Genomic DNA, 72089 nt, shown 5'->3' on the forward strand with positions numbered 1-72089 from the left:
GATCGTAAATTCAAAAACAAGCTTAAAATATCTAAAAATCCATTCGAAAACCTAAATTAAACTCTGTAACTTAAAATAATAGATCATAATCTTAAAGAAACTAAAACCTAGAATCGAATCAAGATTAAACAAGATCAGAATCAAAGTTAAACAAGATCAGAATCAAAGATAAAACGAACGAACCTGAGCTTGAATTTCAGATTATCTTTGCTGAGTAAATTGAATCTCTCAATCAGCTCATTCGCAACTCTCGATTATTCAATACTTTAGGTCTCGCTCCGGCTCTATCTCAATCTCTCAGAACAAAATCTCAATACAAAATCTCAAAACATAAAGTGAGGTTAAACTTGGAAATAAAATAAAAAGAAAACTGAATTTTGAAAATTTCGGGTTTCGGCAGAATTTATACGCCGATTTTGGGTGCGCGTGTGAACTTTTACACGCGTGGGTTTGACAGTGGTGGAAGGTGAGAAAATGAATGTGGCTGTAGTTTTCACTTTATATTAACATGAATAGCATGAGGATTGGATCTTAGTTCCGTTTTACCTTAAACCTTAAATCATGATTCCGTCGTCATTTGGAATCGTCATATCATGGGCTTTTCGATAAGCCTGACTATATTACTTCAATCCCGGCCCGCTGTTAGGTTTCTCTCGCATAATATACCTTGGGAAATTTGTTGGGAAAGAAAATCTTCATATCTTGTCTTCTAATGCTAATGTTTAGAATATTTAGATGAGACAAGCAACTTTCCATCCGAATCTTATAGTTAAACAATGTAAATGTGATAGTTTCAAGAGATTCAAAGAACACTCTTGAAAGAGTGCATTAGATTCTCACTAACACATAATTTAGCTTAATTTTCGATAAGAGAGACATATGAATTCAACACGTAATTGCTATTATACTAGGCTAGCTAGGCATACCAAAAACAAAAAAACGGGTCAGTGGTACCTAAGTTGCTAACTACTCCAGTGATTATGTTAGTTCAAGTTTCTAAATCATGACTCTTGTGGTTCCAATGCGTAATCACTTGGGTAATTCGTTTAAGATCTTGACAGCTTACTTAAATGATTGTTGTGTTATCGATCATCGAAAAGAAAGAAAGAAAGAAAGAGAACTTTAGATTCTGTAGTGGCCTATAGCCTTCACTGCCCAGCAGTTTAAAATGATTTTCCAAAAAACACTGTAACGTTTGTTCACCTAAATTAAATCTTTTGTGAACGAAGCATATATAATTCCTCGATCTCACGGTGGTGGACCTGGACCCTGTGGTGAGTGCTTGGTTGTGTGAGTAATGTCTGCATCATGACTCGTAAGCTTATTTCATGGTCCATAATTGCAATTTCATTTAGTGACCGAAAGTCACTTAAACTTAATGAATAAAAATGGATCTTTGGTCCAATATATGTCTTCTGGAATTTAATTAACGTTTTTTTTCGTGTGTGATCTTGGAATTATGGTACGAGCTTTATTTGTGTGTCTTCTGGAGTATTATTCTATGTGACTTTAACTGATATTCTTTTCCTTTCAAAATAATAGGCTGATTTATTTAATATAGAATGGTCGGATAGAGCTTTATCTAATACAAAATGGAGACTTCTTTTTCCTGATGTTGCAGTTCTCCATCTGCCTCGAATATGCAGTGATCACGCTCCAATTTTGTTAAATACAATGAGAAAACCTCCTAAAAAGCAGAGACAGTATAAGTTTGAATATTTTTTCTAGCAATACTCTCAATAAGTTAAGTTCTTTGAGTACTCTCCCAATTTATGGAGGAAATTCAAAAGAGTTGGGGCAATTCTTCTAGCAATACTCTCAATAAGTTAAGTTCTTTGAGTAATGATTTGACAAAATGGAGCAAAATTACTTTTGGACATGTTACAAGAAAGTTACAACAAGAGAAACAGAATCTTCTTGACTTGCAAGCTAGAGCTCACCTAACTGACACTAGAGAGGAGGAAAAATCTATCCTTAACAAGATAGAAGTTCTTACAAGAAGAGAAAGGATGTTCTGGGAGCAGAGGAATCACTCATCTTGGGTCCCTAACTGCGACAAAAATACTCAGGTATTTCACCTTTCTGTCATTCATAGGAGGTCTAAAAATAGAATTATAGCTCTCAAAGATAATGATGGCAACTGGATTTCTGAGCATGATATATAGTGTTAGGAACTTATTGGTATCTCACTTCCATGATATTTTTTCAAAAGATAACTCAGTAATTCCTAATATGTTCTCTCTCACAAATTCCAACATTTTATCTCAGACCGAATGCAACAAGCTTTCCTCTATTCCTAGTTCCGAGGAAATTTTCAATACAATTAGGAAAATGAGCTCAGTTAAGTCCCCGAGACCTGATGGATACCCTTCCCTTTTTTACAAAAACTGTTGGCATATTATTGGTCCAGAAGTTACGACCCTCATTCAAGATTGCTTCAGATATGCATCACTCCCACCTGGATTGAACCATACTTTTCTTGCTCTTGTCCCGAAAGTTAAAAATCCTTCAACCCCAGCTGAGTACAGACCAATCGCTCTATGGAATGTTCTCTACAAGGTGATAACGAAAATCATAACTATTAGACTCAGCCCCATGCTTGACAATTTGATATAAAAGACTCAATATTCCTTTATCCATGGAAGGTAGATTATTAATAATGCTGTGGATGCTAAAGAACTCATTCATTCAATGAACAATTCCACTCCCATATCACTGGTTCTTTTTCCCTCAAACTTGATATGAGCAAATCCTGTGATAGAGTGGACTGGTCTTTTTTAAGTTAAGTGCTTCTTAGTTTCGGTATTCAAGGCCACTCTCATAATCTAATAATGAATTGTGTAAAATCCACATCCTTTTCTATTTTACTGAATGGGCAACCTGAAGGATTATTTTATGGTGAAAGGGGCATTCGCCAAGGCTTCCCTCTCTCTCATTTTCTATTTATTCTATGCTCTCAAAGTTTAACAAGCATAATGCAGAGAATGGAAAGGGATGGAATGTACGCTGGTTACTGGCTCAATCGATGGGATCCTTTTATAACTCATATAATATTTGATGATGATGTGATGCTTTCTGGAGTTCCAAATAATGCAAAAATCAGTTCTACAAATATTACATCTAGTCTGGTCAACAAGCGAACTACAAAAAGTCAGCTATATTCTTCAGCAAACATGTGTCAGATGAGAGACAAGAGGAGGTGATTGCAGAACTAGGAGTCGGTAAAATGAGCAATGAAGACAAATATTTGGGTTTCCAAATTTTAAAGCAGGCGAATAGTTGTGCATCTCATAAATTTCTGGTGGAGAAGTTTGATGGTAAGCTTATAGGCTGGAAAAGACACTTTCTTTCACATGTAGGAAGGACAGTACTAATACAATATGTGGTTGCTCTTCTACCTATTTATTTTATAGCCGTCAGCATAATCCCAAAAGAAATTATCAACAAGCTAAATCAGACAATAAGAAATTTCTGGTGGGGTCATTCAAGAGAACAAAGGAAGATGCATTACTTGAATTGGGACTGGTTTACTACAAGCAAAGAAAAGGATGGTTTGGGATTGAGGTCTCTAGAGCTACTCAACAAGGCTTTAATAGCTAAACTGGCATGGAGATTTCTACGTGATTCTTCTTCTCTTTGGGTTGTGTTGCTAAAAGCAAAGTATCTGAGGGATGTTTCTTTCTGGACTACAAAGAAACCGCAGAGGTGTTCTACCACTTGGGCTGCCATGTTGGATAGTAGAAAAAACTTGAAAGAGGGGTTCCTTTGGCTTTTGGATGATGGCAGTGATTTTAGAATTTGGACTGATCCTTGAATTCCATCAATCCCTAGATTCACTCCTTCCTACCCAACAAATTCAGGAAACTTGCCTCAAATGGTAAAAGAGTTGACGACGACATCTGGAAACTGGAATGAGGAGCTTATATATCTACTTTTTGATCAGTTTACTTCAGTGAAAATACTCAAGATCTACATCAACATATATTCTAAAAATAAAATGATCTGGACATTTACAACACATGGAGATTTCACCACGAAGTCATTCCAGACCCATCTCAACTCTATTGCAGGAGGACCGTATAACCTCAATGATACTACTTTCCCTTGGAAAATATTTTGGGCAGTTAAGAAGCTTGCTCTAAAAGTCCATAACTTCATGTGGATACTTCTACATAATGGCATTGAGGTAGCACACAAAGTAGGTAGATTCGTAGAAGGAGTCCCAATTGAATGTCACTTCTGTAATGTGGCAGATGAGACGGCAGACCACCTATTCCTGCACTGTCCTTTTGCACAAGCAATCCTGTTTGCCTCTCCACTTGGTCTCAGACTCGACAACAATGAGGTAACTATAGAAACTCTTGTAGCTAATTGGTTACTACTTAAAGATGATGATTATCACTTCTGTTTGGGGTCAAACTTATTTTGGGCAATATCGAAAGCTAGAAACACTTTAGTTTTTGAGAGGAAACAAGTGTATATTGATGCAGTTTTACAACAGGGTCATTATTGGTTCAATCTATATTATAAAGAAAATTATGATCCCATGATTCAATCACATCCCCAAGAGCATACTACTACCCCAGCACATGAAATGATTAGATGGTCTCCACCAACAGAGGGCACGATAAAGATCAACATTGATGCAGCCATAAAGAATTGGAGATCTTCAAATGCAGCTGTTACCAGGGATCACCAAGGGGTATTAATCGGTGCAGAAACATCTATCAGCAATTATTGTATCCCCCTCATCGCTGAAGCCAATGGATTTGTACTTGCTGTTAAACTGGTCAACAGAATGGTCTTCGAAAAATTTGTTATTGAAAGCAATTCTCTTACTATGATTCAAATTCTCAAAGGAGAGTTAACTAGGTTTCCGTGGAGGATTATCAGCATTTTAAATGAGCTCAGAACTGCCACCTCCAGATTTCCTCAAGTAGAGTATAACTTTATGTCGCGAAGAGCTAATGATACTGGTCATATACTCGCTAAATTCGTTGTCAAGCATAATGTCCACGAGTTATGGACATCTTCCCAACCTCCTTCATGTATATCCAGCGCTCTTCTCGCTGATGTTGTCTAGTCTGTAACTTTCCTTTTGTTTGTTTGTTTTGCCTTTTCAGTTGCCAACTACCAAAAAAAAAACCAAAAAATAATAGGCTGGTTTTATATGTAAATTATGCATGAAACCAACATGTTATTTTGAAATGAAATGAAAGGAGTATGATTATCTTTTTTCTGAATAAAAATATAATTAGCATCATTTCCATTTCAGAAAGAATAAAAGAAAAATCTTTTTTTTTTATTTTTCTTAAGAACATGACAAAAACGGGCACCTAGTTCAGTTGGTCATCCCATTTCCCAAAGTTTCATGCACTACAGGAGGTCCCAGGTTTGAGCCCCCAATGACGTAATATTTCAGGAATTAACATTGAAGGTAGAATTAGCTTTCCCCCCTTGTGACAAAATCTCATCCCCCATCCGCTTCGGCTCCCTTGGCTAGGTTACCCATGAGGCTCGCGGGTAGATTAGCACAATAACCTGTTCAATTAATGTAGTAGTACGTTGTTGGAGCTTAGCTTGTTAAGCTTCCAACTACTTAATGTAATATTATTTATCTAATAATAAAATAAAATAATAATAATAGTAATATTACGGGAATTAACATGGAAGGTAGAGTTAGCTTGTCCTCCTTGTGACGAAATCTCAGCCCCCCTTCAGCTCCCTTGGCTAGGTTACCCATGAGGCTTGCTGGTAGGCTCACACAACAACCTGTTCAATTAAAGTAGTAGTACGTTGTTGGATCTTAGCTTGCTAGGATTCCAACTAGTTAATGTAATACTCTTTATCTAATAATAATAAAAAAAAATACTAATAATTTTCCACTTATAGGAGTATAAATAAAAATAACCCATAATCTAGTTTATGTCCCATAACATAAGAATTTGATAATCTACTAATAGCAACTCATGTGGAGTTGGCAGATGGGTAAAATTTCCATCCCCACTCCCACAGTAGAGCAGGAAAATAGTTAAACCCGATGGGCAAAGGCTCGGATCTGAGAATTTGCATATCCTATCTCAAGTTGTGCCAGTCCAACCGGAGACGGCTGATCTAGGGATACCCGAGACTCGGTTCTGGTTGAGACGCGTATCATTTTAAGTTGTGTTTATCTTCACTGAGCCCATAATTAACGGCTAGTTCCATCCAATGACTTTAATTTCATTTCCTATAAATTCAACTCGACTCTAAACCACACCTTTTAGAGTCAAAGTTTCTTATAATCTCAAACGCGTAATCTATAATTCTCGATCTCTAAATTAGAAGATAAAGAAAATTCCAAAAAAAAAAGTTTGGTTGAGCATAACAAAAAATACTTCGACAGAAAATGTTTCATCACCAAAAAAATTCACGGTCCAAAGTATAGTTTGGATGAAGATAAATCTATTTCCTGATGTTATCTAGCATTTACGCTTGAGAATATCAATAGTGCTCAAAAACAACATAATACGCGCTGGGGGAATATTCATAAGCATTTTAGTCAGAAAAACATGATGATGCTGGGTTGTCATTAATACAATCAGCAAAGACATGAACAATTGGGTAGCATTAATGATACAAATGAATCGTTGTATAATGAGTGGTGGTACTGAAGTTGATGTGGTATAAGTCGCATTTCAAATTTTTTAATTGATGTTATGTTTGTTGTAATAACCAATTTTTAAACATTCAAACTTAATTAACAAAAAACTCCATAGGAATGAGAAAGAACCAGAACTTCGAGTTTCAAGCACAAAAACTATTTCTACATCCTCCGAAAGTTGAACCGATATAACCTTGATCTGTCGAATGGATATCAAGTACTGAAGGAATCACGTTACGAGACTAAAAATTCTTCTCAAGGGTCTCTTTATTCTTCACCGGAAACAAACTTAAACTCTCAACCCAATACTGGCGGAATTCCACATGGTAATACTAATCTTAATATAAATGGAAAATATATGATGGACCGGGTGTCAAAAAAGGAAAATAAAAATAAAGGCATAGCTCATGGTACGTCACGATTATCAACTTCAAAATTCAGCATTCAAGAATTATTTATAAAACAAGAACAACCGATATCGTTAAAATAGTAAAGAGTAAGTAAATGGCTGCAGAAAATAAGAAAGGTTGTCACACTGTTAAACAGAAAATTTAATACGCACATCAGAGTAAATCTTGTGAATGGACATGTCAGGGATGAATGTTGTACAATTACGAGTCTGGCAAGATGAATTTTATGAAATTCAAGCATAAAAGGAATAAGGACGCCCAACACCAGTTGACATTGATTCTGATTTTGAGGACAACACATTGGATGAGGATAACAATATTGTCAATACACATGTTTAGTTATTAGTTATAAATTCCGTACGTAATAGTTAGTTTAAAATTCCATATATTGCACGAACCAAACTACCTAAATATAATTAAAATGATTGAAATGATAACTATTAAGTAACAACAAACCAATTCATTGAGGGGTTCTTTTTCCGAATTCATCCCAATTGTGCGTAGTGAGATCCTTCCTTAGTCTTAAATATAAATGTACGTTTTGAATTCCGTTTTATACTATTTTACACTCTCTTGCGGGCACACTATAAAGGAGTTGACCTTTTTTCCTCAAATTTTTATCTGCATAACTTGTCCAACTGGTATCCCGTCGGGTGTTCTTGATTACCATATTATGAAAAATGATGTAGGTGAATATAACTTTATATGTTTCTATTGGTTTAAACGATCGATATGGTTCATAAACAATATGAAACTTCCTCTTCAATATTCCAAATGATAGTTCAATATCCGTCCTACATCCTATCTGCTTCTTATTAAAATACCTTCTATCATGGTTTTCTTCATTCTCGGGTATCTCAGCTTAAGCTTGAACTAAGGCTGACCACTATGGTTATCCAACATCCAAAATTCAGCCTAAGAAGTGTTGCAAAAGTGTTGCATTTTGCTTGATTCAACACGAGGTTCAAGCATTTGCTTGATGTCATCTTGAACCAACACAGAAGCGACCAATGATTTGGCGCTGGAAAACTTTTTCAAAGTGCCAAATGATTTGGCGCTTTTAATCTTAGCCATCAGATTTTATGTTTATATTTAGAATGCCAAACCATTTTGCGTTCACAAAGCCAAACCGTTTGGCGCTCACAATTTTAGCCATCAGATTCTCTTTAAACTTAAAAATCTAACGGCTCCAATATTTGGGCGCCAAATCATTGGTCCCTGAGCGCATAATCGTTTGGAATTTTTAGATTGCATCTTGAACCACCATAATGGCTAGGAGGCCACCATGAACCATCCTGAATCATGTATCTTGGATGACCATAGTGGCCATCCTAAGATTGAACACGCTGGATTATGTCCGCCAGAAAATATCCCATGTTATAGTTATTATTGTTGACCGTGAATGTCTCAATATATTAATAATTTTATGAGTTCCCAAATACATTAATAGATATAGTTTTTATTGTTATATAATCTACTATATCTTGGTGAGTAATGGGTCAGTAGATGCAGATTTAGTATCACACGTGTCCAATCCATTTCAGTTGCGGATTTGAAAATTTCTCCCACATACAATCCATTACCCGTCGGATGTGACACTCACGGATGAGCGGATGCAGATAGGTTTGTGGATCTGAAAACATTATAAGATAAATGTTGAACATGAGTAATATAACTTAATTTTGAAACTTAGATTTCTAAAATATAAGTAACTAACGTAAAAAGGAGTAACACAATGTCTTTCCAATAATCAAAATTATAATATTTATTGATATAATGGCCTTCGATCAAACCAAAATTTATAAACTTGGAATATCATTGAGGATCTTCGATGCTTCTCAGTAGCAAACTATATATATTATCTACCAATTTTCATAATAACCTTCAAATATGTATAATACTAATATTATCCTTAAGGTTAGGTGTCCAAAGGATGGTCGATGTTCCACCCACGTCTAACCCGTAAAAATGATCGGTTTCAAAATCCATCCGCATACAATCCGCCGAGAAATAAACTGGGTGTCCACCTGTCAAAATACGGATTAGTTTGGGTAAAATTTGTGGATTTGGGTGTTTTTGCTCACCCCTCACTGTCTTTAACACATACAAAGACATGTGAAGTGACCCCGGAGAATTCTGAAATCCACCTTGGGCTCAAAAGAATTCCTGGCCCACTATTTTTCCCCTCATCCAAAATATTTTGGCCCAACTTTGCTTCTCTCTATAACTGATACTATGGCTGAATAACACAAGTCGGAGCAAAAGGAAAATGGTTCCGGAGAATCTCTACCAACGGAGAAATCGAGTCACAGTTGAGGGAAAATTCACTGTTAAAGGATGTTTAACTTTTCTTAGTTGCTTAATCGAGTCGTACGGATATAATTACATCTCAATGAACGCAGTTGGCAATTAAACATAAACTAACAATTACATTGCTAACCTATGTTGTAATAGGCGCTGGGCGAGGCGAGGCGCCAAGCCTATCACCTCGCCTCGACTTCCCAGAAAAAAAGTAAAATAAAATGTATTAGCGCCTGGGCTCCTTTTTTGCTGGGCGCCCCCTGGGCGACTCGCACTTTGATAACATAGTTGCTAACCATACCCATCCACCAAAGGCCAATTACGAGCGTAGGTTCGAACAGACACGGATCATATAGTGATAACACATCCCGATGAGCTGTTAGGAGGGCAAGCACTACACAATCTCCTATCACACTTCCCATACGTGCCACATTTTGATCATAATGCACATTCTTTCACCGTATTTCCAAAAAAAGCATATGTTCGTGAATGCCAATAATAATAACGTACTTCCTCATATCCACCCATAACGTAGATATGAAGTTTGAGGTTTCCATCTTGTTCTAACCTAAGAAACGAATCAGTATAAACTTTATCCAATTTCATAAGTAAAACTCTTCGAGTTCGGTTAGCGTAACCCAGTGTTAAGAAATAAGTGGTGTTCCCCGTTGGACGTTCAAACAATCGCCCTGTATCTTGAACTGGATCAAACATTTTAACAGAATGAAATGTCACGTTTAAAAGACCCATTGTTTTCCAACCTGCATATGGAACAAGTTTACCAGAATGGTTTCGATACATTATGAAACCTTTTTTACCATCAATCATCATACTATGAGGACCATCACGACTGTCTTGGTTTGATGTACGTCTTACGAGTTTGGTACTACTACCTTTGAGCTGAAGCGATTGACCAACTAAAAGAGTATCAGTTGGGTGTTGGAAACTCTGCCAAATAAACCTCCCTCTTTTGTCATGAAGAACTAAATTCCCGTTAGGCTTCATAGAAATTCCGGTAACACCTTTGTTGGCTGTGTTAGTTTGCCAAACAATGCGACCATCAGCATCTGCAAGGACTAAATTTCCGTCACGTCCGAAAGTGAGAGTAGCATTTTCACGAACAGGGTCATTGAGATTAGCACCCCAAACCCAACGAACTTCCCTGAGTATGTAATCGTATGAATCAGGAAGAGGACCTCCAATGCCAAGAATATATGCATTAGGGGTACTGTTATAGAAATACAACCCAAATGGGTCATAAGAAAGTTTGGATGATGATCCAATGAAGTTGATACTAGCTGCCTCGCCATATTTCGTAACATTGTATTCGCTACTCAGCCAAAAAGTAGATTCCCCGTTGTTTATGATTCGAAAAGTTTGGTTTTTGGAAACTGCAGATTGAACTAAGACACTGAAATGAACACAAAAGATGATAATGAATACCAGGAGAAAATGTGGAGGAAAAGGAGGCGGAGGAGCCATATTGCTTAATGTGATGAAGAAATCTTCGAAAAATCTATAAGATCTTCTCCAATCTTATGTCTACCTTACTGATGAAGTGTCGATGATTTAACAGCTTATATCTATAATCCATTTAAGTTGAAGGGTTCAAGTTAAGGATAACTTTCAGTTTTAAGTCTCCACTTAACATCTCAAAAAGTCAAGTTTCATCATATATGAGGGGACAAGATGCAAGGGAAAATTGATATGGGCTGTCCACTACAAGTTGTTTATACTTACCGAATCTTTTATCTCTTCACATACTCTTTTTTTACTTCCCGCATGCTAGAGACAGTGTGTACTGTTAAGTCCTTAGGGAATATATAAACCTCTCTACCACCTTGTTGCATGGAAAAAAGTTTGTTCGTGCACTGTTAGACCATTTTATTAATCTAGCTGCAGCATTTTTTGATTGGTCAAACAAAAACATTTAATGGGCTTGCAAGTGGTGCGCACATCTTCTTATACATAGTCAAAGTTCAAGTAGAAATTTATAATGGTGTAGGATCGGTTGACATGGTTATATTGACATAATCTTCACATTTTTAGCGTCACTTTTTCAATTGAGCCCAATCGGCAATGAATTTGAAGCTAATCTTTTGGTGACATGTTTCTCATATAAAACTCTATATTTCTACCAAAAATGAAAATATTCTGAAATACGAAACTTCGTCATCAACAAATTTTAATTTCAACCGTTAATCTTCAACGACTGATATCAAAATCGTAGACGGTGGATTTATTCATCTCGGAATGCTCTCATTTTTGATTGGAATGTAGATACTTATAAGAAGGAAATGTCACCAAAAAATTATCTTCAAATTCATTACCGGTTGGGCTCAGTAGAAAAAATGACGCTAAAATATAAAGATTATGTCAATATAACCATGTCAACGGATCCCACCCCATTTTTAATATCCAACAAACCTTTGATGTGTTAGGTAGTCCTGGCAACAAACCTTTGATGTGTTAGGTAGTCCTGGCAACTTATTGCTCACTAGTTAAAGAAAAGTATAAGAATTTGATATATCTTTTTTTTTGATGGACAAATCAAATTTCATAAAAGAATTTGTTGTAAGCAAACACACATTCTAGTACATCAATGAAAAGATAACTAGAACACCATTGCCACGGTGAGGAGACCCGAGCGAAAATAAGAAGAAAAGAAACATTCCTGATTGCATAACGCGTTATACATTTTTCTTTTGTCGGAATATTATTTTTTAAGGCGTGTACATCGTTTTAGTGGTTGCATAACGAAATTAATGAATATATGAACCCAAATACGATTGTGTATACTGTTATGCATTCTTTGTGGTGGCTCCATGATTCTTTATGTATTTTTTTCTTTTTTGAATGATATTTTTAAGCATAAACTACCTGGCATTTTTAGGGGCGACTTTTTTGTTCCCAACCCATAGACAAGGTTAAGGGATGTCCAAAAGGATAGTAGAATACGTTAATGCCCTTCCGTAATCGGAAGTTATTTTGTGTCCGATTGTTAATAGTAAATTGGTAGTTAAGTAACGCAAAGATACTACTGATTGATATGAATTTGTGCTAAATGCGTATTTGGGGCTACTATTAATCGGAAGTTAATGATAAATTCATTTACTAACGATTATAGGCTTAACCAAAATTCAAAAAATAGATGATTTTGGCAAAATCTCATTTCGTGGCTACTCTATATTCTTATAGTAGGATATTTGCAAAGAGAGGCACTGTATAATCGGAAATCAGGATAACTTCATTTACTACCGATTATAGGCTCAACCAAAATTCAAAAAATTGAGAATTTTTGCAAAATCTCATTTTTTTTATATATCCGGTAGTTATATGAACTATCTTGACTATCGATTATAGTAGGATATTTGCAAAGAGAGGCACTGTATAATCGGAAGTCAGGATAAATTCATTTACTACCGATTATAGGCTCAACCAAAATTCAAAAAATTGAGAATTTTTGCAAAATCTCATTTTGGGGCTATTCTATATTTGGTAGTTATATGAACTATCTTGACTATCGATTATAGTAGGATATTTGCAAAGAGAGACACTGTATAATCGGAAGTCAGGATAACTTCATTTACTACTGATTTATAGGATCCACCAAAATTCAAAAATGAGAATTTTTGCAAAATCTCATTTTGGGGCTATTCTATATTCGGTAGTTATATGAACTATCTTGACTATCGATTATAGTAGGATATTTGCAAAGAGAGACACTGTATAATCGGAAGTCAGGATAACTTCATTTACTACCGATTTATAGGATCCACCAAAATTCAAAAATGAGAATTTTTGCAAAATCTCATTATGGGGCTACTCTATATTCGGTAGTTATATGAACTATCTTGACTACCGATTATGATAGGGTATTTGCAAAGAGAGGCACTATATAATCGAAATTCAGGATAACTTCATTTACTGCCGATTATAGACTCAACCAAAATTCAAAAAATAGAGAATTTTTGCAAAATCTCATTTTGGGGCTACTCTATATTTGGGAGTTAAATAACCTAAATTCACTACCGATTATGGTAGCATTTTTTCCAAAGGTCTAATTTAATCGGGAGTCAAGATAACTTTATTTATTACCGATTATAGGATAATCAAAATTCAAAAGATACAAAACTTTTGCAAAATCTCATTTTGGGGCTACTCTATATTCGGGAGTTAAATAACCTAACTTCAAAACTGATTATGGTGGCATTTTAGCCAAAGGTCTACTTTAATCGGGAGTCAAGATAACTTTATTTACTACCGATTAGAGGATAATCAAAATTCAAAAGATAGAGAATTTTTGCAAAATCTCATTTTGGGGCTACTCTATATTCGGGAGTTAAATAACCTAAATTCACTACCGATTATGGTGGCATTTTAGCCAAAGGTCTACTTTAATCGGGAGTCAATATAACTTTATTTACTACCGATTATAGGATAATCAAAATTCAAAAGATAGAAATTTTTTGTAAAATCTCATTTTCGGGCTACTCTATATTCGGGAGTTAAATAACCTAAATTCACTACCGATTATGGTGGCATTTTAGCCAAAGGTCTACTTTAATCGGGAGTCAAGATAACTTTATTTACTACTGATTATAGGATAATCAAAATTCAAAAGATAGAGGATTTTATTTTGAGGATACTTTATATTCGGAAGTTATATAAACTAAATTGACTTCCGATCGTGGATTAACTTCCCGATTGTAAAGTTTTCTACTGATTGTAAAGGGTAGTTTGGCCATTACAAAAAAACGGAAGATAAGGGATGGCTACATTATACGTTTAGGTGACCTTTTTTGTCTTTTTGTGTCGCCCTAATTCTTTTGGAGTCGCCCCTAAATATGCCTGGATAAACTACCTTCGTTTCAGGAAAAAAAAAATGCTTTCACAGTTTAATTTTGCCTAGAAATAGGCCAAATTAAAAAAAATAAATGTATCAGTTTTCCTTAAACATAGTGAAAATATCACTTTTCCAAAAACGTAAAATTAGTTGATCCATAAACCAAAATATGGCTGCATAATTTGTTATGCATCCTTTGTGGTGGTTCGCATAATAGCTATGCATTTAATTTTCGAGAATTGTGCCTAAAGTGAAAGTATCATTTTTCTTGAACGAAGGGAGTGCATCGTATTATTAGTTGCAACGGAAAATTAGTTGATGAATAAACCAAAATATGGCTACATAAAGTATTATGTCTCTAATGTGGTGGTTTGCATAATGGATATACATTTAATTTTCAAAAATTGTGCTTAAAATGATAAATACCTCCGAGTTTTTCGTAAAAACTCTAAATTTGATATTGTTATTTATACTCATTGCGTAGATTTTTTTATAACCTTTCCAACGAGATTAAATTTGTAAAATTCTAAGACACGGATTTTTAGTTATGTTATATTAAAGTTTGCTTTCCAATTATATACCTAAAAATAAGATATTTAAGGAGTTATGATAATTAGACTAAAAAGAAGAGACAACCGTGTTAAGGAAAAAAGTAACCATGGACACCAAAGATTTGCAATCTTGTTATCAAATTGCACAATTGTGTAAGAGCCGTGAGGCTTCATTTTACAAAAAAAAAATGGTCATGCAAGGGACTCTCTTCCTTCAGCGCCCTTAGGTCGTCGGCCCAAATAGTGATGAGAATAGACAGAAGAACAAAAATACAATAAAACTGCAATTCTGAAGGAAAACACCGATGTTTGCGAATGGTTTACTTCATGAATTCGTGTACTACAACATTTAGATTCCATACTCTTTTATCCATTTTCTTAAGCAATTAAGCATTACAAGAAAAGAAAAAATAAATAAAAAAAATCCAAGTCTTTACTCCCGAACAATTAAGCATTACGATATGATAATTAATCAAGAACAAACGGTAACACTGCTAACCAAACCCATCGCACCGAAGATCAGTTAAGACACTGGATCTCTACAATATAAAATGACTTTCACCAAAGTCAGATTTTTATTAAACCCCATGTTGATATTATTATATTAGTCTCACATTGTTGGGCAATCTAAAATCCTGCGGTTTATAATCTCTTAGAGCCTCTCCATTCATTGCCAACTGGTTTTGAGTTGGATGCCCATATTCTAACATGGTATCAGAGCAGGCTATTTACGACGAGTCATTGACCGCGCCTTTAATCCGCGTCACCCGATTTATTGTCCACGTGTTAGACCCAACGAGGCTACACCTGAGGGGGCGTGTTGACATTATTATATTAGTCCCACATTGTTGGACAATCTAAAATCCTGCGGTTTATAATCTCTTAGGGCCTCTCCGTGCCTTTACTCCGCGTCACCCGATTTATTGTCCACGTGTTAAACCCAACGAGGCTACACGTGAGGGGGCGTGTTGACATTATTATATTAGTCCCACATTGTTGGGCAATCTAAAATCCTGCGGTTTATAATCTCTTAGAGCCTCTCCACTCATTGCCAATTGGTTTTGAGTTGGATGCCCATATTCTAACACCCCATTTACCAAAATATGTATCATACAGGAATAATACATCCTGATGAACCTGTGCGAGGGCAACCGCTGCACAATCGCCTATCACACTTCCCTGATGTACCACATTTTGATCGTAATGCACAATCTTTCACAGTGTCTCCAAAAAATGCATATGTTGTTTTCTCCCAATATCTATTGTATATTACCTCCCATGCATATTCAGCGTATATATAAAGTTTTAGGTTTCCATCTGACTCTAACCTAAGAAATGAGTACGTAAAACTTTTATCATTTTTCTTAAGCATAACTCTTCTAGTTTGGTTAGTGAAACCCAGTGTTAAAAAATAAGTGGTAGTTCCCTGTTTTAGAACATAGAATGGACCAGGTTTTCCAGGACCAGGAATATCTTCTGGTGGTGGTTCTTGAACTGGATTGATTCTTTGAACAGAACGAAATGTCACGTTTAGAAGACCCATTGTTTTCCAACCTGCATATGGAACAAGTTTACCTGAATGGTTTTGATACATTATGAATCCTTTTTTATAGTCAATCTTCATACTGTGAGGACCATCAAGACTGTCCCGGTTTGATGTACGGCTAACGAGTTTGGTACTACCTTTGAGCTGAAGTGACTGACCTGCTAAAAGAGTATCAGTTGGATGCTGGAAACTCTGCCAAATAAACCTCCCTTTTTTATCATGGAGAACCAAATTCCCATTAGCTTTCATGGAAATACCTGTTACACCTTTGTTGGCTGTGTTAGTTTGCCAAACAATACGACCATCGGCGTCTGCAAGGACTAAATTTCCATCACGACCGAAAGTGAGAGTAGCATTTTCACGAACAGGTTCATTAAGATTAGCACCCCCAAACCCAACGAATTTCGTTGTTGCCTATATCATATGCATCAGATTTCTGAGGAGTTGGAACACCTATGCCCAGAAAAGATGCATTTGGGGTAATGTTATAGAAATATAATCCGAATGGGTAATAGGAAAGTTGGTGTGGAGAATCAATGAAGTTGAGACTAGCCATATTGTGGTATTCGCTTCTCAGCAACCAGTCGTCACCAAAGTCCCTGGTGTTTGTAATCTGGAAAGTTTTGTTTTTGGAAACTGCAGATTGAACTAAGACACTAGAATGAAAACAAAACATGATAACGGATACTATGAGAAGATGCAGAGGAAAAGGAAGAGGAGGAGTCATTTTATGTAATGTGATGATGATTTTGAAAGATATCTTCTCCTATCTTAAGTTTATACTGATGTTCAACAGCAATTTATAGAAGTTTTAAGATGATTGTCTGACAGTTAAGGATAAGTTTCGGTTAACATTTGAAGTCTACCGTATCTAATTTTTTTCATCATAAATGAGGGGACAAGATGCTACTCAAATGCAAGCGAAAATTGATAAAAGAACGTCCACTACAAATTGTTTTTTACTTCATCTGTTTAGACTGTTTCTTTACTTCCCAGTTGATATGATAACTAAACCTACAAGACAATATCTCATATCTTGTTTGACTACGTATTACGTATCTAGAAAACAGATTACATATTTATCTATATAACCATTGACTTTATCTTCCTCATATGTGCGGTCTTCACGGTCACTGGTCATGTGTAAATATGTATGAACGAGATATTCCAATAGTTAATACATGGGAAATCGACGTCAATCTTCTGTAAAAAGAAATCATAATACATGGTGAGTAAAGGTTGGACATCTAGTGGTAGTATAAGAGTGAAGAGAAAAGAATCTTCCGAACGCTTCCATCAATTACAATATTGTTTTCACTATAATGGTGTTGAAAACAAACATTTGCTAGCGATTTCAACGATTTAAACACATCAAAACCAGTTTCGTCTGAGCTTTGTGCCCGAGCCAGTCTTGCTTGTGAATTTTTGCTAAGGTATTATTACGGACTATCTACACGGAAAAAAAGGAAACTTACAAAGAATTAAGAAAGAACCTCAGGGAGGTTTTAAAATTTGAAACCAGACTTTCTCTTTCTTTCTCTCGGTACTATTCCTGTTTTTTCATCTTCTTCATCCTAGAATCAAGATTTTCACCACCCCTTATGTAAAATAAATAAAAATCGCATTGTTTGCGAAGCTAGGGTTACGTTTTCTGTACTTTTTTTTTTTTTTTTTTTTCATTTCTCTATTCAGATTTTGGCCCAACTTTGCTTCTCTCTACAACTTTGTTACTTTGAACAACATAAGTCGGAGCAAAAAGAAAATGGTTCCAAACGGAGAATCTCTACCAACGAGGAAAGTGAGGCACAGTTAAGGGAAAACTGAAACTAAGTTTGATGTAAACGATAATTAAGATTTCTTAATCATCATGAAGAGCGAACATTACACTGGATCATGTAGCGATAATGCATCCTAATGAACTGTTGTTACGAGGGCAAGCGCTACACAATCGCTTATCACACTTCCCAGATGTACCACATTTTGATGGTAATGCACATTCTTTCACAGTATTTCCAAAAAATGCATATGTTCGTGATGGCCAATAATAATAACGTAATTCCTCTTCTCCGACTCACTACAACAAATCAAGGTTTTCCTTACGAAAAATAAGTGTTACCAAAAAATAGAAGCTAATTTCCCTATCTAAGAAAAATGGTTAACCAAATGCAGTTATATAATGTGTTAGTATTTTATCTAACTCTTTTAGTCCATAAGGAAATTAAATATGCTAACACTCCAATTTTATTACTAGGTTTATCCTAACTATTGACATTTTACTCTTCTTATTTATTTTGTAATATCAAAATTGTGTTATAATCTTTGCTAACTGTTTGTATAACTGTTGAATTAACAAAAAAAGAGATGACATGTATCCTACTTTTCCACCTGTAATTTTCAGGTCCCGACCACCTGAAATTTTCAGGTTCCGATATTCACAAATCAGATTCTGTAACTGGAAATTTATAACTATTTTTTCTGTGAAACTAATATATTCATATTCATATCTAGTTCGTTTAAAACCAAAACCGGTAATTTACAAAGACACCATCCACTGAATTAGGATGCTGATACAATTTGGAAAAAAAACCAAAAAAAACCTACTTCTTAGTTATACTTGTCCATTGTAAATGTTACACATACATCAGACAACAAATATACACCACTTGGATGGAGTTGGGAGCAACAAGTTCTGAGTTTGAGCAACAGGAGCGGTATTTGTGCAGCTTCTTAACAGCACACCAGTAGTAGGCGCAGACTTACAAGTATCCTTCAACGCATAAACTGCAGTTGCATCACATGGGATTCATGGACACAACGTAACCAGTACTGTCTACAAAGGACCATGTATTTCATAAACTGAATGAGAAGTCTACATTATGGGTATGTGTTTGAAGTAACGAAATAAACATACGAAGAATTCCAGATTACAAACAAAAGGTTGGGGAGACAATTACCTTGCCACATGCCTTGTCGAATACACAGACCATTTCAAGCACATATGTTCTACACCTCTTTCCTAAGTTATATGTAGTACAAATGCATCAGTATTCTTGTTTATAACATATGCTCTACTATGCTTCAAAATAAAAACAACAATCTCATTTACAGACGGGCAACTCGATACATGGTATTTTACAATAGAGAACCATCAAATCATACCATTATCATTCAATAATAAATTCATATTCTTAACAAATGTATCCAATTACAAGCACATCAATAAGATGAGCTAATTGTATGTGGATAACCACAAGAGTTTCAAACATAATTATAATTAACAGGAATTAGAAATAAAGATGGGTTATTTGTACATCTTGCATGTCCGAAATAAAGATATATCGGTACTGACCCAATACTATCTAATACCTAAAGAAATCTATCAGAGTTTCATCATAACTTCACCTTGTAAAGCATTTTTAGAAGTCACTCTACCGTCCACTTCAATCCATGGGTTCGCCCCTGCATATGCACATCTAAGAAATGTCATAAACCAACAACTGACTTTCAACTTACAAACAAAATGAAGACATAATAAAATGTAGTAACAGCTTTTCCCTCTTAATACCTTCACAACATCCAATCTGCTCAAGTCAGAGTTCTTTTGGACTTCTGATTCACAGGAATCGGACACTTAGCAAAGAACATGACACAATTTTTTACAGAATTAAGATGTTGTTGGATACTTGGATCTCGTTCCTGTTTCAAACCCCAAAATATTATAAACTGAATACTACTCATTGACAAAGAAAAAGAAAAACATGATGAAATGGTTTTGCATTAAGCTTTACCAAGTGATAATAAAAAGCTCATCCAGACTGATTCCATGTGGTGGACAATGTCTACAAACCAAAAATTAAAGAATAAAATCAGAAAACTGAGCTTTACGGCAGTGTTTTGCAAAGGGGGTGTAAAGGTATCAGACCCGAACAAAAACAACATGGTAGTATCCTGACTAGAGTTCTCTCGACAAATGCCGTTACAACATGGTAGTATCCTGCACATGATAGTAGTCACAGGAACAACCTGCACATGATAGTAGTCACAGGAATTATTGTCTTGATGCATATATAGTAGGTGATGCAGAAAGCATTGAAGGCAATACAGAGTCTCACCTGTCAGCATCGCTTAGGTCTCCAACTGTATGTGTTTCATCAATCATCTGAAAAAACTAAAAAACTTTGCGAAGATTACAATAAAGGACTTGCTGCAGAACAAGAAAAATTAAGAGGTCTGAAAGTATAAAACCCGTTTTCATAAACAAAACAAGAACCCCTAAACAAAGATTATAAATAGGCAAGACATACACAGTTTGTAATTGAGCAAGATAATCTAATAGAAAAGAGTTTCAAAGAATTTAATCTTGCTTCCACTTCTTATATAATCTCCATGATCATCAAAAATATCAAAAAACCATCAGATTAAAATCCACAAAAATTACACACAGTAGATTCAGAGATAAACAAGTTGTATAAAAAAGGGAAATTTTTTTAAAAATCATAAAATCGAAAAAGCAAAAGATTCAGAGGTAGATCCACAAACCTTTGAATACAGCCACTCCTCCAAATGGACTTCCAAAACTACCCCTAAAAATAAAGTAGAATTAGAGAAAAATTAGTACCAAAATCTTAATATACAGAAACAGAAACCTAAAATCTTAATATCAAACCAATTTCCAAGAGAAACTGAAACCCTAATATCTTAATATCAAAAATTCATAAAATTAAACCAAAACAAAAATAGTTTTCACCTTAAGAGAGGCAGAGACCGTGAGACATGATGTGATTGATAGAGAGATTTGAGAGAAAGAAACCCTAAGTTTGGAGAGAAAAAAATAGAATCAGGTCAGGAGACCAGATTATACAGAAAAGAGAGGAAGGGGGGAACTAAAACTTAGATTTGAATTCATTCTAAAATTTCAGAGTGATTTAGCGGAAGATTTAAGGTGATAGGGGAATTTTTTTTGGAGCGGGAGAAGAAAAGATGAGGGGAAAAATGGGGATTTCGTTTTTCACGAAGTTGTTAAGGTTTTGAGATGCAGAGAAACAGATGTGGTCTAACGCGGTCCACGTTAACATTTTGATCACCATTCATTTCTATTATCCTAATCGACGGTCATAAATCCTTTATTTTGCTCATACGGATCCAGTCAAAAATGAGGGTTAAAATCATTTTTTTTTCATACAGATCGCGCAATTGACGGTTCAAAATTAAAATCACTTATCAATTTCTGAGAAACATTCGATCGAGATGCACTTGCCTAAACCAAATAATAGGTTTCGGATAACAAGGTCGGTCTAAATTATAATCGGGAATGCATCTTTAACACTATAACGAATAAATAGAAGTAAGTGCACAAAATCGGCAGATTTCGAGTTCCTCATCAGTTTCTAAGACTCAGACCCAATTTTCTTATAAGCTTCAGATATTTCGTTGGATAACAACACTCAAACGTGTATCTTGAAGACATTATCAGATTGAGATGCACTTGCCTAAACCAAATAGTAGGTTTCGGATAACAAGGTCGGTCTAAATTATAATCGGGAATGCATCTTTAACACGAGAACGAATAAATAAAAGTAAGTCACAAAATCGGCAGATTTCGAGTTCCTCATCAGTTTCTGAGACTCGGATCCGATTTTCTTATAAGCTTCAGATATTTCGTTGGATAACAACACAAAAACGTGTATCTTGAAGACATTATCAGATTGAGATGCACTTGCCTAAACCAAATAGTAGGTTTCGGATAACAAGGTCGATCTAAATTATAATCGGGAATGCATATTTAACACGAGAACGAATAAATAGAAGTAAGTGCACAAAATCGGCAGATTTCGAGTTCCTCATCAGTTTTTGAGATTCGGATCCGATTTTCTTATAAACTTCAGATATTTCGTTGGATAACAACACTCAAACGTGTGTCTTGAAGACATTATCAGATTGAGATGCACTTGTATAAACTAAATAGTAGGCTTCGAATAACAAGGTAGGTCTAAATTATAATCGGGAATCCATCTTTAACACGAGACCGAAGAAATAGAAATAAGTGCACAAAATCGACAGATTTTTTTTTATTGGTGATGCATTCAATACAAAGAGAGCATTGATGAAAGAAGCAAATGAGTGAACCCTGCGTGAATCGAACACGTATTTTCTGCCTTGAAGTCAGATGTACTACCATTGCACCACATATTCATTAGTATTCAAACAGCTTCGTTAGTTTCGTGAAACCCCTAGAAAAAATGAAGATTCATTAGTTTCGTGAAACCCCAACGGAAAAGTGATTTGCAGTTTAGTCACTCAAGTGACAAAGTGAGTCAGAAGAGGTATTCGAAGATTGGACAAACCAGTTCGGTATTTTCCTATACAGAAAATGACCAGACTACCCTCCAATTCAACCACAATTGCATATGCTATTATTTTCATCAAATAGGAAATGACCAGATTTCCTTTTCCAAAATAAGTACAACAATTATTCTAGAAAAACGGTAAATGACCAAATTGCCCTCCAATTTCTTCATAATTGCATATGTTATTGTTTTATCAAACAAGAAATTGCCGGATTTAGAGATCGTGAAAATGACCAGATTACCCTCCAATTTCTTCATAGTTGCGTATGTTATTATTTTATCAAACAAGAAATGGCCAAGATTTAGAGAAGCAAATATTCCGGAGATCGTGAAAATGACCAGATTACCCTCAAAACTACAAAATAAATTGAACTACAATATAAGCCTTGTGAATATTAGCTGATACTATAGTTGTATTTCCTACTCCAAATAGAAACTCGGGATTTTTAACTAATAGGAATACAGAAACACAAAAATTCAAGAAAAGGCCGGAAACAATCAATTTTCCTCCTAGCCGAGCCAACAAGCAACTCCATCATCAGCGTCTACAGCTGCAAGTATCTCAATGCGTACATCAACACAACCTGCATTTTGGAAAATCTGAGCAGAATTACTATAAATTTTCTAAGAAGGTACCACATCATAGGTTAACAAAGTGCATTAAAAATTTGAATGCATGTGATGAAGAAACGGTCTATATACACATTCATAATTTTTACATTACCGTCTCAGAAACTTTGCTGAACACCAATGTCTTAGCAATGGGTGAACAATCAATTCCAGTGACATCTGACCAAAGCTAGCTTTGGTTTCCAGGAGATTTTAAGGGATCAAGAAACAATATTTTCAAATTGGTGGCATTGTGGCTGTCACATCTTCAGACATTGGTGGTGTGCACATCCGACTAAATTTTTCACAAATTGCTGGTGCACATAGCTGTTTCAGTTTGTTGACAAGTAATACGAGAGGTAAGTTCTAAATTAAAGGATCTTAATTATACCCATTTGGTGGTGCTGTATTGAATTATATGCGCATATCTTTCTTAAGAACCCTTAATACAGAACACGGAGGAAATCCATTAGTATCTAATAACAAAATAAATCCATCAGAATTTCATAATTGCAGCCTGCAATAAAAAAAATTTAGAAGTCACTCTACCATCCACTTCAAGCCACAGGTTCACCCCTTCATATGCACGTACCTTCTACGTGGCGCAGCTTAAGCAGAAGACATCCGCCGAGTTTCTCCTCCTCAGCATTTTATCTTTTATTACCTTAATTTCTTTATAGAGCTTCTCCTCCTCAGCGTTGATCTTTTCAAGGGTGATGCAGTAGGCACCAGTTTTGCACGACTCATTTGTGTCATGTGATTCAATAGCATCTCTGCTCGCTCGACTGAAATGATTTTGAAGACCAACTCGAAGACAATGCACTATGAAACTTTGTTGACTTGAAGCTTTTCCCTATAAAAGAAATAGTACTTAGAATGGAATTCCTTGTTTCAAGCACAGGAACAACAAACCAAAATCAAGATGCACTAAAATTTACTCATTCAAATAATGCATATCGATTAAATGCATATGCCAAATGATAGTCCAATCAGTATTAGAGGGTCTTTAGAGTGTCAGAACCCATTTTCCACATATTGTTGTTCAGATGCAAAGAAATCGACCACAATGTAGCTTCCTTAAAATGTCATTCTGCTTATAAGAGTAGGTTAGTTTTTTGGGCATGGATAGTCCAACAAACTCATGAACTTATACATCCCAAAGTCCTACATCACTCTAGAAAAACAATAGGTATTAAACTCAGAGTTATGCACTCATAAAACAGCAATACAATCGTGTTGTTTCTCTTATGATCCTCAAAATATGCAACCGTGATAGTAAGTTCTTAAAACCAGTTCACAATAACATCATCAACAACAAAAAAAGTAAACTCAATCCATACACCAGAATAGGCAGATATAATCTACACCTTCCTAAAATGACTAAGGTTGCAATGAGGCATTCGCCCTTCAGCTTATAGACTATTTTTAGCAACATGCATTCAATCATCAAAACTCAATATATGCTTAATCGAATCCAAATGCAGAAATAGCACACCACTAAACTACCAAGCACTGGCAACATTAATGAGAACATTAAACCAATCTGAATCCAATGTGAAACAAAGATTACGGCAAATTGAAATAAAAAACATAACTTAACAGAGACTTTCACCATCAATTGTAATACAAGTAAGAGATAAGAAATTACTCTGGATGGATTCAAAATCGTGACGAATAGAATCACCCCTATTAACTTCCAAGAGAACAGCTACATCTCTCACTGAATCAAAAGATGTCAATCCAAACTATTAGAATATGAAATCATACACAACAAATGAACTCTTAGATTCACAAACATATTTGTAGAAATAGGAAACCAAATAAGACTCACAAATTAAGTTAATGCAAATTTTAAAAACCCCTAGGTTCAAAAAACCCCAAATTAAAACGAATTTTAAAAATTCCTTTCAAACCCTAGGTTGATAATTGAAAAATTGTAACAAGAGTAATCGAAGAAGAAGAAGAGAAATCATACCAGCAACTGAATGAGTTGAAGAAAACAAATTCGATCAGTTACTATTTCTCTTCAAGTTCCTCTGAAATTAATGAGTTGAATAGAAATAGAAATCAATCATAAGAATGACGATGGGTATTTAATCAATCATAAACGATCAATAAGAACGATAATGGATCTGGGTTCTTTGAGTTCAATTTCAGAATTTTGTTCTCAGGTTTTTGATTGGAGAAGAGATATAGATAATGAATTTGCTTCTGTCGGCCGGGTCCATTGGGAAGAATGGCTAAGTAAGAATTCGGTTCCCACATCATCCTGGTTCTGGGATTTAAGTTATTCTTAGGTTCTACAACTTAAATTGGTTCCAAACAAAAGATTTATAAATCTTAAAACTCTATTTTACGTTTTCTAATTTTGAAAATAAATCATTGTGTTAGGTATGTCAAAGTGTGTTACCATTAAAAATGATAAAGAGTTATAAATTTGGGGTTCATTTTAGTATATATCCAATTTTGGGTAGAAATAGTTGTCATAGTAATTTAGTTAAAAGTGTGTTAGAAATGAATAACTAATAATATAACACCATGGATAGTTATTTAGTTTTTATGAATTAATTTCTAATTATGGTAACTATTTCTTAGTTTGCTAACTCCTTATAACGGTTACTAGAACCATAATGGATCATTTGAGTTAGCAAAATAAAATTAGTTAGGAAAGTCATTGTTACAAAAACCTAGATTTGGTGTAGTGACTTTAACGTAGATATGAAGTTTGAGGTTTCCATCTTGTTCTAACCTAAGAAACGAATCAGTATAAACTTTATCCAATTTCATAAGTAAAACTCTTCGAGTTCGGTTAGCGTAACCCAGTGTTAAGAAATATGTGGTGTTCCCCGTTGGACGTTCAAACAATCGCCCTGTATCTTGAACTGGATCAAATATTTTAACAGAACGAAATGTCACGTTTAGAAGACCCATTGTTTTCCAACCTGCATATGGAACCAGTTTACCAGAACGGTTTCGATACATTATGAATCCTTTTTTGTTGTCGATCATCATACTGTGAGGACCATCATGACTGTCTTGGTTTGATATACGGCTAACGAGTTTTGTACTACTACCTTTGAGCTGAAGTGATTGACCAACTAAAAGAGTATCAGTTGGGTGTTGGAAACTCTGCCAGATAAATCTCCCTTTTTTACCATGAAGAACTAAATTCCCGTTAGGCCTCATAGCAATACCGGTAACACCTTTGTTGGCTGTGTTAGTTTGCCACACAATACGACCATCAACATCTGCAAGGACTAAATTTCCATCTCGGGCGAAAGTGAGAGTAGCATTTTCACGAACAGGGTCATTGAGATTAGCACCCCAAACCCAACCAATTTCCTTGACCCTGAAATCGTATGAATCAGGAACAGGTCCCCCTATGCCAAGAATGGATGCTTTAGGGGTACTGTTATAGAAATATAACCCGAATGGGGAGTAAGAATGTTTGTGTAATGATCCAATCAAATCAATACTTGCTGCATCGCCAAATTCGGTATCGTTGTATTCGCTACTCAGACAAAAAGTACATTCCCCGTTGTTTATAATCTGGAAAGTTTTGTTTTTGGAAACTGCAGACTGAACTAAGACACTGGAATGAACACAATAGATGATGAGGAGTACCAGGAGAAAATGTGGAGGAAAAAGAGGCGGAGGAGCCATATTACTTAATGTGATGAAGAAATCTTCGGAAAATTTATTAGATCTTCTCCAATGTTATGTCTACCTTACCCATGATTTAACAGCTTATATTTATGATCGGTTTAAGTTAATGATAAGTTTCCGTGAAGGCTCTACTAAACATTTCAAAGTCAAGTTTCATCATAAATGAGGGGACAAGATGCAACTCAAATGCAAGGGAAAATTGTTAAGGGGTGTCCACTACAATTTGTTTATACTTCTTTACCGAAATTTTCTTTTTTCTTTTTTACTTCCATCACGCTAGATACAATGTGTACTTATAACCTAATAGACTCGACCATTAGTCTATGATCAGACTGTGCATAGCGATAAAAAATTCCCACTGGTTTGGCAGCTTGGAAAGTGGTGCGCCCGTCTTCCGACATGCATGGTCAAATAGGAATTTTCAATTTCTTAGACCTAAATCTTTCTAGGCATATAAAGCAATAGTCCTAACTTGGGTGATCTTATAAGGGGTACCCTATGGTAGTTCAATTGCTTATATACCCTTGAATCTTTTAAATTACTAATCTATCCATAATCTTAATACAAAAATCTAAAATCAATAATCACAAAAATCAGTTTCATTCACCTTTTCCTTCCTCTCCACAGCAGCAGGCGAATTTCTTCTCCATCATATTTTTTCCATCGATTCATCGCCGAAATTTGATCGTCGATTCGTGAAAAGTTAATCGACGATTAAACTCATCTATATAATGGGTCGTCGTAAGAAAGTAACTCGTTCTAATCGATCAATTGAACAACCTATTGAAGAACAAGAAGATTTAGAGAGTGAAGAAGAAACTGAAAATCAACCACAAATCAACCCCGAAGAAGAGATTGAAGAAGAACCAGCTCCTGAAATGAGAATAAGAAGGTTAGTTCTACAAACCCATCTCGTATTTGATGTATTTGATTGCTTTAATAGGTTTAATTCGTCAAAAAATTGTTTGTGCAGCGGTTACAGGGTTTGGTTCGGCGTAAAACTAATTTGAGATGTGTGCCGACCTGTTCTTAAAACTGAACCCTGAAAGTGCATATGAACGGCTCGGCTTAAAATGCATATTAGTTTTGAGCCGAACTTAATGACACATAGCCTTAATTTTAGGATCGTCTTATTCGATGGTGTTAAATTGGAGCCAAATTTATGTTGTGTGAATTCTATAAATTTTGCATGTCTATAGGATCGGCTTATATGGTAGTATTAGTTTTGCGCCGAATAAATGGTTTTTGAATTTCAGAAATTTTGCATGTGTTTAGGATCGGCTTATATGGTAGTATTAGTTTTGCGCCGATTAATGTTGTTTGAATTTCATGAATTCTGCATGTGTAGGATCGGCTTACTTGTATGACACCAATTTGTGCCGAATATATGTTTCAATCATAACTCTAGATTCGGCTTATTCGATAGTATTAGGATTGAGCCGAATATCATTGTTAAAATTCATAAATTTTATAAGTGTAAAGGATCGGATTATTTATATGATATCATGTTGCGCCGAATACATGTTTCAATTCATAATTATAGGTTCGGCTTATTCGATAGTTTTGGTTGTGAGCCGAATATGTAGAATCGGCTTATAAGTCTTTGGTACTTATGCGCCGAACCACTCTTTGTGTAAGGTAAGCAAAATGTTAAGACATAGTTCGGTGTATATGTGCCTTTTCGGATAAACCGAACATTCTTATTTTCTTACAAGTATTTGGCATTCCAAATCCCTTTTTTGTTCGAATTAGTCTTATAATTTTCATACTTGTGTCAGGACCAATGCAGCTACAAAGAGGAAGAAGATGGAGGTAACACCTTCTACTTCTAAAACTCCCGATCCTAGAGGAGGAGGTAAGAAAAAATTGGGAGCGGGAGGTAGAGGAGGCATTTTAGAAGAAGAAACTGAACAAGTAAGAATTGAAAGAAAAAAAGAAGGAATAGCTGAAGATCAAGAAGTTCATGATAATGAAGAAGTTCATCAAGAAACACAACTCCAAGGAAAACCCAAGAAAGACAAGAAAGGTAAGAAGGTGGAAGAACCCGAGAGAGAGAAGGACGATGCTGATCGACGGATCACTGGTTTACACATTCCTGATGAAGATGATGTAATTGCACCTCGATCAGATGGTTTGCCTCATGGTCTTCCAGAATATGGAGGAAATGTGTTGATTGGTTATGCCGAATCTTGGGCGAAGAGAATTTATGAGACTCCTGATCACAACCGTGCAGTCCGAGTATTGAGACACCAGAGGGCGGCGGAATGGAAACTTTCTGAAGAGGTTCCTGAGGTGATTGATTACGTACAAGCCAGTGCTTTATGACCTGTTATCAATTATGGACATAAGGAATATGATAGTGTGCCGACCTCTGCCTTTACCGATCGCTTTTGTCCAGAAAGTTACACATTTCAATTACCTTTTGGAGAGATGGAAATCACTCCTAATGAGGATACAAAGATTACAGGCCTTAAAGCAAGGGGTAGAAGTGTGGATGCTGATTTTTATGACATGAATTGGGATGATCTCTACAATTTGTTCGAGGAAAGTCTTGGTTGGGATTCAAACAAAACTGAGTTGGAATTTTCGATTGGCGATTTTTCCTCACATTTCACCATATGTGAAACGTACAAAGAAAATTGAATGCATCCGGAAATACCTTCTTAATACCATACATCAACGATGAATCTTGATCGGAAATGAACACTTTAGGAAGAGAACCCTCCCGGAAGATTAACTTCAATTGTTCTAACGCCCAAACATAAATCTATTTCTTCTCGTTTTTCAAGAAACAAAAAGCCACGGTGAGCGGTTTCTTTGTCGAAGTATGACCCACAATGTTCATCAACGGCATCTCATATTTATTAGTCTTGTACGTGCAATCGAATATAATAACTTTTGGGAAGCATAGAGCCAATTGGACGCATCCCGGGTGGGCAAGGAAAAGGTGTGTGACTTGACCGAACTCATCCAACTTCTTTTGGCAAGCGTAGTTATTTTTCACCCTTAACCACATTACTTGTTGCATCACCATCCTACCTTGCAAATTGAGTCTTATAATATTTTGTCTTGCATTGTAGATAGTTTGCATAGTCGACTTGTTATTCTTGTTTTCCGCCTTCAATTTGCTAAGAATCCTAGACGGTGGAAAACGTACTCGTGTCATTTTATCCACTTCTAGCATCTCATCGGGTTTGAGTCGCGCTACTTTCGCATGTCCATGAAGGTCTTAAGGACGTGGGTGGTTATGACAACAATCCATATCTTTATTCATTATCCAATATTGATCTTCTTTGTTCAAGGACTTATTCTTGAGGTTGAAAACGATCTTGAAAGGGAAATTTCTTTTCTTCGTATTCGTCCTATTCTTTCTCCCGGTATTCCCAACGTATACAGTACCCTTTTTAACCTTGCTAGCGCCAGTGCCACTACGCTCACAAATCATTTCAAACCGATCACATCGGCTTTGTTGTCGTTTAACTAGTACAGAATTTATCTTCATCGCGTGTTCCCTAATCCAATCCAGAACTTCGGGTTTAGTTTTCCATCTCTATGTTCATTCCAAAAAAATTAATTAGTAAGAAAACTTTGGAATATTCCGACAACATTAAGGTAAACAAAAGGTTCTTACATACCAAGTCATTTTGGAAGTGATCCTTGGTATCCTCGTGAAATATTTCTACTGGATCAGGATGATCTTCCATGGGTACGATCTACAAAGAATATTACAAGGTTCAAATACTTGAAATGGAAAATAATAGAAATATTCGGCTCATATGATAATCACATTATGTGCCGAACCCTGAACATTTAAAGGTTTTGGCTTATACGATGTTCTAAATATGTGCCGAACCAATAACAATATTTCAACCCAAAAATTAAAAATTTATGTTCGGCTTATATAATAATCATATTATATGCCGAACCATGAACATTTAGAGGTTTCGGCTAATACGATATTCTCAATTTGTGCCGAACCAATAACAATATTTTAACCCAAAAAATAACAAATTGATGTTCGGCTCATACTATTTTCGAAATATAAGCCGAACCAGTAAATTTTTTTTTCCGGGCTATTCAGGATGTTGTTCGTCTTAATATGAAACTTTCATATAAGCCGAACTAGTGTCTAGCAAAAGGGTTGGAATTGAAAATTATAGGTTCGGGCATGCTGCAAACAGATTCAATGAGCCGAACCGTTCATCAATTGGTAGATTCGGCTCATAGATGTGAGCTGAACCTCAACCTGTTTCGACGAACCATGATCCAAAAAACCTAAGTTTTGATAATTGAGAGCTATAGAAGTGAGATTAAGCATAGGATAGAAGTGTACATGTGTATCTGAAGCATTGGGTTCCTCATCAATTTCTTCATCATCAGGATTTGGCTCATAAAAATCATCATCTTGAGTTTGAGCTTGAGTTTGAGTGGGTGTAAAATCATTCTCATATTCTAAGAAATCCGTCATTTGAGAATCATTGGTGTAGTTGATGTGTATTTTCCTAGGTTTTATAGATGAATTATGACCCTACTCATCCTCCATTGAATCAAGAATTAAAATTTTCTCACTTTCTCCTTTTCTTTCTCTCATTCTCAGTAAAAACTTTGATTTTTTTTCCCCAAAATTTTTCATCTAAACAACCTTTATAATTCTGAAAATTATCTTAATCACTAAATAAAATATTTAATCACTAATCAATATTACCAACACTAATACGTAAAGGGAAGATTTGCCATTAAAAAAAAATTGGCAAATCACAACCTTTTTAATCACACTAATACGTTAAGGGGTTATCTGAATTTGCTCTTTCACAACCTTTTTTGTCTTTATTCAATATGCCTAGAAAGATTTCAGTATGCCCAAAATCAGGGTTATTTTTCTTTACGAATGCAACTCATATTTAGCGAATGCAACTCAGATTCATGACCATAAGGCCTATTTTGGTTCAAGAGCAAGTCCAGTGGGGTGTGCAAATGAAAAGATTTGCCCATTTCCACCCCAAATTAGAGGAGGCAAACTGGTGAACTGGATTGGCAAACACTCGCATCTGAGGATTTTGAAATCATGATATAAAATATGCAAAGCATTATAGAGAACCTGCACTACATCCAGCATGAGAGATTCAACCATGTCCTTAACCGCCTGTGCAACCAACGTAATCCACCTATGCAATACGTATGTCACAGTGCAATGTGTGTCACAGGAAGAAAAGAATTGAGTAAGATCCTCAATGATGTAGCAAGTAGCAACCCGAGAGCCAAAAAAAACTTATCTCTTACCGTCTTAACTCGTAAGTGAAAACTACAGGGAGGCCCATTTTTCAGATTTTTTCCACTGTGAAACCCACGCCCAGAAATCTTCAGGCGCGCACCCATTCTCGGTGATAGAATTATGCACAGACCCATAATTTTGAGAAATTTTATTTTTCGTTTTTCATCTTTCCAAAATAACCTAAAATCACCCTGATTCATCTCAGATCTCATATCTATGTTCTTCTCTTGATATAGACAGCTTCATCACTATTTTAATCTTTGATTTCCAGTAAATCGACGAAGAAGAATCGATATTTTTAGTTATCAAAGTTCAATCTGAAGATTCAATCGTTATTAAAGATTTTGAAGGATTAAGAAAAGGTTGGAAATGAATTAGAACTCAAGTCAAGAATTGATGGGTATATCTTGGATTTGATTTATAACAGTGAAGAGAAGGAAGTGATTAGTGGTATTAGGGATTTCGTAATCGATTTCTGTTAAAGAATTTGGAAATTGGGGTTTTCTAATTTACGTATTATCATCATCTCCCACTTCCTGCCATGTCCTTAAACCTATCAACCTTTCGTTCTTAGGTTTGTTTTTCACTTGAATTGGCGTTTTTAGGGTTCATTTTATTCATTATCACTTGTTTGTTAAGTCTTGAATTTATAGGTTTCATGTCTTAAGAAGGAACAAATAAATGGGAGAGAAAGTGGGTGTGTTAAAAGTGACAGTAGTCCAAGGAAAGCATCTAGTGATTCGATATTTCAGAAACAGCGATCCTTATGTTGTGTTCAAGCTGGGGAATCAGGTTGTTAAGACCAAGGTCATCAACAGTTTCCTTAATCCCGTTTGGAACGAGGAGTTGAGCTTGGATGTTACTCAATCGGCTGGTGTTCTCAACATAGAGGTGTTTGACAAAGATCGGTTCAAATCAGATGACAAAATGGGAACTGCGCACCTAAACCTTCAACAGATTGCGTCGGCAGCAAGGCTGAAACAAGTAATAAAGGCGCGCCCAGGTGAGTCGACTAAGATACGGACAATACTTCCTGGTAGTGATAACTGTCTGGTTAGAGAGAGCTACGTCAGTTGTGTAAATGGGGAGAGTCTGCAGGATGTCTGGTTGAGATTTTGTGGTGTAGAATCTGGGGAACTTGAGCTGAAGCTTAAATGGATCGAAGATCAACTTCCAATTACTCCTGTCCCTTCTTAATGAAAGGAAACACACTGGGGATGTTGATGGTTCGTGAACTATTAGTTGGAGTCGTGTACTTGGATGACTACTGATTACTCCAGCTTAGTTTGGATTTAACGAGAGAGTTTATTGTTAAAAATATTATGATTAGGAATCAAGTTGTGTTTGTGAATGGGGTATGCTTTGTTTACCTGTCATGCAGTCGAGAAAATATCCGCGTAACATGTTATGATGTCGTGAAAATGGATGCATAACCTATTATGTATCTATAAAATTTGTTGCATAACTTGTTATGCGGTCCAGAAAACGGTTGCATAACACGTTATGCAACAACTTTTTTGTCACTATTAAAACCAACAAAAACAAAGACCGCATAACTTGTCATGCACCTACGATAATATCTGCATTACATGTTATGCAGTCACGAAAATAAATGCATAACCTGTTATGCGTCCGAAAATATGGCTGCATAATGCATCGGGAAAATTGTTGCACAATCTTTTATGCATCGAGAAAATAGATGCATAATGCATTATACATCAATTTTTTATGTACGCACTAATACAATGGCTACATAACTTGTTATAGATGCATAATTTTGTTATCTAAATGTATAATTTGTTATGCAGTGGAGAAAATGGTTGCATAATTCGTTATGCGTCTGCAGAATGTGTTATGCATATTTTTTGATGGCTACATAATGGTTATGTATCAAGTTTTCGAAAATTTTGCCTAAAATGATGATCACCTCCGATTTTTTCGTGAAAAACAAAATTTTGATATTCTTGTTTGTACTCGTTGCGTAGCTCTCTTAAAAAGATTTCCAACGATATAAAATTTGTAAAATTCTAAGACGCGGATTTTTAGATATGTTACATCCAAGTTGTGTTACCAATTATACCCCTGATGCATAACCTGTCATGCGGAAGCATAATCCGTCATGCATACATTTTTAATAATTTCATATAATTATGAGTGTCACGGAAATAATTATGCGTGTCACGGTACCTAAAATTAATTGTGGGTCTGACAATGAGAATATTATTTTTTTTTGGGTCTCCCCCTAAGTTTCCCGACTCGTAATCCCCTTGTGTCCAATTGTAATGCATGAGACTACGAGAGTTGCCATTGTAATGGGCTTTCTATAAGCCCATCTATAACGTTATATGGGCTATTACATCACTCGTCACTGACTTCACGCATCTTCTGATTATATCTTAGATAATTTGTTGGGAAAGAAAATCTTCATATTGTTTTCTAATACTATAATGTTTAGATGATCTACCGGCTTAATCATACTTCATGTAAATCTCATAGTTCCACAAGATTCTAAGAACTCTTTGAAAGATTGCATTAGATTCTTCCTATTATCATTATTTAGCTTAATTTTCAAGAAGAGAGACATGAATTTGCACCTAATTGTTATTATGTTCAAGTTTCTAAATCATGACTCTTGTGGTTCTGGTACGCAATCACTTTGATAATTCTCAATACCAACTTGGATGACTGTTATGATGGTTGCAATGTTGCATCCATTACGGATAACAGGTGCATCAAAAATGAATATATATTTTCTAATGGGCTAGCTGCAAGCGCATCGAAAATGTATATATTTTCTAATGGGCTAGCCGCGCAGCCGAAATTATGAAAGAACTCAAGGGAACTTAAAACTGGCAGACACAAAAACCTCTAAAATCACAGTACACGATTTTCTAACTAAGTGAGTGTTTCTGGTAATCCAAAACCGGCGACTGAAGATACAAATCACTGCAATAAAAATTTACCAGAAATGGGCCCTGTAGGGCGTGACCCGATATCTTTCTGGTGAGCTAAGATGGTTGACAATGGTTTGTCCTTTTAGAAGAACTCCGTCTGCCATGTTAGTATGTCAAGTGACATGTGTAAATGTTACCATTCCAAAGGATTATAAGAGTGGCTACTATGTTTAGCATGGTCAAGTGCTGAACCTGGAACGTCATAAAAGGGAAGAAAAGGAACCCTTTTTTTTTAATCTTGTTTACGAACCACTCTTTGCCTAACTAGACCTAGCAAAATCCGTCGCTGTTGAGCCCATCAACTTTTGAATCTGCATGTCGGGAAAGAAAGAAAGAAAGACATGCAGTTAGGAAACAATCAGAAATAAAGTGATATTTGGCTTTTGAGATGTATCACCTACAAATCCTTAATCAAAGAATTGTTACTCTGTGATATCTAACAAGAAATGGAAGTATGAATGCCTAATTCAATTCAACACATCCAACAAGGATGGAGTATGATAATTATCAAGTTTGAGTTTCGTGAAAGAAATAAAATTTGAGCCCAATTGGCATCATGATGGATTAAAACTTCAGAATGCCGCCTACATGGTTTCTACCGCACCTACATTATTCAATAAATCTCATTATTTAACCCGCAAAAGCGCAGAGAAATAGAAGAAAATGTACCTCGATCATGTTCTGTGGCATTGGTTTCCCTTCTGCCTTTAACTTATCCATCTTCTTTCGTGCTTCTTTAATCCACCTAAACCTCCCCAACACATCCTCTACTTCTCCCAACGTGCAATTACACTCTTTTGCTGCCTCTTTTTTCTGACTTGCTTTTAAATTCTACAAACAAAAAAATGTTCAACACAGATATTCCATAATTGACCTAACATACGAGTTTAAACTGCAAAAATTTACAACAAAATTCTACCTCTCCAGTATTATCGAAACATCCAAGAACTCGAATTAATGATTCTTTTTTTAACGAATCCGCAAGCGTCTCATCACTAATTCTCCCGACTTCGAATTGCTTACATTGTAATGCTTTTCTAGAACTCATGATCTCATCAGCAAATCCTGAATTTCAGTGGCATTAAAAATCAATTTTCGATGTGATGAATTTTCAAGAAACCAAGACTTGCAAGAGAGTATACTTACGGAGTAGGGTGAAAGAATGTGGATTTGCTTGAGTATTGATAGGATCTTTAGCCATTGCTCTTCTTATCTTATCAGCAAAAGACATCTCAAGATGTGAGGTCGTAAAGATCGAACGGACTTGGGAGACATTGATGGCATTCTTGTAAACATTGATCAAGGATCGATAAGAAGCCATTGCTGTATTTCCTCAGAGCTCTGGAAATGTGAGGAGATTTCAGGGAGTCAGGATTTTGATAAAAAATACCAACACATGCTTTTAAGAACATTTATAACACCAAAACCTAAGTACTCCACGAACTGAAGCTTATAGATGTTTCATACCACTAATGGACTGCTATAGCTTATAGATGTTTCATAGTAGTCGGACATGCTTTTGTCCGACTACTCCTCCTTGGGATATATCATATACTAGTTCACATTTCTCCTCCTAATTCAGATTCTCATTCATTTCATGACAATTAGACAAAAAGGGCCAACACTTTCATGTGGCATGTTCATCAGTACACAAGTAGAACCCCAAAAGCTGATAAATATAATCTGTAACTACGAAGTACTGATGTATCTATCCCATTTGATACGCAATCAACACTCAAAGATACTCAATGTAAAAGACAGTTACAGCACCAAAAATATTAGACAAGTTAGTCTGAGGGAGACGGAATCTCAAACCTAAAACCAGGTGGGAAACAACTGAGAAAGTGCCTGCTCATAGTCCACTAAATGGAATTATTAACCATGGAACACTTCTGGATAACACAACGTATACATTTTATCCCTAAAATTAGAAAGAAATCCCTAAATCCGAGAACCTCAAACCTATATTCAATAGATTATGGAACAGAGAATTCAAAAAACCCCTAATTCTACCTAAAATGCATCCTGGATTTTCCAATTCAATAAATTCAATTTGAATGAATAGAGAGAGAGACAAAGATTGAATGAATAAATCAATGAATACTTACCAATTTGTCGTTCCAGGGGATACAATTACACAAGATAAAAACCAAATTTGTTTTAGGTTTGAGATTACTGTAGAGTGATATTGAGGGAAGGAAAAACGACCCCAACTACGGATCTAGGGAGGAGAGAGAAAAGAGAAGGGTTTTCTTTAGTGGCACCCAAACCCAACCCAAATATGTTAAAAGAGGACTTCGGCAGGTAGAATTAGGGGTGAGCATAAAAACCGGAACCGCGGATTTGACCCGTATCTGTCCGTAAAATTGCGGATTTCACCCAAACCGCAAAACGTATGGGTTGGACACGGATGGAATTTTCAAATCCGCACGTTTTAGCGGTTTGGGTGCGGTTGAATATTGAAAACCACGGATTCACCCGCACCGCATCTGACTCTGCTTCATTAGCTATAAGCCACTAAGCCCAGCTAATTGAATGTGATGTCACTAAGCCCATATCAAAAATGGATTGCTTATTTGCTTCTTTAGCTTAATGTCACTAAGCAAGCAGGCCCAACATGGGAATTGGATCGAACCAAAGAGCCGAGACTCCGCTGCTCAATGAGCAGAGATGTGATGATGAGTTGGGAATTTGAGTTTTCTTCTTTTCTTGTTTGACAGTTTTTTTTTTTTACCAAATCCACGGTTAATCCGCAACCGGCCCGTACAATCCGCGGATCCGCGGATGATTGGGCCGGTCACGGTTTGATTTTTCAAATCCGCAACTTGGACGGTTTGGTTGTGGGTGACCCCTAATCCGCAACCGTCCGTCCGTTGCACACCCCTAGATAGAATCCAAATTTATGCACCCAAAAACTAATTGCCCGTTTGGATGTTCCTTTTCATAAGTTGTTTTTTTTTAACTCCCAGAAACAGAAAAATTGGAAGTCGGTTTGACTTTTGTAAGTAAAAGAGGTCGATTTTTTTGTGAAGCAAAAACATTATATTTCTGACTGCCGCTTTTGATACCCAAACAGGTTATAAGGGGTATAACCCCACAAAATTCATTTACATAGATAAGTCATCAATGTTTTTTTTGGCCGGTAAAGAATATTTTGTGCTGGCTCGAACAATTCAATTCACTGCTATCATTGTTTAATAACTTTATCACTATACTGCAGTAACACCGGCAATTAGGTCAAGATTTTAAGTTAAGGAGTCTGCTTTTCATATTCTTTCATTTACATAGATTAAGTCATGAATGTTTTTTTGGCCGGTAAAGAATATTTTGTGCTGGCTCGAACAATTCAAGTCGCTGCTATCATTGTTTAATAAATATATTATAGTAACACCGGCAATTAGGTCAAGAATTTAAGTTAAGAAGTCTGTTTTTTATATTCTAGATACTAGTCTTTAAAATCAAACATCTAATGAAAATGGGACAGTTTGTGTATCCAGTAAGCTTGTATACGAGATTAAAGAAAATAATTGAACAATGATTTTTAACACCAAGCATCCATTAAAAATTGGAGCATTTGTGCATCCCAGTTTTCATAGGAGGTGCACATATTTGAAGTAACACTCAAAGATATCCTTTTTAACAACAAAAATGGCAATGTAATACTGGATATAAAAATTAATTCTAGACCATTAATTAGAAGTGAACTCACTTGAGAAGGAGGCTCATTGGCAAATTGTTCAAGTATATAGTATGAGGAAACTATAATTTTCTAAGGAATCAACGATACATAGTGAGTTTTATCGCCCAAACTGATTTCAAACCACTAAACACGGACAAATCAGTAAGGTTGCACATGGTATGGCTCGGCTCGATTTTTAAGTAAACTATAGTCGAAACAGATGTGCTCAGCTTTATTGATTAGAAAATGGATAGTATATCATCAGCAAAATCTGGTTTGATTTTTGACTGAACCATAATAGAGACGAGTCAATAATGTTATAAAAATGATGTTTGTATCTAATATTATATGTGGCATACTCTTGTTCTTAATAATAAGCATATGATTGATTTTACATGATAACAATTACATCTTTTTTATTTTATATTAAGTGAGCAACCGAAAAGACAAATTTATAACATCAATTTATACTTTAAAGATTCAGTTAAATTTATTTAAATTTAGATATAATTATATGCATCGTCATAAAATTAGTCAACCTGACAAACATTGTGTTCAACTAATCTGTATGGACTAAATCCAATATACTTTCAAGAGAATCAACTAGACAGTCAGACTCGATCTTAAGAAAAGTATATCCAAGAGTTATATCTCTATTTCTCAATTCAATCTGCAATCAAACAAATAGGAATTTGCGAGCCCGATTGATTATAAGAAATAACTTGGACGGTATCAAAAACCAATATCCAAGTGTCAATCAATATAATCAACAACCAAAGGTTGGATTCATAATTGATTGAACTTACACATAACCTGTGATATTTCAATCATGTAAAAAAATATAATGCAGAAAATAAATAACACAGATACCAGAAATTTTGTTAACAAGGAAACCGCAAATGTAGAAAAGCCACGGGACCTAGTCCAGATTTGAACACCACACTGTATTAAGCCGTTACAGATACTAGCCTACTCCAAGTTAACTTCGGACTGGAATGTAGTTGAGCCCTAACCAGTCTCACACTAATCAAGGTACAGTCGTGTTCATTATGCCTCTAGAACCACGCCGGATTCTGCGCACTTGATTCCCTTAGTTGATCTCACCCCACAACTAAGTGTTGCTATGACCAAAGTCGAAGACTTGATAAACCAATATGTCTCACACAGAAAAGTCTGTTGAATAGATAAATCTATCTCCAACAGATATACCTATGAGTTTTTTTTCGTCTTTTGATAAATCAAGGTGAACAGGAACCAATTGATATACCAGACATAAATTCCCGAAGAACAGCCTAGAAATATCAATCACCTCACAATAATCTTAATAGTATGGTAGCGAAACAATATATTGTGGAATCATAAACGATGAGATGAAGATGTTTGTGACTACTTTTTATCTTGTCTATCGGAGATTAAATCTCTAGCAAATTTTAGAGAAGATAGTACTCAATCACGATAGAAAACATCAAGATCAGAACAGGAAACTATAGAGAAATAGTTGGGTCTAGCTTCACAATCCCAATGAAGTCTTCAAGTCGTTAACCTACAGGGTTTTGAAAAAATCCTAAGGGTAAAGGAGAATCGACTCTAGTCGCAACTAATATCACATAGGAGGTGTGGGGATTAGGTTTCCCAGTTGATAGAGTTCTCCCTTATATAGTCTTCAAATCATGGTTTGAAATCAATGCTACCTTGGTAACAAAGCATTCAATATTCACTGTTAGATGAAAACCTGATTAGACTCAAGCTAATATATTTCAACCGTTATATCAAACTTACCTTGTTACACATAAATGAAAAGTGACTTCATTTAGATATGAGTAACCGTACCTAAACGTGTGCACCTTTGTTGGCTCAACAATAGTTAACCGAAGTTAACCATATGAACACTTTCATATCAACCATATTCATCTTAACCATAACTAGTTCAAATGACTCAAATGAAACTAGTTCTAGAGTTGTTCAATTTTTTATATTCTCATAGAAGTATACAAGACACAATTGAAGCAAAATCAATTTTGATTCACTCGAACCAATTCATGAACATTATAGCCTTGTTTTACAAAAGATTGCATTCCTTATTATATAAATGTATTAGTTCGTGAACAAACCGATTTTATAACATAACCTACTCAAGTATGCAAACGGGTATGCATACCTAAGTGGGCGGACTAAGTTTGGGTTCGCAAGTATGCGAACTGGTATGCATACCTTCCAAACTCAGTTGAATTTCCGGAACTGAACCTCACGCCAGTATGCGTACCGGTATGCATACTAATTTCCTGGACTTTCACTAAACCAACCAGTACGCATACGGGCATGCATACGATGGTTCCCGGACTTGGAATACATATATGCAGGTAAGCATACTATGATATATCTGATCATGGTTATTTGTTCTAAACTCCCATTTCAATTATTGAAAAATTCTTAGAAGACGACAATAGATGTCTCACACAAACTATTAGATTCAAAGCAATTTTCAAGTGATCGAATGATCAATACGAAACATTCCGAGTCTACATCAAATGACTGTCTCACACAATCATGTAAGATGTTACAAGGCAATTTTCACATGATCATTTTTTGACTTTCGTCAAGCATATAAGATGAACTTGGTTAAAGCGAAAGCTTACCAACACATATTTCGAGAAATATGTAAGTGAGTTAAACTCAGCTCGAGATATCAAATGTGTATAATTGAAGTCTATATAGTATACAACTTTTGTATCAAATAAGAGATAGAGTAGATAGACTTTTGAGTGATAGATGAGTTCAAGTCTCCACATACCTTTTTTTGATGAATTTCCACAAGATACCCTCAGTAGTTCTTCGTCTTCAATCGATGAACACCGTGAAGTCTAATGCTCAACTACACTTACTATCCTAATCCGAAACTTACCTATAAGTAGACTAGAAATCAAGACTTATAGTTTTGGCAACTAAACTTGACAAACAAGCTTGAAATAGCAACACTTGCGAGTTCGACCGAGCAGTGCTCTAACAAAATAGGATCGAAGATGAAATATGGAAAATGATGAAGGTTGCAAAAGTTTGCATAGATGGATGCATATACTCGTCACTTCTAGTTTGATTGTTATTCTTGTTATGATTTAAGGCTAGGTAAACAAAGACGAGTAAAGATACAGGGATTTCTATTCCACGGATTTAGGTCCTTGTCGCGTCGGAGGTAGAATTTTGAGTGTTAAACACCATTCATCTAGGGGAGGTATATACTTTTCCATCAACGAATCAATTGAATAACCAACTACTCAAGTGGAGGTGAAAAATCGACAGAAGGATTCTAAGGGCCAAGTATAACTATCTTCTTTCTTACCGTAACTAAACGTCATGTCGCCGAGAATACTTTGTTTCCCCAAGTATACCCGGAAATTTAAACAATATGACATATATTAAACATGTATGTGTTATACGTAAAATCCACCAAACGAACCTGCTAGAAGCTTCGCACTAATTGAACCATTTTCTGATGCGTCGGGATATGAACTCATGTTCCCCCCACACCCGACTTCATATTTCAACGTGTAGTCGAGTTTTTTTTGACCAAAAAATTTATTGCACAACCATCGTAACATCCTATTATTCATCTAGATCTATGTTTATGGATAATTATAGACGCAAGAAATAACATATCTATGCAGTTATTTCGATTTTCATTGTTGGTTCTAACCGATTTCATCACCATAAAAGCTTAGGTTGTATTTTTATCAAGAAAAGAAAATTTTATTGAGAGAGAAATTAAACAATTACACAATTACATAGTGTAAAAAAAGATGCAAGTTACATGCGAACTGCAAGAGACCCATATTTAACTAAACATATGTAAATGAAACTTGTTAATGAAAAATACTTTCCCATGAGATGATGCACTAGTCGAGATTGTAGTTACAGTCTCTTCGAAAGGCAGTATTCCAAGCAATGATATTTTCCTTTATTTCGATGATAACCTTAGATGAAGATCGATTTAAACCTTGAAATGTTCTACGCTCTTTCCAAATCCTCCAAAGAATAGCTGCTGGAAGAAAATCCCATATATTCTTTGCAGTCCCATGAATGATACTTGATGTCCAACTTTTGGCCAGTTGCAGGATGGATGGTGGAGGAAACCAAGCATAAGAGTTTGGAATAAGCGAGTTCCAAATGTGAGTGGGAAATGGGCAGCTGAGGAGCGGACGAGGGGTGGGGGGGGGTGTCGATTCACAACTATCAAGGCATATGGGACATCAAGCTTGAAGTTACGTCTCTGTAAGGAGTCTTGTGTGGAGATTCTGTCAAGGGAAGCACAACAATAAAAAAAACTTACTTTGGGAGGTTGGTGAAGGTTCCATATATGCTTGTATGGGAAGTTTATGGTGGGTACAAATATGATTTACATATGGGGTAGATAAAATGATGTAAGATGACTTCACCGAGAATATATATGAATATGGACGAATTCCGAGTTATAATTACATGAAACAACTATGTACGAATTCCGGGATATGTTCTTTGAATATGGAAAACATTAAGATAAATCTGCAGGAATTTCATCTAAACTCTGGTCAATGTTCTTCATCTTTGAAGATTATATCCCAAAATCAAAAGGTATCATCTATTCATTTGATCTCTAAATATACACGTTGTTGTCATTTTCAGTGTTCTTCATATACTAATATTTTTTATCGATAACCAATCGTTAAGAAAATTTTTTACTAATACAGTTTCTATTAAATTTTGGGGACTACGAGTTGCATATTTTTATCTTATGTATACTTTTCAGAAGAGTTCTGATTGTATTAATTGATGGATACACAACTAGGTTCACCTTGAGTTTGCATTTTTTCCTCTGGGTGTTTATCTTTTAACTTGGTTAAAAAAAAAAAACTAAACTCGTCGAATATATGGTAATCGTCAAAATAAATCTATTTTTTAATTATTATTTTCAGATTCAACCTTCTAACTAGAGTATCATATCCGGACAGTGCCTTCTAATAATATTTGGTAAAATAAGATTTCTTTTGGGAATGAAAAGCAAAACATCTATTCCTCCATAAATGTATTTTCAAATGGAAAAAATTGTGTACTCATACATTATTTTTCATATTATTAATATTAATCTTGTTAATATAGTTGTTATTTGGAGATGTAGCCATTTTTAAAAAAGAGGTAGAGAAAATGAAGAGGCTGAGGGGAAGAATCTGTACTCTTGTCTATTTTCACCTTACAAGAAAATTTTAATAAAGCATCACATCTTTAAACTCCTTTGTCAAGTTTGGTTAACTATATTTTTTTAGTATAAATATTTATCAGTAACTATGAGTTTTTAAAACATATTTTCAAAAAACTACATTTACATGTAATTATGAAATACAAACACTTGTCCCAAGTATTTTCCCCTGAAATAAAAATATGCATGTTCAAGAAAGTAAAATGATCACCTTTCATAATACCTTGCTTCCAAGTCAATTAAAATTAAGTACTCCAAGTTTCTCTTAAATATCAAACAAACATATAAAGCTCTATAGTTATAACGTCATATTTATTCTACCAATTCATCTAATGATTTAAGTTTTTTTTTGAAGATGTATGGCCAGATTTCATTCTTAATGTTTCAAATATAATAATGTTGAGTAACCATCCTAAATGGTTAAGTTTGATGGTTGTTGGTGCATTTAAGCAGTATTCCGAATCATTTAGGTTGTGATGGTATGGGATTCTGGATGGATACTAACATGGACTACGTACCCCAATAACGTTCTTACCATTTAGGCCTAGATGGCTGCAATACTCATATAGAAATATGAGAATTTGTCTAGCCAGCAGAGTGCGCGACACCTGCACCACTTGCCCTATATATGGAAGGGTTTCCTAATTACTATGTCTCCATATTGAGTTCTCTATTAGGTTTTTCTTTAGGTGTTTACTTAGTTTATGTTAGTTATTCCACAACAAAAATATCATAGGACACCGGAATTTAGCACCTAGGTTGACATCATCTAGGCGGCACTATAAATTACGATGTTTCCTTACTTATGTATTATTAGGTTCTTGCTTTATTTACTTGTGGTTGCTTTAATTCGAATTTCTTAAACTATTTAAACTCTGTTGCATAATTATGATTTCATTGTATACAATTGTTGTTAAGGTGGTTGATCGTCCAATCAAAAAGATCAGTTCAGTATAAAATCGTGAGAATCATTGTCTTAATTAGATATCTTTTCAGCAATAGAGAAAACAATAACCTAATAGGAATTATTGAACCAACATATAAAGAAACACTTCGCATCAAGGAGATAGTGAGAGATGTGATTATAGGTGTTTCTGATGATCTTATTGTTCTATTTGCACTTGAAGCTGGGTTTTTTTAGTACCGCTAACGTTTCTTATTCCATTGTTCTCATTGCTTGTGTTGCCGAAGTTATTGGTTGGGTTATTTTTATGGGTCTTGGTGGCTTTCATTGTCTGCAAATGGAATGAGGTACATTACTCAGCTTCATCATTTAAAGACTATGAATCAATCCTCTTTGAATATTCAATCTCTTATATAATTCAACTTACACATGTTATACACCTTTTATCCTCAATGGCTAACACTTGCTTCACTTGAAAATAAGATATCAGTCTTATTTTAGTTTGAATATAAATTGCAAGTCATGTAGGTATGAATCTTATTAGTTATGAGACAATGTGTTTCGAAGGTCTGTGGCGTTATCTGGTATTGAAAATTCAACATGTGAGAAATTATGCGGAAATCTTGTGGATGGTTAACCAAGATATTCATCCTGGATTGTTCATCAAAGAACAAGTGGGTATCTTCATAAATTCTGAATAAATCATTTTTAATTAATCAAAATAATATTTACTTATTACTTATCTGTATTTTTTGAAAAATCTGGTTCCTACCGAATTTCTTGAAGTCGATGGAAGAAAATTTAAGTATGATGAATGTTATTTAAACTTTTGAAAATTCATATAGCAGAAATCAATGTTTATTTAGTATTATGTAACATTATAACATAGTGAAAAACTATTTTGGATTTGAACATTACTTATAAGATGATTTTTATTAATAAAAGAGCACAATTACATTAAATTCTTGAAACTAAATTACATGTATAAATTAACGAACTATTGATTTCTTTGGTTAACCTGACCATTAAAGAACCATCCGGACAGGTTTTATGGATCAACAATGGTATTAAACATACCAACGAACTAACCATCTTGAGTCGGAGTTAGTGGTTGAACAAAAACTTACATGTATAAATTACCGAACTATTGATTTCTTTGGTTAACCTGACCATTAAAGAACCATCCGGACAGGTTTTATAGATCACCAGTGGTATTAAACATACCAACGAACTAACCATCTTGAGTCAGAGTTGGTGGTTGAACAAAAACAAAAAGAAAAACAACACCAAAACCTTGAAGAGTAACCTGAGGTAAATCATTCATGCAGAAGGGAATGCGAGAGAAATCTTGAAATGGCTAAAGTAATGTTGTGGTTGAGTCCAATAGGGTATAAATATTATATTGTCGAGTTTCTTTAATGTTCAAGAAATCCCTAGGAGATTTCAACTGACGCTTGGGTTGGACCCGAGCATTCACCAAGGCCTATGCTCATTTCATCTAGAATTGCAGAAACCAAGTTTAAGGTTGGTTTTCATTGATAATGTCATTAATATAGAAAATCAAGTAATGTCATTAATATAGCATATGGAAATATATATTGACCTACCACGTATTGTACAAGTGCTCGTTCGAGATCATCAAAAAGTTGATGGATAAAATATTGCAAGTTCACATTTCTGTTACTTTTATTTTGTCATGATACCGCTTTGAGAAAAAAAAACTCCTACTTTTTTTTTTTGTGGTACTGGTTTTCTTATTCACCGACACCAAAAGAAAATGGAAGTTCGCTCTTTGCATTTTCTTGTGACTCTCATTTCAATTGTTCAAATGTAATCAAATACATCTCAAACAAAATTCCTAACATGTACATATCGTCTAATGTTGTAACTTATATAAACAACATGTTTATAATTAAAATATATTTCACATGAACCTAAATTTAATAAAACTAACATTTAAATCCAAAATAATTAGAGTACAAACTTGTTGCATTCGAGATCCCTGAAATATATTGTATTTGTAGTCTTCCAACGACATTCTAATATAACTTGAACAACTTGAGTCCTATGGTTTTTAGGTCTTATAAATAAAAACACCACCAAGGAATCACACTCTTTCTTTAACAGTTAGGGTAAGGAATTCATAAAATTCTCTGAACATGGTCCACCTTCTTAATTTGGTGGAATTAGGTCGCTCTGGATAGCTATATATATGAGTAGAGTACAACTGGACCAGATAGATTTTTAACATTTTCGAACTTACGTTCGTTATTCTGCTCATATTTGAATCAACTCATAGGGTGTGTTGCTTAATAACTTGTGGTTTCTGTATCTTTTTGCTCTTACACTATTTATTTTGAAAAATTTATTAGAGAAACGGGTTTAATTGGATTTTTTTTCAGAGAGAAAAATACGGAAAAAGTGGAGAAAAACTGTAGAAAATGTGGAGAAAGGTGAAGAAATAAGATAGGCAATATGTGTATATATAGGATGTAAAGAAACAAACATTGTTGATAGAGTTTAAAGCGAGCAACATACTGTCTATCTCCGTTTATCAAGACTCTATCACTCGATGTCGACTCCATTGTGAAGTAATTTTCCCACTGAGCCATGGAAAGTTTTCCAAGGCCTCCTAGAATGAGAAAATAATTTTTTTAGCATGCCTCACAGGAACCGACCAAATGAAAATATATAGAAATTTTATTTATTAATAATTTTCGTAAAAGGACAATCCAGATAGAGAAAGAGAAAATCATCATCTTAATTTTCATCATCTGTTAGAGCACTGCTCGGTCGAACTCGCAAGCATTGTTATCTCAAGCTTTTTTGTCAAGTTTATTGATCAAAACTATAAGTTTTGATTTCTAGTATAGTGATGTCTCGGATTAGGATAGATTGTGTAGTTGAGCTTTAAACTTCACGGTGTTCATCGATTGAAGAAGAAGAACTACTAAGGAGAGATTGTAGAACTTCATCAACAAAAGGTATGTGGAGACTGAAACTCATATATCACTTAGAAAGTCTATTTCTACTCTATCTCCTTCTTGAGACAAAAGTCGTATTACTATATAGTATTCGATTATACACATTTGATATTTCGAGCTGAGTTTAACTCGCTTACATATTTCTCGAAATATGTGTTGGTAAGCTTTCTCTTTAACAAAGTTCATCTTATATTCTTGACGCAACGACCATGTAAAAATCGCTTGGTAACATCTTACATGATTTGTATGAGGCAATCATTTGATGTAGACCTGGAATGTTTCGTATTGATTATTTCAATAACTTGAAAATTGCTTTGATGCTAATAGTTTGTGAAAAAAACTATTTTCATCCTCTAAGAATGTTTCAATGATTGAAATAGAGTTTAGAACACTTATCCATAATTGGATTATAGACATAGTATGCGTACTTGCATATATGTTGATCCAAGACCGGTATAGTATGCATACCCGTATGCGTACTGGCAAGGTGAGGTAAAGTACGGGATCCTTGGTATACGTACCCGTACATGTACTGGTGAACTCAGTTGAAGTCCGAGAACTTTTTTATGCGTACCTGTACTCGTACTAATTCAACTGTTGTTTTGGATGTATGGTAGTATGCGTACCCGTTCGCATACTGTCGGACACAGTCCACGTCCGACTACTTAAGTTTGCGTACCTGTTTGCATACTTGAATGGGTTAAGTTCTATAATCGGTTGTGTCATGAGCCATTACATTTATATAATAAGAAATGCAATCTTTTAAAAACCGTGGCTATAATGTTCATGAATTGATTCGAGTGAATCAAACCAATTTTGCTTCAATTGTGTCTTGTTTCTATGAGAATATAAACAATTGAAGAATTCTATAACTAGTTTCATTTAGGTCATTTGAACTAGCTGTGGGTAAGATGAATATGGTTGATATGAAAGTGATCATATGGCTAACTTCGGTTGACTATTGTTGAGCCAACGAGGTGTACACGTTTAGGTACGGTTACTCATATCTCAATCAAGGTACATTTCATTTGTGTGTAACAAGCTAAGTTCGATCTAACGGTTGAAAGATATTAGCTTGAGCCTAATCAGGTTTTCATCTAACAATGAATATTGAATGCTTTGTTACCAAGGTAACTTAGATTGTAAATCCTGATTTGAAAACTATAAAAAGGAGAACTCTAGCAACTGGGAAACCTAATCCCCACACCTCATGTGTGATACTAGTTGCGACTAGAGTCGATTCTCCTTTAACCTTAGTTTTTTCACGAAACCATGTAGGTTAACGACTGAAGACTTTATTGGGATTGTGAAGCCAGACCCAACTATTTTCTATGTAGTTGCGTGTTCTGATCTTTCCCTGTTCTATCTATTGAGTACTATATTCTCTAAGATTTGCTCGAGATTGATCTCCGATAGGCAAGATAAAAAGTAGTCACAAACATCTTCGTCTCATCATTTGTGATTCCATAATATTTGTTTCGCTACCATACGATTAAGATTATTGTGAGGTGATAGATATTTCTAGGCTGTTCTTAGGGAATATAAGTATGGTATATCAATGGTTCCTGGGCACCTTGATTTATCAAAACACGAAAAAAAAACTCATAGGTTTATCTGTGGGAGACAGATTTAGACTTTTCTGTAGGAGACAGATTGGTTTATCAAGTCTTCGACTTTGGGTCGTAGCAACTCTTAGTTGTGGGTGAGCTCATCTATGGGAATCAAGTGTGCAGAATCCGACGTGTTTCTAGAGGCGTAAGGAATGCAACTGTACCTTGATCAGTGTGAGATGGATTAGGGATCAACTACATTCCAGTCCGAAATTAACTTGGAATAGGCTAGTGTCTGTAGCAGCTTATACAGTGTTGTGTTCAAATCTGGACTAGGTCCCGGGGTTTTTCTGCATTTTCGGTTTCCTCGTTAGCAAAACTTCTGGTATCTGTGTAATTTCTTTTTTACATTATATTCGTTTATATAATAGAAATATCACAGGTTGTGCGTAAGTTCAATCAATTAGATAATCCAACCATTGGTTGTTGATATAAATTAATTGCCACTTGAACATTGGTCTTTGGTATCGTTCAAGTTATTTCTCTTATTCAATCAGGCTCGCAAATTCCTATTTGTTTGATTGCGGATTGAATTGAGAAATTGAGATATACGCTCTTTTATATACTTTTCTTAAGATTGATTCTTGTTGATACATGAAAAATAATGCCCCTTAATGGGATCGGGGTGCCCCCAAGAGGAGTGACAAGTCTAGCATGAGACATGGGGACTTGGGGACTAAGCCAAAGACCGAATGATATGGAAAGGATAATGAAGGGATTGATGAATAAGGTGGAGGCTATATTAAGGAAGGAATGGCATTAGGAGTGATGTCATAAAAGGAATGGGATTTTGGAAAGTTTATATAAGAAAGGACAAGATAAAATGGAAAGATAACTCTCTCTCTTACTATTCTTGGTAAAGTGAGGTCACTTGGTGTAGCTAGGACGGGTATAACCTAAACTCAAATCACCCTTCAACATTTGGAGACCACACCCGGAGGATCGTGCCCATGACATACTTAGGAGGAGATATCTCAAGCGCGACAGAGAATCAACCGAACATCCAGCCACTTAACCCAGAGGGAGAGAGAGTAGGGATAGTGTCAGAACCCATCACACAAGCGAGAAGATCATACATCCCACTCGAGAAGAACAAACAGCAGAAAATTGAGAACACACCACCTGTGAAGCCTTCTCTGAGAGAGATGCAGAAGGAGATAGAAGACCACGCCCGCAGAGAGAAAGAATTGAGAAAACTGATGAAGGTAGATAACACCGATAAGAATATCAGGGAAATAATGGAAGATACGGGAGAAAATGGAGAAGAACCCTTAGCCGTGACACAAGAAGCGATAGCCAAGTACTTAGATATGAACTATAGAATTGTGAAGCAAGACAACTACGATTTCGTAGCTATCCCATACTCCTCCGAAATCGTAGAATATAAATACCCAGAAGATTACACTTCTCCGAAATTCACGGTCTACAATGGTCAAGGAAATGCGCGAGAACACTTCAGTCGGTTTCTATCTACTATGAACGATCACGCAACTAACGGGAAGCTATGCCTGAGGGAGTTCCCAAAGTCGCTAACCAATACAACATTTACTTGGTACGACAACCTAAAGTAAGGAAGCATTAGCTCGTGGTCGACTATGTCCACTCTTTTCCTCAGAAATTTTTATTCAGAAAAAAGGAAGATTACAACTATAAACCTGAACAAGTGAAACCACCACCCAGGTGAAGAAATAGGAAAATACATCGCCAGGTTTCGCATCCTCACTTTAGACTACCATGAGGATGTTAAAGAATAAGCGCTAGTAGAGATTTGTGTACGCGGAATGACCTCGTCCTTCAAGAGAAGATTGTGGCCTATTGGATCAATGGATAACAAACAAAGAGGCCCAGTTGCCTCCAACAAAATGGACCCCAGCGCCATCGACAAGAACGATACTAGGTACTGTCACTACCACCGAAGGATACAACACCCTACAATCGACTGCTACAACCTCCGGAGAATGTTCCATAGGAAGTTGGAGATATGCGAGATCGAAATGAGTAACACAGAGAATGGTAAGGCAACCCAACATCAAGTTATGATGCTCTCTCATGACCCAAATGGGGATGTTTGGAAACCTTGGGATGACAATGAGGAAGAAGCATGTGAGTTCGAAATGGGGAACCCTGCATTCACAAATACGGATGGCGTATCTAGTAAATTCTCCCAAACAATGTTATCTCAATAGTTCTTTGATTTCCCCGGCTTCAGCGAAAATCAGATCAAAGAAGCGTCCAAGGCTATAGCGGCAATCGCGGCGGGAAAGCCCTATGATCCCCTCCCCAAGGAGGCGATCGTGTTCACAGATGAAGACATTTTCTATCCACGAGAACACCTCAGACCCTTGTACTTGACAGTGTATATCAACAAACACCCATTAAAGAAAGTTTTTATAGATGGAGGCGCGTCTCTGAACCTAGTTTCCATGCACACATTAGACATCATGGGAATACAACGGTCTGCAATTAGAATGCAAGTTACAACAGTAAAGGGATTCGGAGGTCATACTCAGACAGCCATTGGAATTGTCAATCTAGTCCTGAAAGTCGGCCCTATCCGGGCGCTCACACTGTTCTACGTGCTGGAAGATGACACCATATTCCACGTGTTTCTAGGGCGAGGATGGCTACTTAACCATAAGGTGGTAGCGTCGACATATCACCAATGTGTTAAAAATAATATCAGAGAAAAGCAATACCGGATCCCTGCCACGAGAAACCCTTTCGATCCGGAGGAAGCCTACATGGCAGACGCGATCTTTTACAATGAACCAAAGGAGACGGATGAGATGCCCGAAGCACATCTCACTCCAGTCCCTAAATGGGTAGAGGAAGAAAAGCTGGAGCCGACCAAGTCTGTATTTATCCCATCCAAGATGGTATTCCCCACAGAAAGAAAAAAGAAGCAAGAAGGGCAACCCAGATTCCAGCGCTTTTCTAAACCAGATGGAAGGCACAATTACAAGACGAATAAAGGAGCTGCCCAGCACTTGAAAAGAAGATCTAGTGTTAGAGCATAGCTCGGTTGAACCCACCAAGCATTAATATGTCAAGTTTGGTTGTCATATTTTAGTGAACCAAAACTCATTTAAAGAGTCGCCTAATTATGTACTAGAGTCAACTTCGTATAGGTTAGCTTGAAAGTATTAGGATATGAGACATTACAAGTATTGCGAAGATCTAAAGAAGTGAAGAAGCAAGGAGATACAACGACAACATCATCCTTCCACTTGAGGTTAGTGATATTTGACTTGAACTGTTTCATTCCCTAACGTATCTTTCAAGTCGTGCATATTGAAAACATAACTGCGAAGCATGAATGATTATACTCTAGTTAGACATAGTATTAAGGAATACAATACGAGATTTATTGCTTAACAGTTAAACTTTGTATATAAGACATCGACATAATCGTTTGAATACTATTGTGATTATGTATGGGTATGAGGTGAAGATTTCATCCTAGGAAACAATGTTTTACATTCGTTTAAAGGAAGTACATTCATGAAATCGTTTTGTGAATCGAAAGGGAAATCGCTAGGCTTATTGGTATTGTGATTCATTGCATATCTTTTGAACTACCAATATGTGTGATTAGTATAACCGCTCATGACTTGTTTCTGTTCTTGGTAAAACTATTCACAAGGCCTGATTTTTTATTGGTATGCCTTTTATTAGTGAAACCGATCTTAAGTAATCACCTGAGATGGTATGATAGATTTAGTGTTATTGGTATGACCAACTCTAGGCAAAGGGGAATCGATCCTATGAAGAGGTGCAACCGATCACAAAGGGGAATCGATCCTTGTAGGAGGTGCAACACGTTTTTAGCATATGGGGGAACCGATCCTATGAAAATGTGAAACACATTTTTAATGAAAGGGGAACCGATCCTATGGACATGTACAGTAAATAAAATTAGTTACCATAAGTATGTGGGGAACCGATCCTAGTACCTAGTCAACTGAATTTTTGGTAACTAGTGTGACTATGCACAATACTCAGATGGAGGTAGAACCGAAACTTGTTTTTGTAGAACCATTAAACCCATGATTTGTGATTGAGTATTCTTAATCAATCACATAGTTCTTGAAAGTCAGATGAACCAATTATAAACTTGTTTGGAAGTGTGGCAAATCGGGTTCAAGAATGTAAGTATGAAAGAGGACTTACAAAGTAAAGATGTCGACATTTTTTGAACATGTGCAGTAACACTTATCTTTTATTGTTCAAAGATATTCCTTAATAGCTAAAGGAAAATCCCTGATCAAAATATAAGTTAAGAATCTTTTAATTAAGGTTTTTAATTTTATTTTTAGAAAAATGAAAATTGGTAATGTGCATTTGCTAATTGGAGATTTTCGGTCAATGTTTGGACAAAGCATTTCCAGGAATTATGGAAACCGAATCTGGAATATATTGCATATCTTGAGAATGTTTTCGGTTTTGGAAATTCCTTGGTATCCAAACTTCCTTGGTATGTAAATACCAGAGTTTGCGTTTCGAGCAAACTAATCCACATATCCAGCAAAACTACCTTGTTGTGTTGTTACTGGTGGAACCGCCTATTCAGAGAGGAAAGTGACCTAATTAGGTGAAATCTCTTACGGACATTCAATTTAAATACTTCTTTGGGATTGAGAAGCTCTATTAGTACCGCTGGTGGGAAACTAGATAATTGCGGTTTATTATTAGTTTTTGATTGATTTGATTGACTAACGGTTGTTGAACTTTGATTGCACCTGGTTTGTTTATGCTTGAGAATCTTCTATTCTGATATAAGATTCACTCAAACTAGATCGAAGTTTCGACGGGGATCTTTTGACTGTTTGTAGATCTAAAGACGTCTTGTGATAATCCACTGTTAACAGACTTCGTTCTGTGATTGTCTGCAGGTGTTTATTAAAGATCTAAGAATATTTAAAGACAAAGAAGACTTTGAATATTTTTGATTTTGGTTCATAATCTTTGGTCATAGTGCATGCACATGTCTCCTTCATGCTTAACACCTGTTGTCTTTTCTCTTCTACTAATTACACCTGTAATGGAGTATATACCTTCTCTTACTTTCCTACATGTATTTAATGAGAAGCACAATGAATAAGAAATGTGTCTGATTCTCTTTCTCTTGTCTCCTTTATGTTTTAATCTTTTATCTCCTCCATGCAACAAACTTAAATACTTAATTAAATTTTGGTCGACCTTGAAATGAATAATCACGTCCTTATGTTGTGGCATATAAATTCAGCCCATTCACTATCATTTGTTTTCTCGCTTCATACGTTTCCTGTTTGAAAGTTTTGGATATCACAAATACCAACTAAAATATTATTGACTTTTGTATTGAAAACCGATCAAAAAAAAAAGACATTTTGCTACCCCGAAATGTTTGCTGCCCAAAGCACAACTTTGGGTGCTTTGCTTCAGCGCCGGCCCCGTAAAGCCCTGACACCCGGCGCTAAAATTTACGGAACTTATTTGGTTTGAATAGTTAAAAATTGGTTTTGCCTATTTCCTATCCCACTTTTTCTATTTCCCATACCCATAAAATCCCATCCCCAATTGTACTATGTACCACCCAAATTAATTTTCACATTTCCTAAATGCTGCCTTTGACTTTTTATTTACACCTAAAACTAAAATTACCCCTACAACTAACGTCCACCATCCAAACCACTTCTTCTTCTCCATCTCATCTCCACCACCGGCCTGCCCCCATCATTGATCATCTTTTCTATTATTTTTTGGTCATATTCCGACCTTGTATAAGAGAAGATCCCTCCCAAACAACTTAGGAATTGTTGTAACAAAACCTAAGTAAACCTTAAACCTAATTTTTAATTTTTGAAAGCGTGATTGTATATGACTATAATGTGATTAATGTGTAACAATAACATGTCAACAGTCGAGCGATCACAATGATGGCTGAGAGTGCTGCTGTTTATGATGACTCCTCTAAGAATCCAGTACAGAGAGGATAATGTATACTTACAGGTGATATTAAACCATAGTGAAGTTTCCCCATATCTTGGCCAACCTAATTCGTTCAGCGAGTGTATTTAAGCCCGTAATAACTTGTGTCTTCAGTGATTCAAATCCAAGGATTTACATGTTAATGGTTTTCTTTTTAATGGAAAGGGAAAGTTTCGTAACGAAGAAGGAGATAAACAGGATTGAGGATAGTCATGGTCAAATTTACCTTTCGGATGGTAAATAGGAAAAAGCAAAATCAAAAAGTGTATTGATTTCACGAATTATGATAAGATGGGAAATAGGAAAAATAGGGATGGGAAATAGGGAAAACCTAAAAATTTGACAAGTAAAATATTGTTTTCTTCTCCTTGTTCAGTAGAGTTTAGTTACTCCCGAAATGGTAAGACATGTGTCAAGTCTTCATTGGCAGATACGGTTGCATGGTTTGTTGGGTATAGAGCGTTAAGTTCTTCCTTAGGTGTTTCCCTATTCAGTTTTGGCTAGTCACTTGCTTCGTTTAGCTGTGATTGCCTTAATTATAATTTGCCTCAATAAGAATTTCGTAGATTATTTATACTCTTCTGTAGAACTATGATTTTCATTGAAAGAACACAATTGTTATCAAGGTGGTTGGTCTTCATTGTTTTTACTTAGATATCTTTTCAACAATGGAGAAAACAACCCAAGAGAAACTATTGAATCAGCAGCACACAGAGAAACACTTCGCATCAAAAGACGTAGTTAAAGATGTGATTATGGGTGTTTCAGATGGTCTTACTGTTCCGTTTGCACTTGCTGCTGGTCTTTCAGCTAGCACTAAAGTTTCTCCTTCCATTGTTCTCGTTGCTGGTCTTGCGGAAGTTGCTGCCGGTTCTATTTCTATGGGTCTAGGTGGGTATCTTTCAGCAAAAAGTGAAGAAGATCATTACATGAGGGAGATGAAAAGAGAACAAGAAGAGATCATTAATTGCCCTGATATAGAAGCTGCTGAGATTGAAGAAGTTTTAGCTGAATACGGGTTAGAGCCTCATGAATATGCACCAGTGGTGAATGCTCTTCGGAAAAAGCCCCAAGCATGGTTAGATTTTATGATGAAGTTCGAACTAGGTTTAGAGAAGCCTCGGCCAGGAAGAGCGATAGAAAGCGCATTCACTATTGCAGCTGCTTACATTATTGGTGGACTGGTACCTCTCCTTCCTTATATGTTTATTCCGGGGGCAACCGAGGCAGTGATAACTTCAATCTGGGTTACCTTGATGGCATTGTTTTTCTTTGGCTACGTTAAAGGTCTTTTCACTGGAGATCGACCTTTGAAAAGTGCTTTTGAGACTACACTTACTGGGGCTATTGCGTGTGCTGCAGCTTATGGAATAGGTAGACTTGTACAACTAATTAAATAGCTAAAGATATATGGACCAAGTTGATCAGTGGAAATCATGCTTTTAATTTCAGTACTTTCATTCCTTGTTTTCAGTTTTTTTGTTTGAATTTTCTTGCTTTAAGTTATTTAGTGTCGTTCTGTTGTTACTTGAATGTTGTTATCTTTAATTTGCATGTTCGTTTTTCGTCGTTAGGATTACGTCGAATTTGTCAATCGCGTGGAATATTTTCTATCACGCACTTGAAAAATATTTATATCTATTGAGCTTATACGATCATGGACATGGAGCACCTGCACCAATGGTCTCGGACTATGCTCTCAAAGTGTTTCCAAGAGTAGTCTATCAAAATCAATGGGGGTGCAATTACTATCCTGCTCTGACAAATTAGCGGCCTTCCAAAAATAAAATCTATGACAAAATACAACACATTCCAAAAATAATACTGGTATGTTGGGACTTGGGAGTTACTGTTTGGGTGCCGGAAGGAAAATATTCGGGTGCCCTAAAGAATTGAAATATTTCTAAGGAAAAATATCGTTTGGTCCTTTTCAGGTAGGCCGATGTATGTTTGGTCTTTTTAGAAAACGTTTTTACTGTTTGGTCCATAATTATTTAAAAATATAAAACAGACAAAAATATCCTTCCGTGTTAATTTTACTTATTTTCTTGTAGCAATTCATTCTGTGTGATGAACCATCAAAGTTCATTCTTACAAATGAAAACCTAATAAAAACCAAATTAAATCACATACGAACGAACTTCATTATTTCATTAAAATTCTACAAAAATTTCATTATTAAGAACAAAAACCTATATAAACCAGAGTTCATTTCTGGAATGAACTCCTCATAAAATCTATATAAACCAGAGTTCATTTCTGGAATGAACTCCTCATAAAACCTATATAAACCAGAGTTCATTTCTGGAATTAACTCCTCATAAAACCTATATAAACCAGAGTTCATTTCTGGAATGAACTCCTCATAAAAGCCTATATAAACAAGAGTTCATTTTTGGAATGAACTGCTGATAAAAGCCTATATAAACGATTATGTTCATCAACAGCAGAGTTCATTCCAAAAATGAAGTTTATTTCAGGAATGAAGTTCATCTTAAGCAGCAACAACAACAACAAAACGCATAAATCTTGATCTTCAACAGCAACAACAAATTTCTAGGGTTTGACGAGTTCATCTTCATCATCATCTCCAATCTCAGCAACATCAAGAAAACCAAAATCCTAATTAAATCTTCAACAACAGCAGATATATCTTGAGTTCGTCTTCATCTTCATCATCATCATCATCACCAATTGCAACAAACATCAAGAAAAATAAAAAACCTAATTAAATCTTCAACAACAGCAGATCTATCTTTGACAACAACAACAGTAGCAGAAGATGAGTTCGTCTTCATCTTCATTATCATCACCAACATCCAAAGCTTCGTCGTTCATCATCTTCTTCATGTGATTCATCGTCTTCATCATCATCTCTAATCGCAGCAACATCAACATCAACATCAAAACGTCGTCTTCATCATTTAATCAACATCATCAGTTTATTTCTTCTTCATCTTCTTTACAGTAGCAGAAAAAAGAAAAAGAACAAAATGTAGAGAGAAGAGAAACTAGATATGAAATAGAGAGGAGAGAGAAAGTAAATCTGAGAATGAGATATTTTCTATTAAATTTTTATATATATATGGTCATCTTAGGACCAAACCATTATTTTCTAGGACCAAACGATAATATAAGGGTATTTCTGCCACTACAAGATGATATTTACATCATCCATGACATCACCCTAGGACCAAACTATAATTTTTAGGACCAAACTATAATTTATATTTCTAAAAAGGATCAAACAGACAACTGACTAGGACAACTGGACTACACTCTCTCTAATATATTATTTCTAGGACCATATGGTATTTCCTACATATTTCTACACCAAATGCCCATAGGCGCCGCCCTCCTGACCCTCCAGCTCAAAACCTTATATTGCTTTTTGAGGAACACAAGAAATTAAAAGTTAGGGAAACATGGAGCTAGAAGAAGGATGGGAAATCATCAAGAAGGAGATGTCAAAGATGATTAATATTCTTGAAGGTGTTCCTGATGAATCACCAAGGTACAATACGGTTTACAGGACAGTTTACACTCCGTGTTCAAAGAAATCGTTCCGAAAAGAATTTTATGATGATTTTACAGAGTTCTACAAAAGATATGAAGGTGTTTATAATGAATACTTGTATTCTAAAGTCTTCCCATCTATTCTAGATAAGCATGAATCCATGATGATGATGCATCTATGTTGCATGAACTCGTTAAGAAGTGGGTAAATCACAAGATCATGGTAACTAAGCTTGCTCGATATTTCAATTATATGGATCGTCATTATATTAACTAGCAAAGACGCATGTGCGATGCACTTGAAGATCCGTATTTAAAACCCGGAAGCACATGGGGTGTGCGCGATCTTATGTACATTGAGAATTTTTTTGCTTGCTTGCTTTAGACGTCGTAGATGTAACCTGTTATAATGGCAATGCGCATGCACGGTACACTTGCTCTGCCGTTTCATTATAATTGTATTCAACAATCCATGATTTTTACTCAAGTAGAAAATTTGTGCCATAATGGCATGTCATTGGTGCGACGGCGATAATAGTAGTGGCGGTTGCGATTAATGGATAATTCGTGCCATAATGGCATGACATTGTGATAGCGGCGGCAAAGATGATGGTAATGGCGGCGGTGACGATGGTAATCCCTATACCACACGTTTACATATATTGATGATAAACCTTTTAAATTTTTGATTTTATAGTATTTTTGTTTATGAAAAAGAAATATTATTGTTTTTTATTTTAGCTTAAAAATATAAAAAATTAAAAAAATGATAGTAACTTTTTTAAGAGGGGTATCAAAAATTTTATTTTACTACATGATGTGTTCTTCCAATGGAAGAAAAAAAAAGCCTACATACAGAAAAAGAAGTGAATAACTAGGAATACCTAAGGTTTGAGCTATGGGTTCCCACTTCCCATCCATTTTTGTACAACTCGCTTGCACGGTATAATGAAAATATATCTATCGGTGTCTTAATTCAATCCAACGGCATAAAGCTTGTAGCATACACGTGTCGTACTCTTGACTAATGGTCAAAATCACACACTAATTCTGGGAAAAACCTTTCGAGATTATCGAGTCTTTCTTCTCTAAACATGAATTGTGAGACTGAGAGGAAAATGAAGAACAATTAGGATTTCTTGTTAGGGAGGGGTGGAATTTTTGATTTCAGTGTTTTATGTATTTAGATTCTTTTTATGTTTTTATTTAGATTCAGCAGAGGTGGTGCCGGTGGTGGCGGCGGAGCTGTTGATGGTGGTGTTAATGAATTGAAGGTGGAGTTGGGGATGATCATCAAGAACAGAAAAGGAAAAAACAAAGAAGCTGCGAAAGAACAGTAACTGTAACACTTGAAATTACACGATTGATTTACTAATATTTTCATTTGATTATTACGAGGAAAAGAAGTTTATGCTTGAATTGTTCTAAAGTTTTAGTCTTGAATTACAATCGTAGAGGTTTTGATTTCCCATGCATGTGCGGTGGTGTACTCTTAGATCCAATGAATATGATATAAGTTTGATCGTTATTTTCTGAAAATGTCATATATTCTCTTCTTAATTTCTAACAAATAATACATATGGTGGAGACGGTGTAGATGGTGGTGGCGGTGGCGTAGATGACGGTGGTGGTGGTGTTGATCAATGATCATGGTCAAGTGGAGCGGCTGCGGTAATAATCGTGTTACGTTTTATAATGGTGGTGGAGCGGTTGTGGTAACAAATCATGTTGTTTAGTGGAGGTGGTATTGGTGGCGGCGGTGGAAGTGGTGTGTTAGCTGGTGGAGGTAGTGAGGTGCAGGTGGTGCCAGTACGGTGGAGGCGATGTTGTTAGTGGCAGTGACGGAAAGATTAATAGTGTTCAAGAAAGAGATTAGTATTTTGTTAGAATAATGTTTCATTGAAATAAATATGGAGGGGTATTTTGGTATTATCAAGTGCAAATGACCACCAAAAAGACCCCTTTTCTTTATTATAGTAAGATGTAAAACAAAAATTTCCGTCCATGAAAGATGTTGGGTTTGGTTGCTTTAGCGAAATTGTGTATGAGAAGATGAAAGTCAAAGTTAAAGATGCTGTTATTGCGTTGGTTAATCGAGAAATTGAAAGGAGTTTTGTCTAGGATGTTCTGGAGATTTTTGTTGATGTCGGAAATCATAATTATGATTATAAATTTATAATTATACTGGGAAAGGCTTTAATGACATTATACTGGGAAAGGTTTTCGGATGGGTAGGGATAGGGTGTCTCGCAATTTGCAGTCGAGTGCGAGGAACAGTTGTTTCCAAAGGCAGTTCAAACTGAATTTGAACAAGATGGCAGGTTCAAGAAGAGGTGTAAGCGGTCTCCAAATTAAAAGTGATGCATATGGAGACATTTTAGAGTAAACCTATATATTACTACTGTTTATTGCCGCTTTAAAATGTAAATCTATATAAATTTTAGAGTAAACCTATATATCATTAGTTTTTCATTTAAATTAAAAAGTCCTAATTTGCCGATGCACCTAAACAATGTTTCATGCATGAGTCCATGGCGGGAGGTGTTAACAGGAACAAATGGTGCAGGGAAATCCACTTTCAAACTGAATTTGAAACCATGCACTGCCTCTTTGCTTTTACTTTTAGTTTTTCGAATTTTACGTGATGCATCATGTCATGGATAGTGATGCATGGCGAGTATTATCCAATTGTTATAGGGAAAGGTATTGAAAGTGAAGAGTGTCTTAAAACATATCACAAAAACCCCTTACTCTAACCTCTTTCTACATATCTCTAACTTAGAAGACCATGACGCTCTTAACCAATCATACATTCAACCATGTATTATGTCTAACAACACATAAACTACATCTGCTTGGTGCCACAAAAAGCAAACAACATCAAACCAGAAACATAAATCCGGTAAGCATGGATTTTGCTTAGATGACTAAAATGCTTCAAACATCCATCAACCTCTCTGGTTTCTTTGGGTGTTGATGGTGGTGTTGCTGTTGGTGATGTTGCTGGGATTTCTGTGAGTTGGGGCTGTCGTGGATGTTGGTGATGGTATTACTATTCTGCCTAGCATCCGCCAAAAGATTAAGCTGTTTGTCCACTGTAGGACCGAACCTAGTATGTATCTCTCGCCGTATCTGATGCCGTTGATATGAATTTTCAAACCTCAACACTTCCATTTCTTCCCCCGAATAACTTTCTTACTTGCATCCGATTTATTTTGACAAAGGGCATTTCTAGCTTCAGCGATATACTGAACACACCTCTCTTCAAGTTTGTTTCAGTATATTTTCTACTCGACTCCTTGCTTTATGTTCTCAGAGCAAATTTCATCCTTTTCCTACACATTGAAACGGCATACATTGTTTCTTTGATTGCACAGCCATTTCCATTTATGATGTGAGTACTTTTGATTTTTGCAGGCATTCCTTTACTACAAAAACTACTACTACTACCCAAGGATGAGGGTACACCTCATTTCCCCAAATGAATCTCATAAGAGCCAATCATTATCTCTTGAGAAAGTAGTAGTTCTCTTCTTGTCCGAAAAAAGGCCCCAATTACTCATCTGAGCAAGATTTTGAGATGGAGAAATCTTGGACAATGAAAGGTTTTATTGCAGGCAGCGAAAATGCTTGACCAGGTCTCGTGCGAGAAAAATCTTTTGATTTGAAGCCGACTAAAAAAAAGGTGAAACACATACTAAGGTGGCATTGACCGTAATAGCATTGTATGTCAGATACCCAAACACAATGAGGGGGTTAACTCAGTGTTTAGATAATAGCCAGATAATGCTAGGAATCTAATTATTAGAAATGCGCTATAAGTAAATTTCTTCAAGTCAAGCAATTACTAGGTTCCAACTTCCAAATCGAGTGTTCACTCCTACAATGGACGAACCAGATTATGGAGCTCGGCTTTTAAAAGTCATGCATGTCACTTTATGCAGAAGTGGAGTAGTCCATCATTCTACTAGACAAGAGTTGTAATCAAAGAAATGCAAAGGCAATCTGACCATATCTGAACTGTTCAAAAGTTAATTAAGTTAATTGAGTATCTTAACTTGATTTATGAGACAGAGAAATTCAGATAAACATTCTGACAACTACATGACTATCAGTCGGCATCAAATTTCTTTCCAATAAAAGGATGAGAGACAAAAAAAAAATATAGAAGGATATGTAATTACAAACACAAGAGCAGATGATATCATGGTAAAATGGACAAGTTCAAATGGTCTAAACAGCCTACTCAATGCGTCTTTAGGAAAAATAATTAGGTAATGGAAATTGCTAAAGACATGAAAGAATATTTATATACTATGAATGACAGTTTAAATGTTGAACACTTTCCGACTGGAATTCCAAGACTCCAATTAGGAAAGCTGCAATCCGTAACATCAACTAGCTCTTCTCCAAGACAATTCAACGAAATAAGGCTCGGCAGATGAGGAGTTGCTTGAACATACTCTTTCACACCTTGAGAACACCAGAGTGTGTCGTTGTAGCTTTAAGGTCATTGTAGCTGCAGGAAATTCTACAACCACACTAAAGATAATATTAAGACTCAAACTTACTAAAACATGTAAAGAAGATAAGAATCAAGCCATATTATTTCTCTTGAAGGATCGCCCACAAAGATAATATCTCTTTAAGTATACAAACCCTAGTTTTTCTCTCTCTATTCTCTCTGGATATTACTTGGACTAGAGAAAAGCTCATTACCCTCTATAATGTTTCCTTGATCCTTACATAATGCATAAGAGCTAATAAAGTGGTTTCTTTCCCTACAAATTCGGCTAAATATTCTCTCTTATGACTCTTCATCGTACTGTTCTTGGTCGCTCAACGGGATCATGCAGTTCTCGTAAGCTTTGTGCCTGTCCTGGTGCTTGGTTATCGCCGTGATGTATATTGTTCTGACAGGACTCCTTTTTCATCACATGTCCTTCGTTATCGGGGGAACTTTGTATTTGTCGTGCTCCTTACCTTCTATAACATGGCGAGACGATATTTTGTATCTACATTTTTCCTCTTCTCGTACTGGTCTTCTCTAGAAGAGTGGTGAGAGAATTCCATATTTTCTCGCCATGTATCTTGACGTTCCATAGCTGTCTTCACGTTGTTTTGAGATTTGTGTACTCTCCATGTCCTTTTCATATTAAATGTCCTTGCCCTCTTTTTGACAGTGTTAAATACCTCATCAACGCAAGTACCGAAAATTTTCACCACCGATTCTCTCATAGTTTATCCCTTCTCCTCCTTTTCTTATCACTTCCTTTCCTCTCTTTGCTTCAGAGATTTCATGGCGGATCGGCAGATTTCCTCTTCTAGTATCGAGTCTCTATCCAAGTAGGTAACCTTTCATATTTTTTAGGTGAATGTTTCATGTGGTCCTGGCTAAGAAGATGTTCACTTGGCTCTTTCAATTTTTCTAGGTCAAATAAGATTATGGGGAGTTCTACTTCGAAATCAAAAGAGGTAAGAAATATCATATTTAATGGAAACTGCAAGATGAAACTTAGCTTATATAAAGAAAACTCTCTTTATTGATGTTTAGAAAATCTCTCAAAACTAAACACAAGCTCTAATCTTGCTCATATGATCAACCACAACTTTGGTGATCATATATATATAGAACTATGAATTCCTTTTCCTTGTCCTATTACCTTATTACATGTCTTTCCTTTTATTAGAACTAGATGACTTCTAATTCCCTTAGGATTATATCAATTTCCTAATCTTGTCCTAACCAGCTTGTTAGTGACTTCTATGTTGAAGTTTAACCAACATTCTCCCCGTTAAGCTTCAACCTTACCCGTGACATATCTTGTACTCCAATCAATTGTCTCATTTCTTCAAACTTGATCCGAGCTAATGCCTTTGTCAATATATCTTCTTTCTGCTCAGTTCCTGGTATGTGTTCAACGTTGATGATCTCCTTCTCGATACATTCTCGTATGAAATGATACCTTTTGTGAATGTGTTTCGTCTTCCCATGAAACACTGGATTTTTAGTGAGTGCAATTGCAGACTTATTATCAATCTTGATGAGAACTTTTTCAGGTTCTCTTCCTTTGATTTCACCCAACATTTCTTGAAGCCATATTGATTGTTTAGCTGCTTCTGTTGCAGCCATAAACTCAGCTTCACATGATGAGAGGGCTACAGTGTCTTGCTTCTGTGAACACCATGTAATAAGTGCTTCTCCTAGATAAAATATATGACCAGTTGTACTTTTTCCATCATCTTGGTCAAAATTATGACTGCTGTCACTATACCCAACAATTCCTTTTGATCCTCCTCGACCATACTTCAATCCATAGCTGATTGTTCCTCTTAGATATCTCAATATCTGCTTTATTACATCACCATGAGACTTGCGTGGACTCTTCATATAATGGCTTGTTACTCCCACAGAGAAAGCCAAGTCTGGTCTTGTGTGTAACAAGTATCTAAGGCATCCAACATTTCTTCTATAACTCGTTGGATCAATCTCAGCTTCTTCTTGTGCCTTTGAAACTTTAAGTCCAAACTACATTGGTATCTTAGTTGGATTACAAGTTTCAAGTCCCGCTTCTTTCAGAATTCTCCTTGCATAAGCTTCTTGTTTAATCTGAATCCCATCTACTCCTTGATGGACTTCTATGCCAAGGTAATAAGTGAGTTTTCCGAGGTCTGACATCTCAAACTTTGTAGATTTTCATCAGTACCTTCATTCTCATGGACCATACTGTGTAGTTTGTGGCGTTGAGGATTGGAACTTGTATTGATGGTGGTGTGACAACTCTGATACCAATATTGTGCTCTGATACCAATTAATGGCAACTGCAAGATGAAACTTAGCTTATATAAAGACAACTCTCTTTATTGATGTTTATAAAATCTCTCAAAACTAAACAAAAGCTCTAATCTTGCTCATATGATCAACCACAACTTTGGTGATCATATATATATAGAACTATGAATTCCTTTTCCTAGTCCTATTACCTTATTACATGTCTTTCCTTTTCTTAGAACTAGATGACTTCTAATTCCCTTAGGATTACATCAATTTCCTAATCTTGTCCTAACTAGCTTGTTAGTGACTTCTATGTTGAAGTTTAACCAACATTCTCCCCGTTAAGCTTCAACCTTACCCGTGACATATCTTGTACTCCAATCAATTGTCTCATTTCTTCAAACTTGATCCGAGCTAATGCCTTTGTCAATATATCTTCTTTCTGCTCAGTTCCTGGTATGTGTTCAACGTTGATGATCTCCTTCTCGATACATTCTCGTATGAAATGATACCTTTTGTGAATGTGTTTCGTCTTCCCATGAAACACTGGATTTTTAGTGAGTGCAATTGCAGACTTATTATCAATCTTGATGAGAACTTTTTCAGGTTCTCTTCCTTTGATTTCACCCAACATTTCTTGAAGCCATATTGATTGTTTAGCTGCTTCTGTTGCAGCCATAAACTCAGCTTCACATGATGAGAGGGCTACAGTGTCTTGCTTCTGTCAACACCATGTAATAAGTGCTTCTCCTAGATAAAATATATGACTAGTTGTACTTTTTCCATCATCTTGGTCAAAATTATGACTGCTGTCACTATACCCAACAATTCCTTTTGATCCTCCTCGACCATACTTCAATCCATAGCTGATTGTTCCTCTTAGATATCTCAATATCTGCTTTATTACATCACCATGAGACTTCCGTGGACTCTTCATATAATGGCTTGTTACTCCCACAGAGAAAGCCAAGTCTGGTCTTGTGTGTAACAAGTATCTAAGGCATCCAACATTTCTTCTATAACTCGTTGGATCAATCTCAGCTTCTTCTTGTGCCTTTGAAACTTTAAGTCCAAACTACATTGGTATCTTAGTTGGATTACAAGTTTCAAGTCCCGCTTCTTTCAGAATTCTCCTTGCATAAGCTTCTTGTTTAATCTGAATCCCATCTACTCCTTGATGGACTTCTATGCCAAGGTAATAAGTGAGTTTTCCGAGGTCTGACATCTCAAACTTTGTAGATTTTCTTAGAACTAGATGACTTCTAATTCCCTTAGGATTACATCAATTTCCTAATCTTGTCATAACCAGCTTGTTAGTGACTTCTATGTTGAAGTTTAATCAACAATATTTTCTCAAACAATATTGTCTCCTCTATCAATAGAAGTGCGTCGGCTTCCAACTCAAAACCAATTGGCAATGAGTGGAGTGGCTCCACACCTTATGTATTAGGATCTAGACTAAGGAGTTAGCTATGTTGGACTATATTTAGTTCTCCAACATGCCCTTTCCACGTGTAGGGGTCTGTGAGTCCTCTACAGAGTGGACCGTTGTATGGTTGCCTTGCCTTCTTGGGTCATATGTCTCATACAGGGCCTAACTCTGATACCATGATACAAGTGTATGGGCTTCCAACTCAAAACCAATTGGCAATGAGTGGAGTGGCTCCACACCTTATATATTAGGATCTAGGCTAAGGAGTTAGCTATGTGGGATTAGGGATGTCAACGTTAGCTATCGAAACAGATATGGCCTCTACCATATCCGTTACCGATAAGATTACCGGATCCGATATCCGAAGGATATTCAAAAATATTTCAGTTATCCGTTCCGATAATAATGTCGGTTATCTGATAATATCCGATTGTAATCATTATAATGAAAACAATTTAAGTTCTTTTTTAGTCTTTCTCTAATTTCATAAATTACAAAAAAAAAAAATCAAAGGAGCCCCAAGAAAATTCGAATAAACAAAACCAAATACCTTGATCAAGTGCACAAATTTGACTTTAAAATTATTATATTAAATTAGATTTAAGCAAAACTCAAATCTTCTCCATCAATATTGAAAAATTCTCCGCTTTTCTCACAACTAATAAAATTAGTTGTGTTTTTGTTCTTCCATAATATTTTTATTTTTCTACCACTCTTCACATACTTCCAAGCTAACAACTAAATATATTATTCAAAAAAAAATATAAATTTTTTTTGCATATGCATTTTTTAACGGATATCGGATATTATCCTATAGGATAATGCCTTTTCCGTATCCGTTGCGTTAAAGTAAGAATATCCGATAATATATCCGTATCTAATATCCGAAACTTCGGATAATATCCTAACGATTCGGACGGACTCAGGTGGATATCGAGTATTCGGTTATCCATTGACAGCCCTATGTGGGACAATATTTAGTTCTCCAACATCTATTTCTTATCCTGTTTTGGTTTTTGAAGGAGGAATATGATGAATCTGCCATTCCGACCAATATCAAGAGATCCCGGGGTATCTTGTCAGACCCATCCCGATTTTGCTCGGCTCAGAGACGGAATATGCCATGCCTCTGCTTGTGGCGTGTCGTGCGAAAGTTATGCTGATGGAAAATCTGAGGACATCACGACAACCTTTGTTCAAGCGAAATCTTCTCCCGTCAATCTCTTTCTCTCACCTCTTCGTAGAACTTCTGACGCATATAAGGGGGCTTCTTCTTAGACTTCACACGATGATCCCTACGCTGATGTTGGTTTTTGGTTTAGAATTTTTCAATCAGCTGGTTCTTCCTCCTCCGACCCTGATTTAGCCAGGGTTTGTGCTGCTATGATGAGAGTTTGTTCCAATGGATGAGGCTGCAAGGATTGAAGTTGCCCATTCTTTAAGTTATAAGCAACAAGATGGGGTTGAAGTCATGCTAGGGTCTTCACTTGTAGTTATTCTTTCATATTTTATTCTATTTATTAAATTCTTATCCACGTGCCTCAGGATAGTAGGCGTCGCGCTGCGCTCCTGGAGGGATGCCTTCGTTCAGAGCGAGAGTGGAACATAACTTGTATGTTATCGCTGATCTTAAAGAAGTGCGAGTGAATGATTATCTTTGAGAAAGGATTCACGATATCGCCGGTAATTTCGTCAGTTCCTTGCTTTTCTTTTGCTTTTGTGATGTTTAGTAATTCTTATGTTCCATCCTTTGATTTTTATGGCCTTTGTAATGTAAGGTCTCAACAAGAATTTATCGGAAAGTTTGACGGTGCTTCAATCTGTTCAAGATGAGAATTTGGTCTCGAGAGATCATTTGAGAATCTACTCCGCTAGACACTCTTATTTGGCTGATCATTTAGAGAACTTGAAAGTTGATAATGCTCATTGGGAGAGTATGACTTATGAACCTAGCCACTACCTTGTGGTGTTCTGTGGTTGGTTGGTTTTGATTTTTATCCTTTCTTTTCTGCAGAATCCGTAGATCAGCAAAATCTAGAGACTGCGGCCCGTGATGAGGAGTTGGAAAATTCAAGAATGGCTTGACCTTAATTCAAGATTGACTTGACCTTAATTCAAGATGGTAGTCTTATCTACAAAAAATTGTCGATCTTCAGGATAAGATGTCACAACTTCGACTCGAGAAGGATATGAGAAGGAAACCAAAGAACATCTGGTACTTCTGGTATCCAAGCTTAATAGGCAGAGAGAAAGGCTCGAGAGGAACTCCCGCAAACATGCTCAGCAAAGTCTGAATGATCAATGCCGAAACTTTGAGAAAGAGTTCTACGAACTGAAAGGTCTTGATCCAGAAGATGTTGAATACGTCGAGGTCAGTTCTAACGAGAAGAACACAAGTTCTGAGGATGAGTCCGATGATGATGAATATAACGATGGTGATGATTTCACCAAGGGTTAGCCTCGTGCTTCACAGTGACAATCCATCCTGCTCGGGTTTTACTTGATCTCCCATTTCTGGTTGAATATTTTGAATTGTTATTTCTTGGATAATATCTGGGTGTTGCGCTAAAACCCTGCGGAAGCAATTTGCACATCTACACAATGGTACTCCAAATATTGCAAAGAACACAAAGTAGAAAAGAAAAGAGACGAGAATTTAACGAGGTTGAATCCTCGGTAAAAATAAGAGATTTATATATTATCGTTTGGGAGAAAACATATAAACCCTAAGAGAGAAAGAAGAATTTTTGGTGTGTTTTTCTAGGTTCTCTACTAGGCTATTTATATAGGTACATTACTTAGACTACAACACTAGGGTTTCATAACTTGTCCACAAAGTTCCTAGAATTTAGGATCAAGTAAACCAATTAAGAGTTATCATAAAACTCTTAATCCTCATCCTAAATCATAACCGACTAAAATTGGGTTTATCCCAATCTTTGGTCCACCGACTAAGTTTGGTGAGAGTTATCTAAAAACCTCCATCACCGACCTGACCCATATCCAACAATTCTCCACCTCGGATCATGCATTCATGCATGAGACGATGAATAACAAAATCACCTTCGTCTTCCAACGTCGATTGCGCCATAGGCTGCCTACGTATCCTTTGCAAGGAATCAAACCGACCGTAGTTCACTCAATGGCCTTGCTAGAAGGCCTCCACCAGGTTCCTAAGAACCTCTACCCCAAAGGTTATCACCAAACCGGAATAATGTGGATCAATTTCGATCAATGACGAAACTTGACCCCAGATACTACTTTCGTTAACATATCAGCTGGATTGTCTTTGGTATCGATCTTCACAAGTAGAATGTCTTCTTCTTCCATAATTTCTCTAACAAAGTGAAATCGAACATCTATATGTTTGGTTCTGGCATGATGCACTTGATTCTTAGCCAAGTAAATTGCACTAAGACTATCATAATGCACAGGCAGTTGTTCCTGCACAACACCCAAGTCATCTAGCAAACCCTGTAACCATATAGCCTCCTTAAATGCTTCAGTCACTGCCATATACTCCGCTTCAGTAGTTGAGAGAGCCACAATAGACTGCAAAATCGATCTCCAACTAACCGGTGCTCCAGCCAAGGTAAATACATACCCTGTAGTTGAACGCCTCTTGTCCAAATCACCAGCATAGTCAGAATCCACATAACCAACACACAGCTGATTGTTCCCATTTTCCTTCACAAACTCCAAGCCAACATCAACAGTACCATAAATATACCTAAAAATCCATTTCACAGCTTGCCAATGTCCTTTACCAGGATTATGCATATAACGGCTGATCATGCTTACTCCATGTGAAATATCCGGCCTTGTACATACCATCGCATACATCAAGCTACCAACAGCACTAGCATATGGGACTTGGGCCATATACTCACGCTCTTCTTCAGTAGTGGGAGACATATCAGAACTCAACATAAAATGAGGACCAAGGGGAGTACTTACAGATTTAGTTCCTTCGCAGATACCAAATTTCTGTAACACTTTCTTCAAGTATGCCTTTTGAGACAAACAAACTTTACCCTTCTTTCTGTCACGTTGAATCTCCATGCCAAGAATCTTCTTAGCTTCTCCCAGATCTTTCATCTCGAACTCATTTGACAATTTTTGCTTCAAATTATCAATATCTTTCTTGTTATTCGATGTTATCAGCATATCATAGACATACAATAGAAAATATATGAAAGACCCATCACGTAGCTTCTTGAAGTATACACAATGGTCATAGTGACTTCTTGTGTATGTCTAGCCAATCATAAACTGATCAAATCGCTTATACCACTGTCTTGGAGACTGTTTCAGCCTATACAACGATTTCTTCAGCTTGCATACACAATCTTCTCTTCCAGAAACTTTGAACCCACTCGGCTGAGTCATATAAATCTCCTCTTCTAGATCACCATGTAATAACGCCGTCTTCACATCTAGCTGAACTAGGTCTAAATCATACTGTGCTACCAAGGCCAACAAAATTCGGATTGATGAGTGTTTCACAACTGGAGAGAACACCTCATTGTAGTCAATCCCTTCCTTTTGGGCATAACCTTTTGCAACTAACCTTGCCTTGTAGCGTACTTGATTCATCTGAGATCCTTATTTCTTAGCATATACCCATTTGCACCCAATGGCCTTCTTACCGTTTGGAAGCTTCGTAAGAATCCATGTGCCATTCTTGTAAAGAGACTCCGTCTCATCCTGCATAGCAGCTTCCATTCTTGATGCTCTACACTGTGTATATCTTCAAAATAGGTATTAGGAATACCTTCTTCAACAACTAGTAATGCATAAGCTATAAAATCATTCATCCAACCAGGTTTCCTGATTGATCTTCTCGG

The 72089-nt window shown here is 36.0% G+C and overlaps 6 protein-coding genes across 6 annotated transcripts; 4 read left to right on the forward strand and 2 right to left on the reverse strand.

The window, feature by feature from the left end:
• Nucleotides 1-1772: 1772 nt before the first annotated feature.
• LOC113324099 lies at nucleotides 1773-3814 on the forward strand. Its single transcript, XM_026572436.1, has 4 exons — nucleotides 1773-2069; nucleotides 2269-2559; nucleotides 2982-3128; nucleotides 3272-3814. Exons 1-4 carry the CDS (start codon nucleotides 1773-1775, stop codon nucleotides 3812-3814), a joined length of 1278 nt encoding a protein of 425 aa, XP_026428221.1.
• Nucleotides 3815-3874: 60 nt separating this feature from the next.
• On the forward strand, nucleotides 3875-5083 carry LOC113324100. Its single transcript, XM_026572437.1, has one exon. It carries the CDS (start codon nucleotides 3875-3877, stop codon nucleotides 5081-5083), a length of 1209 nt encoding a protein of 402 aa, XP_026428222.1.
• Nucleotides 5084-9792: 4709 nt separating this feature from the next.
• LOC113324101 (EP1-like glycoprotein 2) lies at nucleotides 9793-10836 on the reverse strand. Its single transcript, XM_026572438.1, has one exon. It carries the CDS (start codon nucleotides 10834-10836, stop codon nucleotides 9793-9795), a length of 1044 nt encoding a protein of 347 aa, XP_026428223.1.
• A 22036-nt stretch (nucleotides 10837-32872) lies between these two features.
• On the forward strand, nucleotides 32873-33388 carry LOC113324102 (protein C2-DOMAIN ABA-RELATED 11-like). The gene has a single exon (XM_026572439.1). The coding sequence runs from the start codon at nucleotides 32873-32875 to the stop codon at nucleotides 33386-33388; it is 516 nt and encodes a 171-aa protein (XP_026428224.1).
• Nucleotides 33389-35058: 1670 nt separating this feature from the next.
• Nucleotides 35059-37409, reverse strand: LOC113323262. Its single transcript, XM_026571548.1, has 5 exons — nucleotides 37254-37409; nucleotides 36292-36486; nucleotides 36065-36210; nucleotides 35815-35976; nucleotides 35059-35456 (listed from the first exon to the last, which is right to left on the reverse strand). Exons 2-5 carry the CDS (start codon nucleotides 36464-36466, stop codon nucleotides 35406-35408), a joined length of 534 nt encoding a protein of 177 aa, XP_026427333.1. The 5' UTR covers nucleotides 36467-36486; nucleotides 37254-37409; the 3' UTR covers nucleotides 35059-35405.
• Nucleotides 37410-56187: 18778 nt separating this feature from the next.
• On the forward strand, nucleotides 56188-56919 carry LOC113324104 (vacuolar iron transporter 1-like). Its single transcript, XM_026572440.1, has one exon. The coding sequence runs from the start codon at nucleotides 56188-56190 to the stop codon at nucleotides 56917-56919; it is 732 nt and encodes a 243-aa protein (XP_026428225.1).
• The last annotated feature ends 15170 nt before the right edge of the window (nucleotides 56920-72089 follow it).

This window comes from Papaver somniferum, chromosome 11 (genome assembly GCF_003573695.1).
Source record: "Papaver somniferum cultivar HN1 chromosome 11, ASM357369v1, whole genome shotgun sequence".
Classification (NCBI taxonomy): Eukaryota; Viridiplantae; Streptophyta; class Magnoliopsida; order Ranunculales; family Papaveraceae; genus Papaver; species Papaver somniferum.

What these genes read in the sequence shown, in the direction of transcription:
- LOC113324102 (XM_026572439.1), top strand. Translation starts at nt 32,873, where the DNA reads ATGGGAGAGAAAGTGGGTGTGTTAAAAGTGACAGTAGTCCAAGGAAAG.
- LOC113324101 (XM_026572438.1), bottom strand. Translation starts at nt 10,836, where the DNA reads ATGGCTCCTCCGCCTCCTTTTCCTCCACATTTTCTCCTGGTATTCATT.
- LOC113323262 (XM_026571548.1), bottom strand. Translation starts at nt 36,466, where the DNA reads ATGGCTTCTTATCGATCCTTGATCAATGTTTACAAGAATGCCATCAAT. An exon ending in GTTTCGATAATACTGGAGAG is followed by an intron (nt 35,977 to 36,064) that starts GTAGAATTTTGT and finishes TTTTGTTTGTAG; the next exon opens with AATTTAAAAGCAAGTCAGAA. An exon ending in TGCCACAGAACATGATCGAG is followed by an intron (nt 35,457 to 35,814) that starts GTACATTTTCTT and finishes CCCGACATGCAG; the next exon opens with ATTCAAAAGTTGATGGGCTC.
- LOC113324100 (XM_026572437.1), top strand. Translation starts at nt 3,875, where the DNA reads ATGGTAAAAGAGTTGACGACGACATCTGGAAACTGGAATGAGGAGCTT.
- LOC113324099 (XM_026572436.1), top strand. Translation starts at nt 1,773, where the DNA reads ATGGAGGAAATTCAAAAGAGTTGGGGCAATTCTTCTAGCAATACTCTC. An exon ending in ACTGCGACAAAAATACTCAG is followed by an intron (nt 2,070 to 2,268) that starts GTATTTCACCTT and finishes ATTTTATCTCAG; the next exon opens with ACCGAATGCAACAAGCTTTC. An exon ending in TATGGAATGTTCTCTACAAG is followed by an intron (nt 2,560 to 2,981) that starts GTGATAACGAAA and finishes AGCATAATGCAG; the next exon opens with AGAATGGAAAGGGATGGAAT.
- LOC113324104 (XM_026572440.1), top strand. Translation starts at nt 56,188, where the DNA reads ATGGAGAAAACAACCCAAGAGAAACTATTGAATCAGCAGCACACAGAG.